The sequence below is a fragment of the Acanthopagrus latus genome, chromosome 12 (genome assembly GCF_904848185.1).
Source record: "Acanthopagrus latus isolate v.2019 chromosome 12, fAcaLat1.1, whole genome shotgun sequence".
In the NCBI taxonomy this organism is placed as follows: domain Eukaryota; kingdom Metazoa; phylum Chordata; class Actinopteri; order Spariformes; family Sparidae; genus Acanthopagrus; species Acanthopagrus latus.
The window spans coordinates 17,805-78,752 of NC_051050.1; the positions used below are offsets into that span (position 1 = coordinate 17,805).

General features: G+C 42.8%; 2 protein-coding genes and 1 long non-coding RNA gene across 18 annotated transcripts; all 3 read left to right on the forward strand.

The window, feature by feature from the left end:
* The first annotated feature begins 24,948 nt into the window (after positions 1 to 24,948).
* Positions 24,949 to 26,960, forward strand: LOC119030195. Its single transcript, XR_005078200.1, has 3 exons — positions 24,949 to 26,153; positions 26,293 to 26,445; positions 26,533 to 26,960. It is a non-coding gene; the product is annotated as an uncharacterized LOC119030195 (long non-coding RNA).
* A 3,998-nt stretch (positions 26,961 to 30,958) lies between these two features.
* LOC119030382 lies at positions 30,959 to 39,052 on the forward strand. Of its 10 annotated transcripts, none has more exons than XR_005078249.1 (8): positions 30,962 to 31,526; positions 34,197 to 34,403; positions 34,959 to 35,214; positions 36,198 to 36,267; positions 36,618 to 36,638; positions 38,021 to 38,198; positions 38,441 to 38,604; positions 38,741 to 39,052. XR_005078249.1 is itself a non-coding variant. In XM_037117911.1 (5 exons), the coding sequence occupies exons 1-4, from the start codon at positions 35,996 to 35,998 to the stop codon at positions 38,580 to 38,582; spliced, it is 438 nt and encodes a 145-aa protein (XP_036973806.1). In that variant the 5' UTR covers positions 35,221 to 35,995; the 3' UTR covers positions 38,583 to 38,604; positions 38,741 to 39,052. The 10 variants fall into 10 exon arrangements, 2 of the variants coding, with proteins under 2 accessions (XP_036973805.1, XP_036973806.1); XR_005078248.1 differs by lacking the exon at positions 36,618 to 36,638 and having other exon boundaries at positions 30,963 to 31,334; positions 31,449 to 31,526; XR_005078247.1 differs by lacking the exon at positions 36,618 to 36,638 and having other exon boundaries at positions 30,964 to 31,526.
* Positions 39,053 to 42,368: 3,316 nt separating this feature from the next.
* LOC119029974 lies at positions 42,369 to 59,320 on the forward strand. 7 transcript variants are annotated; one of them, XM_037117253.1, is made up of 8 exons: positions 42,789 to 42,936; positions 46,809 to 46,853; positions 46,955 to 47,003; positions 49,497 to 49,617; positions 49,985 to 51,061; positions 56,946 to 57,101; positions 57,383 to 57,475; positions 58,770 to 59,320. In XM_037117253.1, exons 5-8 carry the CDS (start codon positions 50,465 to 50,467, stop codon positions 59,040 to 59,042), a joined length of 1,119 nt encoding a protein of 372 aa, XP_036973148.1. In that variant the 5' UTR covers positions 42,789 to 42,936; positions 46,809 to 46,853; positions 46,955 to 47,003; positions 49,497 to 49,617; positions 49,985 to 50,464; the 3' UTR covers positions 59,043 to 59,320. The 7 variants fall into 7 exon arrangements, 4 of the variants coding, with proteins under 4 accessions (XP_036973148.1, XP_036973147.1, XP_036973149.1 ...); XR_005078143.1 differs by having other exon boundaries at positions 42,369 to 42,936; positions 46,955 to 49,617; XR_005078145.1 differs by having other exon boundaries at positions 42,370 to 42,936; positions 46,955 to 49,648.
* Positions 59,321 to 60,948: the final 1,628 nt, after the last annotated feature.

A 60,948-nucleotide genomic window follows, 5' to 3' on the forward strand; every position in this document is an offset into this window, starting at 1 on the left:
CTAGTATATGCCCAGCCCTGTTCCTGAGCCCTGACCTTAACCACTTCCTTCCCTGTGCCTAACCCTACTCTATGACCATTTCACCTGCATCAGCCCCCCAAGCAGGGATAGGAATTGTAGAGTATTGTCCACAATTGAATTGTCTAAATTGTCAATTTTCACTGCTGACGCCCCCTTGTGGCCACAGCGTGACACTGGTTCTGACTGTGAGTGTGGGTATAGATGTACTGATATATGGCAGCTCTTTTAGGGCGTCTTTTATTTTGACAGTTTACTTTTCACAGATGGCGCCCTCCTGTGGCCACAGCCTGACACCAGTTCTTCCTGTGAGTGTAGGTATAACTGTAGGCATATATGGCAGCTCTTTTAGGGCTTCCTTTGTTTTGACAGTTTACTTTTCACAGATGGCGCCCTCTTGTGGCCACAGCCTGGCGTTGAGGGCATGATCCTCTGTGTGTTTTGCCCCAGCATACTACTGGGCTGTCCAGCCACCTCCCTCACGGTGCAATGGACCATAAAAAGATTAAGAAGTAGTTTTTTGGTATTTGACAAAGACACACCATAACAGAGTTAGTTTACATAGAATTTTTATATATACCAGTGTAATTACTGTTAGAAAAGAGCATTTTTACCCACATTCACAGTCAGGGGGCGTGTTTACCCATAAGGCTTTGCACTGCCTCATTCAGACTAGTGGAGCAGGCTTATCCCCCTCCTCCTCTCTCTCTCCCCTTCCCCCTCCTTTTCTTGTTGTTTACCCAGAGTGCCTTTCACCCCTTCACACACAGGGGGAGTGGCTGTCACTTGCACAGCGCTGCACCCTAAGGGAAAAGCGTAGCAGCTTCAGTGACTTGGCCAGCTTTGGCCATTGCAAAACAAAAAAGCAAATTCAGATGAAGGACTTTACCCTGCAGAGGATTTCTTTCTTCATTTCTTCAATTGGCCTGCTGTTGGATATGGACTTTTTATACCTTTTTACATTTTCAATTTTTATTTTTTTTCCTTTTTCCACTCTTTGTTGTTGTGCGGTGTATGGAACACATTGAGTTGGCTTTTTTCTTGGCCCTGAGTCCATTGGGGATCAAGGAGGCAGAGCGAGTCTCTGCTGGCCTTGGTCCTCCGGACCTCTGTGGTGGCCGGGAGGGCTCTGCTCTGGCGGGCTTTCTCCTGGACATTGCAGGGGTGGACTTTGGGGCTGGGATGGAGCTGGCTCTCTGGTCCTGCCTGCTCAGCAGCATCTGTGTTGTGTGCTTTTTAAGGGGATGCTACAGGACATTCTGGGTGAGTAACAATGAAGCTTGGCTGGTTGCATTTGGGAGCCCCCCCAAATTAAGGCTTTAGTTTATTGTAACTGTCTCAAAATAGGCGCTCAACATTATTTTTTAGAATCTATTTCTCTAAAAACACAAGCCTTTAAAATACAAGTGGCCAGTGTAGAGCAGCATAGGAGGGACACACACCAAAGACCGTACATCTTTGGCTGGACCTTCCTTGGGGGAGAGTGTCTTGTGGTAACGGGTCGAAACACTCGATGATCCTAAGGCACACAACTGAGGATGTGTCCCAGTGAGCACAGACTTGGCAGGTCATCACTCGAAATTCCCTCATGGTTTTTCGCATCTGGGGCATCGCGGGACGACATACTGGCCCACGTTCCCTTAAATTCAGACAGCAGGTGGACATGTCTGTCATGGTGTCGGGGGAGCACTCCTGCTCCCTTCGGTTGTCATCGGGCTCTTCCTTGCACCCCACCACATTCCCTCCTGGGGCTCTGCACGCCGGACGCATGCTGCTGCACCTTCTGGTGTGGCCGTGTGCTCCCCCGGTGTCTTTGCCGACGGGGGGGATTCAGGTTTAACAGGGGGGCCTGGTCGGCTGGTGGCAGCTTGTTGCGGATGACTTGCCGTGATCTCCTGCGCTGTTCAGAGGACTCCACTTGTGCCTTACAGGCTCCTCCCACTGTAGCTTTCGCTCTCCACTGGTGCGGACCACATGGGGAGGGAGGATGTAGTGACAGGGGAGACTTCCACTGCAGCAGTCAGTCTCCACTGGTGCGGACCACATGGAGAGGACTGCTGTTATGATTCAGACGATGACATCTCTGCCACTGTCTCCACTCACTTAGCAAGCTACAACGTTTAATTAGGCAAAACTCTCAAAGATATACTAATATATTTCCTGTGAGCACTGACTTTGCACATCATCAATCGAAATTCCTACCAGGTTTTTCGCCCTTGGGGCATCGCGGGACGACATGTTGACCCACGTTCCCTTAAATTCAGACAACAGGTGGATGCGTCTGTCGTGATGTCTGGGGGCTCTTCCTGTTCCCTTCAGGGGGACGGGCGGTGGTCATCGGCGTCGTGGGGATGCTTCCACTTGTGCCGCATACTGTCATGATGATTCCTCAAGCACTGTTTCTGCTCACTTTGCAATCAGTAATATCTAATGACTTTTCTTTTGCAGACTGCAACTGTCCCTAATGCTGTCTTCCCCTTTGACCTTCCTGTGATTTCTTTCTGTGTTTTGCCGGTCTGCTTGGTTGTTCATATGGCCACACCAGTCGGTTATCCTAACCTCAACCTCTCCCCCCTTCACGTCTAATCCTAACCCCTCCTTCTTTTCTTTCTCTGACCTGACGCTGGACACGCCCTAGTCAGCATTTTTTGTAGATATTTCAGGCAGTATTTATTGAGCCATTACACACTCTACTGTGGTGTGGATTTGTCCTGCCATTAGGCATAGCTGGTTCGCTAAAGGCGTTCCCCCTCTCAACCAACTCTTCCTCTTCCTCCACCTGTTCTTCTCTCCTCTATCACCGGTCATGCTAGCAAGTGGGAGGTGAGATGGGGACTAACTTGCGGCGGCCCGTGCATTCCTCTGTCTCTCTACCCCAAACTATGTTGTCGTTGGTCAACATAGGGAGAGACTCTGAGTACTTCACCACTATACCTAACCCTAACCCCTAACCCTTCTAACCCCAACCATTTGATTTTATAACATCTAACCCCAACCAAAAAAGCCTAACCCTAAACAATTTGACCCTAACTTACATAAACCCTACTCAATTTCAGAAATACAGAATGACTTATGGAAACATAATTGATGCATTCTGAATTAATCTCAATTAAGGACAACTAATTCTTTATCAATAACACATAGGAATAAATAGGAATACAAAAATGGGTCCTAATCATATCTCTATAGATTATATCATTTCATACATGAGGATTAAAATAAATAAATAAATAACTAATGGCTTAGAAAAACATTATTATCAATTCATATATAATCATGATTTATATACATTCTTAACTATTTTCAATTTATTATAACTAATCTTTTATCAATTACATAACATCATAAATAGCAATACATTAAAAATACCAAATGGCTTATCATCATATTTCTATCATTTATGTCATTTCATAAATAAGGATAAAAACAAATAATATATGACTTATAAAAACACTACTATCAATTTATATATAATTATGATTCATTTACTTTATAATTCATTTCATTTCAAACACTAAAAATACAGGTCTTACCTCATGGGCCTTCAGGGAAGACGTACGGACAGGGCGGGGCCTCTCTTGGGCAGACAGGGGGAGAGTCTATAAATTCGGAGTCACACCTCTTCTCCTCACTCTGTCACCAACTCTCCTAGAGGGAACATTGTTTGCCAGCCTGAGAGGACAGTTTTTTTCTTTTTCAGTGTGCCTTTAGCCTGAAGAAGATCCATAAAGGATCGAAACGTCGCGCATAAGGCACACCTAAGTTTATATTATATTTAAGTTACAAGCATATTTCACATTAAAAACAATTTCTTTCTTTCTACTTGTTTTCTTTTTTCTGGTTTTTTGGTTTCCTTTTAATTCATTTCCTTTTAATTCATAACTTACTTAATAAATATATAAATAAACTAATAAATACATACATAAATTCATCCATAACTAAATAAATAAATTGTGTTACAAAAACAATTAAAAACAAATTCCGTCATGCCTGTCCAGCAGGATGACGGTTGGACTGTGGTAGGTTACGGAGGCAGGCGTGGACGCCTCCGTGACACTACGTTTCAAGCACCACGCACCTTCAACAGAGGAAATGACTCCCGGGAGCGCTGGGGGGGAGGCTTTGGTAGGAAGGGGAGTGCACCACCTGTCTTCCGTAGATACGGAGGACAGGGCAAATCTTTGTTTCCTAACCCTAACCCTAACCCTAACCCTAACCCACCCACACACATGGATACGCTCCCTCTTTATCCCCCATGTCTCCTCATGCACGCCCAAAAGGATCTCGCCTCTCCCCATCTGCAGCACCTTCTGCACTTAATCGCCCCCTCACATGGTTACCACAGTGACAAGTCAACAGAAGCTCCCTCTATCAGCCCGTGAGGCTTCCCAGGCAAGTCCACTGATATGGGAGGAGCACTCGACTTGTTTCTCTCCTATCATGTATTACCTGCAGCCCAGATCAGCACAAAGGTGCTCCCCCCGCTGCCTATTTGCCCTTGTAAAGCACAAACATGATGCCTATGGCCTCGCCCACCAACGCCCCTTTCTGGACTTGCCCTTTCTCCTCAGGTGCCTCCTCACAGGATGCCATACACCTGGAAACACTCCCTCTTCATCTTCGCGCCTGCGTATGTGCCAAAATGGATCCTCACTCCCTGTACTCCTCACACCTGGATGCACTCCCTCTTCATCTTCGCGCCTGCGTAAATGCCCAAAAGGATATCGTCTCCCTATAATGGCCAACTCTTCTCATGTGCCTCCTGCACGGCGGGACCCTAACCCACACACATCTGGCTGCACTCCCTCTTCATCCCCCGGCGTCTCCTCATGCAAGCCCAAATGGAGCCTCACTCCCTGTACTCCTCACACCTGGATGCACTCCCTCTTCATCTGAGCGCCTGCGTGCATGCCAAAAAGGATCTCAACTCCCTATACTTGTCAACTGTTCTCATGTCTGTCCTGACAGGAACCCACCCACACACATGGATGCGCTCCCTCTTCGTCACCTACGTCAACACGTACACGTCCAAAAGGATCTCCTCTCTCCTCTCTCCTATCTGCAGCGCCCCACTGCAGCCACCGTGCGTTCCACATACTTGCCCCCTAACATGACTTACTGGAAGGACAAGTCAACAGCTGCTCCCCGTTTCAGAACCTGAGGCTTAATGAAGAAGCCCACTGATATCGGCGGAGTGCTAGGCTTGTTACACTCGGTCATGCATCAGCTGCAATCCATGTCACCATGATGCTGCTCCCCCTGCAGCCTATCACCCCTTGGAAGACACTACTTAATTGCCAGCGGTACAAGCCAAATAACCGCCCCTTGCTCACTGACTTCTGTGCTCTCATCATGTGCCTGGCAGGGGCCGTGAAATCCCCATACTAACCCTCTCTGCCCCCAGAGCTCCTATTCAGTTTTCTTTCCTCTATATATTTTTTTTCTCTGCAATGCCTAATCCCAACCCTAATCCCTAAACCCAACCCTTATGCCTAAACCCAACCACTTTACTTTTCTGACATTTTCGTTTCTAGTATATGTCCAGCCCTGTTCCTGAACCCTGACCTCAACCCCTTCCCTCCCTGTGCCTAACCCTAGTCTATGGCCATTTAACCTGCATCAGCCCCCAAGCAGGGATAGGAATTATAGAGTATTGTCCACAATTGAATTGTCAAAATTTTCAATTTTCACTGCTGGCGCCCCCTTGTGGCCACAGCCTGACACCAGTTCTTCCTGTGAGTGTAGGTATAACTGTAGGCATATATGGCAGCTCTTTTAGGGCTTCCTTTGTTTTGACAGTTTTCTTTTCACAGCTGGCGCCCTCCTGTGGCCACAGCCTGACACCAGTTCTTCCTGTGAGTGTAGGTATAACTGTAGGCATATATGGCAGCTCTTTTAGGGCTTCCTTTGTTTTGACAGCTTACTTTTCACAGATGGCGCCCTCTTGTGGCCACAGCCTAGCATTGAGAGCATGACCCTCTGTGTGTTTTGCCCCAGCATACTACTGGGCTGTCCAGCCACCTCCCTCACGGTGCAATGGACCATAAAAAGATTAACGAGTAGTTTTTTGGTATTTGACAAAGACACACCATAACAGAGTTAGTTTACATAGACTTTTGATATATACCAGTATAATTACTGTTAGAAAAGAGCATTTTTTCCCAAATTCACAGTCAGGGGGCGTGTTTACCCATAAGGCTTTGCACCGCCTCACTCAGACCAGTGGAGCAGACTTATCCCCCTCCTCTCTCTCCCCTTCCCCCTCCTTTTCTTGTTGTTTACCCAGAGTGCCTTTCACCCCTTCACACACAGGGGGAGTGTCTGTCACTTGCAAAGTGCTGCACCCTAAGGGAGAAGCGTTGCAGCTTCAGTGACTTGGCCAGCTTTGGCCATTGCAAATCAAAAAAGCAAATTCAGATGAAGGACTTTACCCTGCAGAGGATTTCTTTCTTCATTTCTTCAATTGGCCTGCTGTTGGATTTGGACTTTTTATACCTTTTGACATTTTCAATTTTTATTTTTTTTCCTTTTTCCACTCTTTGTTGTTGTGCGGTGTATGGAACACATTGAGTTGGCTTTTTTTTCTTGGCCCTGGGTCCATTGGGGATCAAGGAGGCAGAGCGAGTCTCTGCTGGCCTTGGTCTTCCGGACCTCTGTGGTGGCCGGGAGGGCTCTGCTATGGCGGGGTTTCTCCTGGACATTGCAGGGGTGGACTTTGGGGCTGGGATGGAGCTGGCTCTCTGGTCCTGCCTGCTTAGCAACAGCTGTGTTGTGTGCTTGTTAAGGGGATGCTACAGGACATTCTGGGTGAGTAACAATGAAGCTAGGCTGGTTGCATTTGGGAGCCCCCCCAAATTAAGGCTTTAGTTTATCTTAACTGTCTCAAAATAGGCGCTGAACATGATTTTTAAGAATGTATTTCTCTAAAAACACAAGCCTTTAAAATACAAGTGGCCAGTGTAGAGCAGCATAGGAGGGACACACACCAAAGACCGTACATCTTTGGCTGGACCTTCCTTGGGGGAGAGTGTCTTGTGGTAACGGGTCGAAACACTCGATGATCCTAAGGCACACAACTGAGGATGTGTCCCAGTGAGCACAGACTTGGCAGGTCATCACTCGAAATTCCCTCATGGTTTTTCGCATCTGGGGCATCGCGGGACGACATACTGGCCCACGTTCCCTTAAATTCAGACAGCAGGTGGAGAGGTCTGTCATGGTGTCGGGGGAGCACTCCTGCTCCCTTCGGTTGTCATCGGGCTCTTCCTTGCACCCCACCACATTCCCTCCTGGGGCTCTGCACGCCGGACGCATGCTGCTGCACCTTCTGGTGTGGCCGTGTGCTCCCCCGGTGTCTTTGCCGACGGGGGGGATTCAGGTTTAACAGGGGGGCCTGGTCGGCTGGTGGCAGCTTGTTGCGGATGACTTGCAGTGATCTCCTGCGCTGTTCAGAGGACTCCACTTGTGCCTTACAGGCTCCTCCCACTGTAGCTTTCGCTCTCCACTGGTGCGGACCACATGGGGAGGGGGGATGTAGTGACAGGGGAGACTTCCACTGCAGCAGTCAGTCTCCACTGGTGCGGACCACATGGAGAGGACTGCTGTTATGATTCAGACGATGACATCTCTGCCACTGTCTCCACTCACTTAGCAAGCTACAACGTTTAATTAGGCAAACCTCTCAAAGATATACTAATATATTTCCTGTGAGCACTGACTTTGCACATCATCCATCGAAATTCCTACCAGGTTTTTCGCCCTTGGGGCATCGCGGGACGACATGTTGACCCACGTTCCCTTAAATTCAGACAACGGGTGGATGCGTCTGTCGTGATGTCTGGGGGCTCTTCCTGTTCCCTTCAGGGGGACGGGCGGTGGTCATCGGCGTCGTGGGGATGCTTCCACTTGTGCCGCATACTGTCATGATGATTCCTCACGCACTGTTTCTGCTCACTTTGCAATCAATAATATCTAATGACTTTTCTTTTGCAGACTGCACCTGTCCCTAATGCTGTCTTCCCCTTTGACCTTCCTGTGATTTCTTTCTGTGTTTTGCCGGTCTGCTTGGTTGTTCATATGGCCACACCAGTCGGTTATCCTAACCTCAACCTCTCCCCCCTTCACGTCTAATCCTAACCCCTCCTTCTTTTCTTTCTCTGACCTGACGCTGGACACGCCCTAGTCAGCATTTTTTGTAGATATTTCAGGCAGTATTTATTGAGCCATTACACACTCTACTGTGGTGTGGATTTGTCCTGCCATTAGGCATAGCTGGTTCGCTAAAGGCGTTCCCCCTCTCAACCAACTCTTCCTCTTCCTCCACCTGTTCTTCTCTCCTCTATCACCGGTCATGCTAGCAAGTGGGAGGTGAGATGGGGACTAACTTGCGGCGGCCCGTGCATTCCTCTGTCTCTCTACCCCAAACTATGTTGTCGTTGGTCAACATAGGGAGAGACTCTGAGTACTTCACCACTATACCTAACCCTAACCCCTAACCCTAACCCATAATTTCGCTTTTCACGGCTGGCGACCCCTTGTGGCCGCAGCATGACACTGGTTCTGACTGTGAGTGTAGGTATAGAGGTAAGGATATATGGCAGCTCTTTTACAGGCCTGCCTTTGTTTTGACAGTTTACTTTTCACAGATGGCGCCCTCTTGTGGCAACAGCTTGTCATTAGGAGCATGATCCTCTGTGTGTTTTTGCCCCAGCATACTACTGGGCTGTCCAGCCACCTCCCTCACGGTGCAATGGACCATAAAAGGAGAACAAGTACTTTTTTGGTATTTGACAAAGACACACCATAACAGAGTTAGTTTACATAGCATTTTTATATATACCAGTATAATTACTGTCACAAAAGAGCATTTTTTTCCACATTCACAGTCAGGGGGCGTGTTTACCCATAAGGCTTTGCACCGCCTCACTCAGACCAGTGGAGCAGGCTTATCCCCCTTCTCTCTCTCTCTCCCCTTCCCCCTCCCTTTCTTGTTGTTTACCCAGAGTGCCTTTCACCCCTTCCCACACAGGGGGAGTGGCTGTCACTGGCAGAGTGCTGCACCCTAAGGGAAGAGCATAGCAGCTTCAGTGACTTGGCCAGCTTTGGCCATTGCAAAACAAAAAAGCAAATTCAGATGAAGGACTTTACCCTGCAGAGGATTTATTTCTTCATTGGACTGCTGTTGGATTTAGACTTTCATACCTTTTTACATTTTCACATTTTATTTTCCTTTTTCCACTCTTTGTCGTTGTGCGGTGTATGGAAACCATTGAGTTGTATTCTGCCCCTGCTCGTGTGTGTTGATGTGAGGCTACAAGCTCGGCAGATAGCTAACAGGTTCCCAAGAAAAGTCGGATGCCGGAATTATCTTCAGACCTTTTACTTAAGATGCACTGTAAAACTGCAACCAAACATACAAAATATGCCTTAGTTACATTCGTTTCTCAAGGATATTTGCATGAGATAACACACTGAAAGTAGTAGAAAATAAAGTGTTAGCTTAATGCTAACGTCTATGGGAAATCCCATTACAGAGCTAACGGTTAGCAATTCCACAGCTAACTAAAGATATGAAACGTAATTTCGGTTTTTAACTATGGTTTTCGTCATAGATATTCTCATTTTATATTTATACAGCAGCTGAACAGAAATTTACTTACAGGCAAATGTCTTCTTGGCCATAAACATTGAAAAGGAAAAAACCTTACTGCTTTGCTTTCTCATACAAAATGAACTGCCTACGGCAAACCCAACGGTACAAAATTAAGCGCTACTATGACACATTTTGGCCACTAGAGGTCTCCCTTACCCCATATTAACAACAAACATCACACTCCCCGCCTGTTATAATGTTTTATAACACTATTCCCCTTTTACAAGTAAAATAACCTCTGAGACAGGTCTAGAATAAACCTTCTGGGTACCCTGCCTGACCACTTTAATGTCCACTTTGCGAACTTTAGAGTCTTCGCTGGGAATGGCATTGACCACCACTCCAACAGGCCACTCGTTCCTCTTGACTTGTGCATCTTTAAGGAGCACAACATCTCCTTCGGACAGGTTCGGCTTGTCCACGTGCCACTTTTGCCTTGGTTGAAGTGACGTCAGGTATTCTTGACGCCAGCGTTTCCAGAATGCATCGGCCAGAGCCTGGACCTGCTTCCACTGCTTGCTGTAGAGGTCTTTGAGGTCGTGCTCTCCTGGAGGTGGTGACACTGGGCTGATCTTCTGTGTTAGGAGCATAGCAGGTGTCAGAACAGTGGGCATGTCTGGATCAGAAGAGACAGGAACTAGAGGTCTGGCGTTCATGATGGCCATAACTTCGGACATGAGCGTAACCAGAACCTCATGAGTCAGGTGGAGTGTTTTTGTCTTGAGCAGCAGAGCATCCAATATTCTGCGGGCGACACCTATCATCCGCTCCCACACTCCTCCCATGTGTGAGGAGTGGGGAGGGTTGAATGTCCATGTGCTGCCTTGATCTTGAAGATAAGTTCTCAGTTCGGGGTCGTCAGAGTTTATCTTGAGCTCCTTGCATGCACCGACAAAGTTTGTTCCCCGGTCAGAACGGAAGAAGTGAACTGGGCCACGGACAGCTGTGAATCTTCTTAATGCGTTTACAAAGCTTGAGGATGACATAGATTCCAGCACTTCAATGTGCACGGCTCTTGAGACTAAGCAGGTGAACAGAACTGCCCAGCGTTTATTCTCTGCAATGCCACCTCGAGTTCGCCTGGCGCTGATGGTCCATGGGCCAAACACGTCAACTCCTACATTTGTGAACGGAGGACCTGGGTTGAGTCGTTCAGCAGGTAAGTTTGACATTTTTTGTTCTTCCATTTTTCCTCTTAGCTTATTGCAAATCACACATTTGTGTATGATGTTTGACACCAGCCTTTTGCCTCCAATCAGCCACAGACCAGCGGAACGGACGGCACCTTCTGTCAGATGCCTTCCCTGGTGTGCGACCTGTTCATGGTGATGCCTCACCAATAAGGTAGCCACGTGGTGCTTCTTGGGGACAATGATCGGGTGTTTCTCTTCCCAGGGTATGTCAGCCAAAGGGATGCGCCCTCCAACTCTCAGCAGGCCATCCGCATCCACGATAGGATTCAGCTTTCTCAAAGGACTGGCTTTGGGGATGACATCACCTCTGGAAAGACATTTAATCTCTTCTGCAAATGCATCATGTTGAGCATTTCTTAGTATGACTAGTTTTGCTTGTGTCTGTGCATCTGTCTCGCTGTTCGGACTTTTCATGCAGGACCTCACCTTGAGAATGAGCTTGGCAATAGCCCTGCTGAGTGTCCTCCAGCTGGAGAAGCGTTCCAGTCGGTGAGACCCCAACTCACTTTCAGAGGCATTGGTGGTGAAAGCTGTAACCTGCTGTGGGCGTATATCTACGTCTGCATCCGGGTGTATAAGCTCAAACGTCTCTGGCTGTGAGGAGGTGTCTCGCGACAAGAAAGATGGGCCTGTGAGCCAGTTGGTGTCTTTTAACACAGCTGCTGGCACCGAGCGGGTCCCATGATCTGCCGGATTATGTTCTGTGCTGACAAAGTGCCACTGTTCAGGGCTCGTAGACTTCCTGATGCGAGCAACTCTGTTGGCTACATATACATAAAATCTTCTGCTTGTGTTATGAATGTAGCCCAGAACAATTCGGCTGTCTGTATAGAATGTGATCTTGTGAACATCTATGTCCAATTCGTCAGTGATCAAGTCTGCCATTTCAGTGGCCAAGACGGCGGCACAAAGTTCCAGTCGTGGAATTGTGTGTGGAGGATGTGGGGCTAACTTTGACTTGCCCATGACAAAGCCAATGTGACTGTTTCCCTCCATGTCTGTTACTTTGAGGTAGGCCACTGCTGATATGGCCATAGTGGATGCGTCAGAGAAGACGCAGAGCTCTCTGTGTCTTGCGAAGCGTAGTGAGACGGCTACATAGGGTCTGTCTATCTGAAGCTGCTCAAGCTCACAGAGCGAGTCAGTCCACAGTCTCCACTGTTCTTCCTTTGGCGCTGGTAGAGGATCGTCCCATTCAGCTTGTTCAGTGGACAGCTCTCTGACCAAGGCCTTCCCCTGGATGGTTACAGGTGACACGTATCCCAGAGGATCATAAAGGCCATTGACAGTAGACAAGATTCCTCTTCTAGTGAATGGCTTCTGGTCTCTGGATACGCGGAAGGTGAAAGTGTCAGACTGTAGGTTCCAGGTAAGTCCTAGACTACGCTGTAGTGGCAAGGGGTCTACAGTAAGTTCCAAGTTCACTAGATTTTTGGCCCTCTCTTCAGGGGGAAAGGCGTCCATCACAGCACGGCTGTTGGATGCTATTTTGTGCAGCTTAATGCTTGACTCTGCTAACATTTCCTTTGTTCTCTGCAGGACAGAGATGGCTTCGTCTTCAGTGGGAAAAGAGGAAAGCCCATCGTCGACATAGAAATTTCTCATGACGAACTGTTTCGTTTCAGCACCGTGTTCTTTCTCACCTTGCATGGCTGCTTTTCTCAGGCCATAGATGGCTACCGCAGGGGAGGGAGAGTTCCCAAAGACATGCACTTTCATGCGGTACTCAGTGATCTGCTTGTTTGGGTCGTTATCCTCAAACCACAAGAATCTCAGAAAATCGCGATGTTCTTCCTGGACGACGAAGCAGTAAAACATCTGCTGAATATCCGCTGTCACAGCTATGGGCTCTCTGCGGAAGCGCATCAGGACTCCGAGTAAAGTATTGTTCATGTCAGGCCCTCGCAGAAGTACGTCATTAAGAGAAATGCCTTCGTGCTTGGCGCTAGAGTCGAACACCACACGGATCTGGTCTCTTTTCTGTGGGTGATAGACACCGAAGATCGGTAAGTACCAGCGTTCTTGTTGTGGTGTCAACGCAGGAGCAGGCTCTGCTTGATCTGCATCAAACATCGCTTGCATGAATTTGAAGAAGTGTTCCTTCATGCCTTGTTTCTTTTCCAGCATGCGGCGCAGGGATGTGAGACGGTTGATGGCGTGTTGCATATTGTTGGGCAGACGCGGCCTGTTTGGCCTGAAAGGCAGAGGTGCTACCCAGCAGTTTGCTTCATCCATGTAAACCTCTCTGTCCATAAGATCAAGGAATAGTTCATCTTCAATAGACATGCCAAGCTTGTTATCATGCTGTGTTCTCTGAAACACATTTCTGCTTAAGCTCTCCACCTCGTCACTGTGACTGAATGCAGAGACACTTGGGAAGCTGTGGGGAGGCTCACGGCTGTCAATCTTCTCTTTCACCACTAGGCTGCTGGTGCATGGGCTGAGGATGGAGTGACGCCCACTTGCCAGCACACTGGTTCTAAAGACGCTGACACTGTTTGGCCTGTGAGCTCTTCCCAGGCACACATCTCCGATGATCACCCATCCAAGATCGAGCCGCTGGGCAAACGGTGCGCTTTGAGGGCCATTACACTGTTCTCGTACCTTGTGCACCTGAATCAAGTCTCGTCCGAGGAGGAGCAGGGTAGACGCATCTGGGTCTACAGCTGGGATTTTCTCCACCAGGTGCTGAAGGTGAGGATGATGTCTGGCTACCTCTGGCGATGGTATTTCGGACCTGTCGTCTGGCAGCATGTCGCATTCGATCAAGGTAGGCAGGGGAATTTGTGTGTTGCCATCTAGCGATTCCACAATGAAGTTGCTGGCGCGTCGCCCTGCAGTCTCGAACACCCCTGAGCATGTTTTTAGAGTGTACGTTGATCCTTCTCCAGTAATGCCGAAGTGCTCAAAGAACTCTGTTCTGCCCAGTGACTTGTTGCTTTGCTCATCGAGAACTGCATATGTCTTCATAGCTCTGTCTCTTTGTCCTGCAGGATACACAAGCACAAGACAGATTTTGGAGCATGACTTTGAAGCGTGAACACTGCCACAGACCTTTGTGCATTTGGGATTCACTGATGGGGTAGCCTCAGCTTCCTGTCGCTGCTCCCCGCCATGGTCTGTGCTAGCCTGCTGGACATCAACTTTCCATGGGGCAGGCCCCGGATGCAGCGCTGAGAGATGTTTGTCGCTGTTGCACTCTTTGCACTGTACAGGCTTGTCACAGTCTCTAGCAACGTGGGTAGATGACGCACAACACTTGAAACAGATGCGTTTTTCCTTTAGATATGCTTTTCTTTCATCCAGTGTTTTGTTTCTAAAGCCGCGGCACTTTCTCAGTGGATGAGGCTTGTTATGAAGAGGGCACTGCCTGTCAGGATTATCATCAGGTTGGGTTGCTGTGGTACCGCCACTGTCGTTGCTCTCCGCTGAGACTTCAGTTTTTCTCACAGCGACTGATGTTCTCACCTGGTTGCTGGCTATGCCACTCTTTTCTGTCTTGGCTCCACACCATGATCCTGTTATGCTGGTGAAGCTGGGGTCATTGCGTGTCTTTGCTTCTTCACAGATGAAGTTCACGAAGACTGAGAACGGTGGATATGGCACTCTGTGTTGTTCTTTGAAATGTGATCCAACAGTAATCCACTTCTCTTGTAGGTTGTGCGGTAGTTTCTGGACTATGGGGCTGACACCCCGGGAGGTGTTGAGATACGAGAGACCAGGTAAGTAACCATCTGTCTTGGCTGCTTCAAGCTCCATGAGAATGTCTCCAAGTTCTCTCAGCTTGTGGTTGTCCTTGACAGAGATTTTGGGGAAATCTTCAACTTTTTTAAGAAGAGCGTTCTCGATCACCTCCGGAGAGCCATAAACATCCTCCAGTCTCTGCCACAACATCCTGAGGCCTGAAGGTGGATTGTGAATGTGTACAGCTCGGATTCTTTTAGCTTGCTCAGACGACGATGGCCCAAGCCACTTGCACAGTAGATCAAGTTCCTCTCTGGCAGAGAGCTTTAAGTCATCAGTTGAACTGAGAAAAGATGCCTTCCAGGCCCAATAGTTCTCTGGTCTGTCATCAAACTTCAGCAGGCCTGAACTCACCAACTCGCGTCGCATCAGATACTTCCCTAAGTCAGCCGAAGCCACTGCACTGGATGGGCTAGTGTTGTACATAGGGAGTGAATGCGTTTGGTATGGCTGGTGAGGCTTGTATTCATTGCTGGAATAGCCCATGTTATGAGGAAGTTCCCTGTAGCTGCATGGCGTCTTCCGCGCAGTGCTAGTTTGCTGTTGTGAAGCCCAGGTAGCTTGTCTTTGGGACGAGTGATGTGGGGCCAATTCAATAAACTCATGTTCACTGATTTCACTTGATGGTATATCACCTTGATTCCTACAGCTCTGAACACCGTTGTCCATGGTTGGCTGGCGCACTGGTGAATGTGAGGTCATAGGTGGCTTTGCATCAGGAGGTGAGGCTGTGAGTGAGTTTACTGTGCCGGCTGTTACACTCTGAAGGGACAGGTGACCTGGCTGTTGAATAGGCATTTGCACTGTTGCATTTTCACTACGTAGTTCAATAGGGTTCTGAGGTAACATTATGTGTTTTCTTTGCTGAGGTGGGCTCGCCTGTTCATATTCATTAGCAGCAGCCTCTAGTATTTCAGCCTCTGCTTGTGCGGCTGCAGCCGCCTTTTCTACTCTCAGTTCATGTAAGTTAGCTTGTATTATCGCTTGCTGCTTTAACATCTCTGCCTCTTGTCTAGCAAACGCCAGCTCAGCGCGCGTGGCTTCAGCTTTAGCCCGTGCTTTCAAGGCGAGAGAACTAGCTACTGACAGTCTGCTGGATCGTGAGCAACTTGATACTTGCGAACGTGTTTCCAGTTCATCCAAATCCACTTCTTCGTTATTCTGCGTCATGGTTATTCGGTTTATTTTCTTCTACTCACAGGTTGGAGGATCGCTGGCCGTTGGAAGAGTTGCCTTTTTACTATTCTGCCCCTGCTCGTGTGTGTTGATGTGAGGCTACAAGCTCGGCAGATAGCTAACAGGTTCCCAAGAAAAGTCGGATGCCGGAATTATCTTCAGACCTTTTACTTAAGATGCACTGTAAAACTGCAACCAAACATACAAAATATGCCTTAGTTACATTCGTTTCTCAAGGATATTTGCATGAGATAACACACTGAAAGTAGTAGAAAATAAAGTGTTAGCTTAATGCTAACGTCTATGGGAAATCCCATTACAGAGCTAACGGTTAGCAATTCCACAGCTAACTAAAGATATGAAACGTAATTTCGGTTTTTAACTATGGTTTTCGTCATAGATATTCTCATTTTATATTTATACAGCAGCTGAACAGAAATTTACTTACAGGCAAATGTCTTCTTGGCCATAAACATTGAAAAGGAAAAAACCTTACTGCTTTGCTTTCTCATACAAAATGAACTGCCTACGGCAAACCCAACGGTACAAAATTAAGCGCTACTATGACACATTTTGGCCACTAGAGGTCTCCCTTACCCCATATTAACAACAAACATCACAAGTTGGCTTTTTCCTTGGCCCTGAGTCCATTGGGGATCAAGGAGGCAGAGCTAGTCTCTGCTGACTTTGGTCTTCCGGTCCTCTGTGGTAGCCGGGAGAGCTCTGCTCTGGCGGGGTTTCTCCAGGACATTGCTGGGGTGGACTTTGGGGCTGGGATGGAGCTGGCTCTCTGGTCCTGCCTGCTTAGCAACAGCTGTGTTGTGTGATTTTTAAGGGGATGCTACGGGACATTCTGGGCGAGTAACAATGAAACTTGGCTGGTTGCATTTGGGAGCCCCCCCAAATTAAGGCTTTAGGGTTTATCTTACCTGTCCTGGTTGTTTTTTGGCTTTCTATCTTTGCCTGGCTCTCCCCTCTCATGCTCTCTCTCCCTTTCTGTCCATCAGATTTGAGATTTTGGCTTTTGTATTTTGGCTTGAGATACAAGTTTGAGATACAGATTTGAGATACAGGATACAGGCTTGACACGGAAAGGCTTGACATTGAAAGGCTTGACACCGAAAGGCTTGACATTGAAAGGCTTGACATTGAAAGGCTTGACACTGAAAGGCTTGACATTTTGACTTGACACTTTTTGGACAAGTTTTACGAGCACATTGTCAGAGCAGGTTACCGCCACCTTATTGACCTGATTTGATTTGAACTACAACATTGATCAGCTTTTGACAAGCATTAACCGGCATTTGGTTTGAAGTGCTTACAGTAATTCTAATTAATTAATTGATTTGAACATTGATAAATTGTCAGAAGATTTTGGAAAACAATATACATAAACATTTGGAGTGATAATCCATATTTATACTAGAAAATTTAAAACAAAGTGAGGTGTTTTTTCATTTTTCAAAGGTTGGTGTTTACTGAACAACTGGGAATAAGTGTAAAGGTAAAACCATATCGTACAGTGTATTTGTTGTCTCTGACTCGCATCTAATTTTACCTCATCTTTAGTTCTGGTCATATATGAATCAGTAAGTGTTTTGTTGTTGTTTAAAGCTATATACTCTAATAAAGAAGCCATCAGTTTGAAGAAGCTGTGATTGATTCTGAAATTTAAAAATAAAGCTGAATACATTTAATTTGTTAAGAAATAAGGTTTGGATTGCTGTCACTGAAAGGTATAGTACTGAAAGCATACAGTTTGGCTGTTGTCAGTTGAATACCACATTTGAGCATTATTACATTTCTCTTGATAGTGCTTTAAGGCTTTGAATAAACAGTAAAACAAATAAAATAAACTTGAATTGAAGACACTTTTAGGCCATTTTCACAGGCTAATAAAGGGTTTTCCGAAATTGTTTTGAATCTACAACAATGCCTAGGAAAAGTAAGAAGTCCCAAGCTGCATGCATGCGTTGGCAGAGATCAGGTGAGATGCGTTGTGCTACAGCAAGTGAACAGGAAGAAGGTGTTGGTCCCCAGATCAGTGGAGAGGTCATGACGTCTGCAGCATCCCATGTTCCAAGTGCCAACCAGGGAGATCATAATGATGCACTGAGCTCACCACACATTTCTTATGCTGACATTGTAAAGATGACACTTCACAGTAATGATCCAGGTGTAACAGCTACTTCCAATGCTAACCAGGTAATCCATTCAGGTGATGTGCCTTTGCCAGAGGTATGTTATGATGACATGGTAAGAACAACACTGCAAGGTAATGAACTGAGTTTGGCAGCTACTTCCAATGGTAACCAGGTAAACCATTCAGGTGATGTGCCTTTGCCGCAGGTCTCTTATGCCAACATGGTAAAGAGGGGATGTCACAGTCATGATCACAGTGAAAAAGTTGGCTCCTATACTGTAAGCTATTCAGGTGATGTGCACCAGATCCCAGAATCTGACATTGTAGAGGCAGAGCTCAGTGTAGCAGGTCCATCCAATGCAGACTATGTGAACCTCACAGAACAGCCGTCTGAAAAACATGTCTGTGCATCACGCAGCCAGGCCTCCCTCAAGTATGGCAAATTCAGGAACCAGCAGTGTACATGTAACTCTTTGACCTTTCTTGCATTTCTCTATGAGAATGAAAACATCACCAGAGCAGACCTTGACCTTGTTTTGGATAAAGGTAACATGTTGTATAAAGAAGCCAGGAAAAGGTTCCCTGTTCACAGCCATTTGACCACTGATGAGCTACCTGATAAAGTTTGTACACACAGGCACAGACTTCATGTAGACATGAAAATACTTTCCAAATATGGGACGTTTGGCGAACCTTTACCCGGAGGCGTAGATGACTTTCTGGACTTAGAGGCAGGACTGAGCTGTTTGTTAACAGAGGTCCAATATGCACTGCTGATGATGAGGTCGTTGGGTATTGCAGTATTCAGAACCAACTCAGGCAGATATGGTTTCTTTGATCCACACTCCAGAAGAGCTAAAGGTTTGCCTGTGTCCCTGGGTTCGGTCATGGCTGGTACAGCTGTCATGCTGACATTCACACATCTCAGTGACATGATTGACAGGCTCATGAAGCAACACAAGATGATGGACACACATTCCTCCTCTACATATGAGTTGAAGCCTGTGGAGTTTTACAGTGTGGACACAACAAACCAGACATGCAGTGTCCACCCACAACTCAGACTGCTGCTCTATCAACTGCTGTGCTGGAAGATGCTCTTCAGAAGGAGTCAAGCCTGAGTGCTCCCAGGTTAACCACTTTCGTTACTGATGTCTGCAATAACACTGTTCATGAAGCATGCACTGACATGGAGACTGAACCAGAGCCATTGAGCCAATTCACTTTGAATTCTGACACATCACATGATGCTCCTCAAAATGAATCAAACTCTCCTGTGCCAGTAATTGATACAGTGGTGAATGATAGTGCCTTACGTGACATCTCGAAAATTAGCAAGAAGAAAATATAAGAGGAGACTTTTGGCCTCTGGAAAGGTATCTCAAAGAAAGGAGAATCAAAAGATGAAAGAAAAGGAAAAGTATGCTTCTGACAAAACTTTCAGAGCAAAGACAAAATCTTCTGCAAACCAGCAAAATTCTGATGAAGAACGCAGACAAAGAAAACAAGCAAGTTTCAGAAACTCTTATCGAAAGAAATCTGAATTACGCCAAAAGAAGAGAAATAAGATAACAACTGCATATAGAGAAGATCCTACATTCAGTCAGAAACTAAGAGACTACGTAACTTTCAAGTACAGGCAAAATTCTGATTTCAGAGAGAAACAAAGATGCAACATGAGGAATCTGTACAGGCACAATTCTGATTTCAGAGAAAAACAAAGATGTAACAAGAGGTACCAGTACAGGCACAATTCTGATTTCAGACAAAACCAAAGACAACTAATGAGACAACGAATGTGTGAGAGGCATGAAAAAAATCTTGCATTTAGGAGTATGCATAAGATGAGATGTGAGATGAAGCTAACAAGGAAATACAGACAAATACATAGACAAGCACGTGAGACTGACAGAAAGGCTGAAAATCCCTTGATCAATGAGGCCATATCTGTTTTCAGATCACAAATAAAGGCTGGTCCCACTTTTTGTTGCACAGTGTGTCATAAGGCTTCATTTCCAAACCAAATTCAACACTGCACAAGGTCAAATTACGTGAAAAATCTAGATGTGGTTGAAGCATGCCTGACTGGAAAGTATGTTCATATTTGTGATGATAACTGCAGAAATGAACAGTGCAAAGTGCCTGATGAGAGAAAGACAGAGTGGATTTGTCACACCTGCCATAGTCATCTTAAAAAAGGAGCCATGCCTAGCCTTGCTGTAGCTAACAACTTGGAGCTTACTAACATTCCACCTGAACTGTGTGATCTCAACATATTGGAAAGACATCTAATCGCCAAGTGCATAACATTTGCAAAAATTATTCCTCTTCCTAAAGGACGACAGCAGTGTATTCGAGGGAATGTTGTCTGTGTTCCATCTCAGATTGAGGAAACTGTTAACTCTCTGCCAAGACTGAGAAGTGAGTCTCAGGTCCTGAGAGTTAAACTGAAGAGGCGGTTGTGTTACAGAGGTCATCAGCTGTTCCAGACTGTTACCTGGTCTAAACTGGTTCAAGCACTGAATAAACTCAAACACATTCACCCAGAGTATAAGGACATTACTATCAGAGATGAGGCTGAGCTGTGTGACCCAACACTTCCTGATGAGGATGATGATGATGATTGTGATGAGGTTAATGTGACCATGGAGGATGTTGATTATGATGAAGATGATTTAATGGAAATTGCCATGTGTGAGGCAGAAAATGGTCCTGAAAATGAAGTGGATGGCAATGAAAAGATAATTTGTGATGACAGCCAACCAAAGGAGCAGAATGATGATCCAATACAAGAAGGTGACATTCCAAATGGTGGTCTTGCTCTAGAGTCATGCCTTCAGCCACGCGATGTTTCAGAGGACATATTGTGTTTTAGTGAAGGAATCTACTCTGTTGCTCCTGCAGAAGGAAATAGTCCCGTCCGCTTTTTCAAAACTCCTAAACTTGAGGCCATGGCTTTCCCTGTTCAGTTCCCCACTGGTCAAAATACACTGGATGAACAGAGACTAATCAAACTAACACCTAGTGGTTATTTCAAAACCAGGCTTCTAGGTGTTGATGATCGCTTTGCCAGAGACACAAACACATTTGTTCTTTGCACAATTCGTGAGTGAAATACACTTGGCCATATCCAGCATGACAATTCAACTACGTAAAGGAAAACCTTTCACCAGAGATGGACGCAAAATAACATCAGGAATGTTGCAAGACAAACGAGAGGTTGAACGACTGGTGAGAAATAAAGATGCAGTCAGATTCATGCAGCCACTCAGAGGGACACCTACCTATTGGGAGAAAACTACGAGAGATCTGTTTGCCATGATAAGACAGCTCGGAAGTCCTACTTTCTTTTGTGCGTTTTCTGCAGCAGAAATGTGTTGGCCTGAGGTGATTGAAGCAATAAAATGTCAGCAGGGTGAGGAAGTTGATTTTGATGAACTCGACTGGTCCACAAAGTGTGACATATTGAGAAGCAATCCTGTGACTACAATGCGCATGTTTGATAAGCGTGTTGAGGCCTTATACAGAGATTTGATCTTGTCGCCTGCACAACCTCTTGGCAAAGTTGTTGATTACTTTTACCGTGTTGAGTTTCAGCACAGAGGAAGCCCACACATACATTGCCTGCTATGGGTAGAAGGAGCTCCTATTTTTGAGGAGGACGATGATCGAACTATCTGTGACTTTGTGAACAAATATATCAGTGCACAGCTACCTGACCCAGTTACACAACCTGACCTGTACCAGAAAGTCACAGAAGTGCAGATGCACAGCAAAAATCACACACGGACATGTTTCAGAAGTGCTAGCTCTGGATGTTGTTTTGGTTTTCCCCAACCACCTTCCAGAAGGACAATGATAACAAGACCTGGAGATAAAGATGATCCAGAAAAACTGGCAGAAGCAAAACAAAAGCTCACACCACTGAACCTGCTGCTGAATGAACCTGAAACTGCCTCTTTGAGTTTAGACCAGCTCCTAGCTCGATGTGATTTAACACTTAACGAGTATGAGAAATGTCTGCACATGATGAAACAATCAAATGCTGTGATACTGAGGCGTGACCCAAAAGACTGCTGGGTAAATCCATATAACGCAACTCTACTTTCTGCCTGGGATGCAAATATTGATGTTCAGTTCATACTGAATTATTACAGCTTGATAAACTACATCTGCACATATATTTGCAAAAGTGAAAACTCTGTCAGTGAGTATCTTAAAACGCTTATTGAAAACTCCAATCGAGAAAATGTCAGTGAGTGTGATGAAATGAGGGAAATCATGCAGGCCTATTCCAAAAAGAGAGAGGTCAGTGCCCAGGAGTGTGTCACTCGTGCGTATGGTATCAAAATGAAAAAGTGTTCACGTGGTGTCGTATTCATACCGACAGATGACAACCCAGTGAAAATGAGTCGCCCCATGTCAGACCTGGAAAACACAACATCAGAAAGTGTACATGTGTGGATGACATCTTTGACAGACAAGTACAAAGCCAGGCCTGAAACACCTGAGTTTGAGGAGATGTGTATGGCAGACTTTGCCTCAACTTGTAGATCTGTGTATGGCCAACAGACCAAAGGTAAAAAGGTTTTTCCTCTGCTGAATGACATGGGATATGTTCAAAGGAGAGAAACTGATAAGCCTGCTGTCATCAGATTTCACCGCACATCACAGGAAAAACATCCTGAGCAGTTTTATGGCACATTACTGAAACTGTACGTTCCTTACCGGTCAGACGATGAGCTGAAACCTCCATTTTTACGCACATATGAGTCATTCTATGAAAGAGGCTCTGTACAACTACCAGGTGCTAACCGTCCAGAGTCTGTGAAACGCATTGTGAAGCGAAACAGAGAAAAATATGAAAAAAAAACAGTGAAGAAATTGAGAGTGCAATTGAGGAGTTTGAACAGAACAGAGGTGTGATTGATGAATGGTGTAATCTGGCACCTGAATCTGAAGTAGTGAGGTTGGAGTGTATTGAAGAACTGGAAGCAAGAGCGCCAGATCATGAAAATGTACAGGAAGATGTCCCAGACTATGCAAAGCAGGCTAATGCTGCAACAGAAGCCAGAGCCTGAACCATAAACAGACATGTGTGTTCCATGCAGTCAGAGACTGGTGCATAAAGCGTGTTTGTGGCCTCCATCCTGAGCAATTCTTCTTTTACATAAACGGTGGTGCTGGAACAGGAAAGTCACATCTCATAAAATGCATCTACTCAGAAGCATCTAAGATACTGTGCAAACTGCCGAGACGTGCTGAGGAGGCTGACATATCAAACCCCACTGTCCTGTTGACTGCTTTCACTGGAACCGCAGCCTTTAATATATCAGGTTCAACACTGCACTCTCTGCTCAAGCTGCCCAGAAGCCTAAAACCTCCATTTCAAGGACTTGGTAATAAACTGGATGAGGTCAGATCAGATCTGTTAAATGCTGAAATCATCGTCATTGATGAAGTGTCCATGGTGTCAAAGCCACTTTTTGCATATGTTGATGCCAGATTGAAACAGATTAAAGGCAGTCAAAAACCATTTGGAGGGATGTCAGTTATTGCTGTTGGAGACTTCTATCAGCTACCACCAGTGAGACACAGTAAACCTCTCTGCGTCCAAGAGCCTTTACAAATAGACCTGTGGAGACATTTTAAGATGGTCACACTGACTGAGATCATGCGGCAGAAAGATGATGTGGTCTTTGCAGAGATGTTGAACAGGATCTGTGTGAAAGACAAGTCAGATGAGTTGTCAGAAGCAGACAGAGCTATGTTGTCACAAACCGTAACTGAACCAGAACTTTGTCCAAAGGATGTCCTGCACATTTTTGCAACAAACAAACAAGTCAATTCACACAACTCTGCAACATTAGCTCTGCTCCATTCAGATATCACTACCATTGATGCAGATGACTATAAAAAGGACCCACAGAGTGGCAGAATGGCACGACAAGCTGAACCATTAAAAGGAGGCAAAAACGATTTACCAGACTCACTTACTGTTGCTGAAGGTGCTCATGTCATGCTCACCAGAAACATTGATGTCTCTCAGGGATTAGTGAATGGATCCTTTTGCACGTTAGAAAGGATAATTACCTCTGAACAAAGTGGTTTTGCACATGTCACTATGCTTGGGCTCAAGATGGATGATGAAACAGCCGGAAGGAGTTACCCCAATAGAGCACCTGGAGGACCTGATAATCTTGTGTACATTGACAGAGCGGAGGAGGATATGAAACAGAAAGGAGTGGTATGCAGACAGTTTCCCATTAAACTTGCCTTTGCTTGCACAATACATAAGGTTGAAGGTATGACAAAGACATCAGCTGTAATCTCACTGAAACATATATTTGAACCTGGCATGGCTTACGTAGCTATCAGTAGAGTGACCTCTCTCAGTGGACTGTACATGCTGGATATAAATGAGACCAAAATCTATGCCAATCAGGAAGTCACTGCAGCCTTAGACACCATGACACATGTCAACTTGGACAACATGATGCCTCTTCTACATTTCAGACAAACTTTGAGCAGACATGACACTCTGACCATTGTTCACCACAACACAGAAGGACTGCCATCACATGTGAATGACATCAAGAGCCATCATGAACTGTGTCTTGCAGATGTTCTGTGTCTCACTGAAACTCACCTACAACGCTCCTTTGTTGCAGAAAGCCTCCATTTAGAGGACTACAATATGTTCAAGCGCAACAGACACATGTCGTACACAAACCTCCCACAAATGGCAAACAGAGGTGGTGGCGGAGTTGCTGTTTATGTGAAAAACAACTTTCAGGGTAGGGTTAGGGTTAGCGTGAAAACCAGTATCTACACAATGTGACTGATCTTGAGTTTGCGGCTCTGAAGGTTGAAGCCCCTGTGAGTGCACTGATTGCAGCTGTAAGCCTTTTGGATTCACTGGAGATAATGGATTGCCACCCCATCATTGTCTGTGGTGATTTCAATGAGAATCTCTTATGCAACGGAAGTATGCCAATACTGCAACTGTTTCGGTCGAGGGGATATGCCCAACTGATCACTGCTGCAACCACTGAGAAGAACACATTGCTGGACCTCATTTTCATCTCTCAACCACAGCACTGTCTCACTTCAGGTGTCATGAAAACATACTACAGTTATCACAATCCTGTGTACTGTGTAATCTGCTGCAGCAGTTCATAAAGAAATCTGGTGAGTCTTAACAACATTAAAAAAAATACTAAGAATTTGTGACTAAACTAATGCTTTTTGTTGCAGGAATGAAGGAAATTGTTTAATACCATTATGTGTGGAAAGGAATAATATGTTGGGGTTTTTTTGCAGTCACATGTCACAAAACACACACATCTTAAAGTGACAATGGTAAAATCTAAAAGTTGAGTTGGGGTATCCTCTTTGCAGCCTGGCTTCACAACCTTGCTGGCTGCCTCAGTCTCTCTAAGACTGTGTGGGAGGGAGGGTGGACCAAGAGGATACACTGCTCAACAATTGATATGAATGTTGTAATGTGTCTAAGAGAAATTGACTTGCAAGGACATATGTTGCTGAGAGTATTATGAACAGCAAATCTCCAATCTGTTTCAAAATTAAATCCTTGGTTAGAAAAAGAACTAATAAAGAATAACACACGGCAGCATAGCAGGTAAAGGTCATGGGAATAGCAGGTAAGGGCCATCAGAAATAATCAAAAAGGCTTAATTGGTAATTGATAACGATGATGTAATGGACCATATTCGCAGCACATTTTGGCCTGTACATTTGTCAGGGTGGGTCTGGGTCAGGGTTGACAAATGTACAGGCCAAAACTATTTCAGCAGCTGTATACAGCTGCCAACATTTACTGTAGCAAAAATACATCAGAAAGAATGTGTTTCCAATGTAACACACACTTTCTGATGTACTACCATCTACCAGTTGAAACCCCACATTCCCACCAAATTTCCCACTACACTCTCTAGCAGTGTGGGTGGCGTTCCCAGATATTCTAAATTATGCAAGTTTACTGTCCCCCGGATGGGAGACACAGTGCTCCTCTGTGAGAACACCAGTCCACCTTGGTCCTATATTCTTCAATACTGTGAGGATCAACTCATGACCATCAACAACATGGTGCCACAGACGAGGCAGCTGCACCGACTTAACCGTCAGTCGACAATGGAGCCATCACTGCTGGATCACAAAGACATGTGCTTCTCCTGTCAGTGCAAAGATTTCTCCTAAGCATAAGGTAGGCCATTAAGGGTTTATTTTTGAACAAACATTCTTGTATGTACTTTGATAATATTGTCCATGTATCTTCATTTTTTGTAGCTTTTGACTTTAAAGTTACAGTTGGGAGTGTATTTTGAATGAAGTTTTTTCTTCAGGTCTGCTTCCGTTGTGATCCAACCACTCCACAGCTGAGACCTCCAGGCTGTCCAGAGAGCTAAAAATGCATAAGACATTCAGCCCTTCAAAACTTCTCTGTGTAAGGTGTCTCTGGAGGAAAAGTGGATTTCTGCCCTGCAGCAGTGTTCAAGGTAGTTGATTACTTTGTATGATGCAACTTTTGTGTATGTTTTGTCTCATGGTTTTCAGATTATAAACTTTGTGTTGTCTTTTCTCAGGACGAGCTCCATTCCCCGGCCTCTTAACGCCTCTGTGTTGGTGACGCTGTCCTCACGCCAAACGTGATCATATAATTGGAAGTAGCAGTTCTTCCAGCCATTGAACATGTCAAAGGTTGTGAACTCACACCCATTTACATCTTCACACTGACAGTGTGCTCTGTTGACAGCTGTGGTTTGTGGCAACAGTGAACAGACTGAACAAACAGCATCATGACAGAATCACTACTGAAGATTACACTACTGACCCATGGACCAAATGAACTAAATCTGAAGTATAGGACACCAGTTTAGTGTGTTTTGTTAATAATATTTATCTTATATGATTCATTGAATGTTTGTTTTTTTTACTTTGAATTTCATGACAACATGTTATTTTTTTTTATTTTTAACTTCATCCTTCCCTTTCCATCTTTACCTGTTGGCTATTCAACGGATGACACAGATAAATGGGAAAATCATATCCATTACATCAGGTGTAACTTGCATCTAAACTATTTATTTTATCTTATTATTATTTTTTTGTTTGTTTTCAAATAGTAATCATTAGTGTGGTGTTTCAGCTGGTAGGTATACTAAAGATTTTTCACCATTGTATACTTAGCTAATATAAACCCTTCTGAAAAGCAGTTATGGATAAGCCCAGTCCTGAGACTGTGCACTTAAAGCTGAGGGTGTGGTCTTGAGAACGTGCCAGACACATGGCTTGTCATTGTCTAATGATTTAATTGGGAAACAAACCTGGAGACCTGAAGTCACAAAAGTGACGTCAACTCCATGTTTTTCTGAGAAATCTGTAAAAAGTAAAGCTTGACTGGAGCTTGAAGCCATAAACTAAAGGGGCTGATTAGCCTAAGTCTAACTATGATGTGAAAAGCCTTTTATGGTAGAGTTGAACAATGTTTGAAATCAGTGATATTACAGTATCATCAGGCATGTAAAATGGTGTCATTGCGCAATCCTGTTGCTCAGTATGTACCCATTACTCCCTTTTCCCTCTAAAAAGAAAGCAAAAGGCAAACAAACAAAGAAAGAAAAGAACTCCAAAACAAGAGGTTGAGTGAGTAGTTACCGAAGAATGCATCGTGCCTGCACATGCCTGGTTCTACTGTGATAATATATACTTTGTTCAGCCTTAGAAAATATTTTGAAACCAATAACTGTTTGCCACTATGGATTCTGATTTAGAAAATGACTGCTTTCATGGAATTTGTATACGTTCTTTTATATTCTTCTTTTATTTGTGTCTTCGTAATTTGTTTTACTGCACTGTAAGAAATGGCTGTGAAATATGCAGTTATCTACTGTATTAAAGACAGTAACATTACTGTAAATAATTTCTACTGTAGAATATTGTAAATCTTACAGTAAATCCTTTTCTACATGTCAAAATCACAGTAGTCCAAGTATTACAGTAGAAACCACAGTGGATGAAGTGTTACTGTAAAATAAATCACAGTAGTCAGTATAGTACTGTAAATAGTAAAGTAAACTATTGTATTTTTCTTTTTCGTGTGTGTGTGTGTGTAATATACATAATATATTACACACACAATATAATATAAAAAAGTATCTCACAACAAAAACAATGATTCTCAGAATTTTGACTTTTGATGCAATATTTTTTTTTTAACTTTTTATTGGAATTTTGACCTTTCACATCATATTTATAACTTCTTATTTTGTAATTATGACTTTTAACTCATAACAACTCACCATGATTTTTATTTTGATCATGTTTTATCATTCTTTTTTCTTTCACTGATGGAAATGGGCCTTCTAGACAACAGCTAATTAACATGCACACTCGCCACCAATAGGAGGGGTGTGAATTGAAATCCCAATGCGCAATGCGACATCGAAATGACGTCTATTTAACGTAATTTTAAAATATAAAATAAATTCTATGGTTGATCATTACAATGAGAGGCAACAATGACTAGGTGGGTCCATGAGAGGATTCGAACTCGCGGTGGTGGTACTAGGGGCGGCGGCGCTAACCACTACCCCACCAAACACCTTAGCATGGCGCCAAAGTCAGCTGGTTATTTGGAAAATCGCATGAGAATACGTTGTTTCCAACGTAGGAAGTGCTGTGAATAGCCGCCGTGTGGATTTTACTGTCACAGTTTTGATGCTCTTTTTTCTGTTTTTTGGCAAACCAGTTAGCTGAAGGAAACAGCGCTCTGTGTCAAATCTAATGCATTACTACGTAAGTGTAACTCCTCCGGTATGCTATAATCGCCAGCGCTCCCGTCGGTCTTAACCCCTTCACACCCACCTTTGTTGGTAATTTTCACCTATTTAGCATACCCAAATGGAAAAGCTTATAACACAACAACTACAAGTCCCAGATGGATACTTCACTTGAAAGCTGAGAACCTCTAGTTTCTGAAAATGTGCTTACCTAGCATGTACCATACACACAACCTAAATGACATCAGTTCAAACATGGCTCTGAAACATTTTTTTTTCCTCGAAAAAAATAGGTCATTTTTGAATAACAATAACTTGGATGTGCTTTAGGTAAGGCATATGGCAATATACCACATACCTTCTACATCTTGTCAACTACACCTGGATGAAATTTTAGACTTCTAGGCCTAACCTTATGGGAGTTATGGAGTTTTTAGTTTGTGGTGTCACTGGCGTCCACAAACCTCTCCAAAATGTCTCCAAATGGCCAAATTGTGCCAAATGCTTTTACTCACTTCTGTGACACTGGGAACATTACTGAAGCATTTTGGTGACTATAAAGCCTTCCTCCATGATTCAAAACATAATTTTTTCACACATTCATTTGATGGGTGGTCGGAGGGGTTTCCACACACTTCTAGGTGGCCATACTGAGATATTGTCATGCGACAAGACACTACAGAATAGTAACCATAATACAAAAATGACATACTGAAGTGAATTTCAAACAAGGATTTTATTATCTTTCAATATACTAATACTGTATGTACGCAGCGGGGGAGGTAGCACTGGTGGATGCAGATGAGGATCGTTGGCACTTCTGATGACCGCCTTCAGCAGGAGAGGGGGTTGGGCGTCTGACTGCCTCACTTTCAGGATCCCAATCCACGTCACTTTCTTCAGACTGTGACCTACAAAACACAATGTAATGCACAAATGTTACCAAATATAATGAAAAAATATATAAATGCAATTCAATAGGGTGCTATTTACGTAGGAAACAAATAAAAACAGATATGATATTACATGTTACACAAAAACATCAGGAAAATAACCGTACATAAACAGAATAGTCGAATTGGGGGAATATTCCCAGTGTCTGGTCAGTCAAAAAGATCTAGTTCAATTAGCTTACAAGCTTGATAAAAAAAAAAAATTAAAAATCTAAATAAAAGGGAATTAGAGGCTCAAAGAGAATTACATAATAGAACAGAATTACAAGGATGACATAGCTTCGGTTGAGTAGTTGAGGCTAGCTAGGCTAATTAGCCCCTGGGGCCCTAACCATTTAGCGTCATTTATGAAATGCTAATGTATACTGTACTGTTCACTGTAAGCATAAGAACCCCTTCCCACTAACTTTAATTCAAATCTCACTCATGGCTAAATAAATAAATCAAACATCATCAAAGATAACGGTACTCACCGATCTAACATGTCGTCGAGGCCCTTAGCAAACATCTCCTCTCTCTCAGAGTCCTACTCACTGTCTACAGTTTCATCAGATGATGCCATGATCCATTCCAGGTCTTCTTCTCGGACATATTTAGTGTGTTTTGTGGATTTCGCCATTGTAAACTGTGAAAATTGCCGTCAAGAAAAATTTAAATGTCCGGTGCGAGTGCGTCTGCAGCGTAAAGTTAGCCCGCTAGCTGCCAGACGCAGCGATATTCCTCGGCTCGTACACAACGGACCTGGGCACGCCTACCATCATTGGAAAGGTAAAATAATTGGCTAGAAGCCTGAGTGATTGACATGTTGATAGCCAAAACGCTATGCCTGTACTAAGGCGGCAAAAAACAGTAAACAAAGCCGATTGGCCCTTTAAACAAGGAGCGCTCCATGTACTTCACGGGCTGTGCTGGGGTGAAAACTGAACAGAGAAAGATGGGGACACTTTTATTTTGTAGCCAGCAAAGTGATGAAAACAAGCATACCCAACAACACCATACAGGAACTAGAGAAAATAAAGATACGACCGGCGAAGTCTGGACTTTATTTGACAAACAAAGTTTGTAGACGGTAAACAAATGGACTTTACAGGACGATATTCACAAGCTGGAATACTTTTATGAGAAACCATTTTGATGCTTTTGATCAGTGGATTCTTACGGACAACTGGAATATAAATAATTGAGGATCGGACACATATTACGGCTTTATGGCCGCGTCAAAGGTAGGGAGTCGCCGTGTGTTTCTTGTATCTCACGTTTACCATGCTGTTGAATATCAATGATTTATGGTTTAGTGCTCATGATTTCTGCAAAATCAACTGGATGAATGAATTGCTGAGATTCTACCCTTTCTAACGACGTATAGTATGTCCGTAATGATGAAAGTTGAAGCGAGATACGTCACTGCGCAGTGTAGAAAATAGTCGCTTATCTGAAATCGCCCGCCGGCGGGCGGGTGGGTGCATATAATGAGTCAGAATCACGTGACTGTAAACGACCTATGAGGATCAAGACAGTTCAACGGTCGTGCTTATGCCAATGGGCCAGTTACGTCATCGCAAATACGGAAAATCGGCGCGAACACGGAACTTGGCACTTTGGGGAAAAAAAGGAAAAGTCTGCTGTCCATCCTCAGCAACACTCAGATTTTCGGTAAGTGGCACAAGTTGCTCAGCTATCTGACACAAACTTGAGTTATTTTTGCGTTTATGTACTTTTGCGTCGTGTGTGTTGATTTTTTTCACTTTTCGTTTCATCGCCGTCGAGGATTTCGGCGGATTTTGATGACAACGACAGAGGACGAGGGAGGACTTCGCCACAGCACACTGTGCCGCCGTTTTACAGGTATCAGGCAAGTAACCTGTTAGCCTACCACCCAAAATGAAGTATGTATGCAAGCACTGTAATTTCGCCACAGCTTCGATTCCTACATTCATACGCCATTTGAGTATTCACAGAAATCAAGCTAATTTTAGATTTCCATGTGGGGTAGCAGAATGCTTTGCCACTTTTGTAACACGTGGCGCCGTTCAAAGCCACATGTACCGCTTTCACAAGAGAACAGCTAAACCAGGACTTGAAAGGGAAATTGCTGGAGTTGATTTGGCTTGCACTGTTGAAGGTTGTTGCTTTGTGTCAGCAAATTTTTCAACTTTATGTGAACATCTTAATTGGCATATTAAAGATGGCAAAAAAGTGTCATGTCCCTATACTAACTGTTCAAAGTATTTTCATGTCCGTTCATCCTTTGCTTCACACTTGAACCGGAAGCACAAAAATGTCTTTAGTTCTTCATGTAAGAGCCAAACTTCTACCAGTGATACTATCACAAGTGCCTGCATGAATACGTCATCGGACTGTGAACTAGGTCACACTTTTGAGACAATCCTTGATGATGATAACACAAATGATGAAGTGAACATAGATGATTTTATGAACAATCTGGCCATGTTTTATCTCCGACTGCAAGCTGAAATGCTGTTACCAGCCAGTACAATTCAGATGTTAATTGAGGAGATACAAGAGGTGCACAACACTGGTGTGGCTCATCTTATGTCGAGGATGCATAAAGAGTTAACAAAGCTGAATGTGCCTGAAAGTGACATTAAGAGGCTTCTTGATGATCTCTCAAAAGATAACCTTCTGAAAATGTACAACGAAGGAGTGTTTCGAACTGACCAAACCCGTAAAACCTTCTTTAAGAGCAGATTTAACTATGTTGAGCCAGCTAAGACTTACTTGGGCATTAATGCTAAAGGCAAAGAGGGGTTTTATCAGTATGTGCCCATCAAGGATACACTCAAATCACAGCAGTATGCCCAAGCTAAAGCTGACACAGAAAAAACTCCTGATGTTCTGGAAGACGTGGGAGATGGTAGGAACATGAAAGAGAATATACTTTTACAAGATTCACCATCTTCATTGTCTCTTATCTTGTATCAGGATTCATTTGAAGTTGTTAACCCACTGGGCTCAGGCAGAAAAAAACACAAAATATTGGCTATGTACATGACACTTGGGGAGATTGCACCACACAACAGGTCTTCCATTGATCCAATGCAACTTGTTATGTTGTGCAGAGAGGAGGATTTCCAATTTTTTGGACAAGAAAAAGTGTTCTCCACTTTAGTTAGTGACTTAAAACAAATGGAGGAAAATGGAATTGAATATGGTGATGGGGAGAAGGTAAAAGGCACTGTGATTGCCATTACTGGAGATAATCTGGGGTCACACTGTATTGGTGGATTTACTGAAAACTTTAGTAAAAGCAGACATTTTTGCCAGTACTGTGTCATAGACAGAGAATCTTTTCAAACAGATCCCACCAAATCTGGTCCTAAAAGAACTATAGAGAGTTACAAAAACAGTGTAGCACGGGTAGCCTCAAAGCAGGAAATGAGCAGTGGAATAAAGTTTGACTCGATTTTCAATCAGTTGAAATATTATCATGTTTGCCAGCCAGGACTCCCACCATGTCTGGGTCATGATCTGTTTGAAGGGATTGTGTCAGTTGATCTTGCAATATACATTAAACACTTAGTGACAGTGGGCAAACACTTCACTTATGGTCAACTGAATCGGACTATTTCACAGTTCACATACCTAGGCAGTGATGCAAATAACAAGCCATGTGAGGTCAAAACTGATGGTGAAAAGCTGGGAGGGCATGCTGCTCAAAACTGGTGCCTCTTACGTCTCCTCCCTATTCTGGTTGGAGACAGAATAAAAAATCCACTTGATGACGATGTGTGGCAGTTGTGTTTAAAGCTCAGAGAAATTGTGGATTTGATATGTGCGCCAAAGATCCATACCAACCAAGTTGCATATCTGAAGATTCTTATTGAGGAATACATCCAGCTAAGAGCAGCCACATTCCCAGAAAAGACACTAAAAGCCAAGCACCACTATCTTATCCACTACCCAGAACTCATTCTTCGGTTTGGTCCCCTCATTAGGTTGTGGACATTGCGCTTCGAAAGCAAGCACTCATATTTTAAGCAATGTGCAAGGAAACTGCATAACTTTAAGAACCTTTGCAGTACCTTAGCAGAAAGACACCAGTTGCTACAAGCATATTTACATGCTGGTAGCTTATTTCCACCAACTCTGCAAATGGGCCAACCAAGTAAATTTGATGACCAACTGTACCAGACTGGCATTCAGAGAGCTGTCAGTCTTAAGGGTCTCCACCCAGAACACACTATTGAAACACCCTCTGTCACTTTGAAAGGCACTCTGTACAAAAGAGGCATGACTGTCGTAGTGGACCAAAATGACACAGCCTATCTATTTGGGAAAATACTGTTAATACTGATAAACGAGTCAAATGTGCATTATGTTGTCCAGCATTATGAGTCTGTGCCTGTTGTGGACCTTGGAGTGTATTGCTTACAAAGCAACTCAGAAGCACAGTATCAGTGTTTGACTGTAGAGAAGCTTGCAGATTATTACCCTCTTTCTGTATATAATAGGTTTGGTCTTAATCTCGTTGCTCTGCATCATTCTGTGTTTCAGAAGAACAAATAATGGACTCCATTAAGAGGGCAATACAGACCGCGCTACCACAGCTAGATGAAGCAAAACTTGAAACTTTGGTCAATGAGTTGGTGACCAAAGTAGGTGTTGAAGGTCCAGAGGATCTGCAGTTCATTCAAGAAGATGACCTCAAACATCTGCTCACACCCATTCAGTGCAGAAAGATTCTTCATTCCTTGAAAGCAGGTGAGGTTACAGTTGCTTTAACACATTAGTTGAGCTGCAACAATTAAATCAATAACTAAATTAATCAGCAATCATTCAATCATTCGTTTTGTAAAGAAAAACAAGTCCAAATTCTCTGATTTTTATTAGATTCAAGATTCAAGATATTCAAGATTAACTTTATTGTCTAACAGAGTGAGAAATTCTTTTGGGCCAAACTCCCATGCTGCAGCCACAGACATAAAAAACACCTCATACAATGCGTTACTTTACACCGAATGGTGCCAGAGCGCAACCACATGGTGCCAGACGAGAGGTCTTTCATTGCAGATTTATGACTTCATAATGTCAGAGCATATTAAACTGTTTTCCTGCAGTTTTGTTTGTTTTTTGCTCATTAATTCGTGACTTAAATGTCACAGAATGCAAGTGTTTTGCAGAAAATGATTGACAGATTAATCAATAATCAAAATAAGTACTTGCAGTCCTATATCTTAATGAGATTATATGAATATTTTGTGGTATCAAAGTGGTCCCAACCTTTTGTGTGCTTTTACTTATATGTGTGTAATGCAGGTCCTGTTGATACCCAGCCGAGCTCTTCATTGCCTGAGCCACTGCCAGTTGCCTCTTCCAGCACATGCCCCATATCACCCATCAGTCCCAATTCTGCATGGGTGGACAATTTTGAGGTGCCATGGAACAAAATGAGGCCAAGTCTTAGAAGAGCAGTTGATGCTGGTGAGAAGCCAGCTCCGGAGGACCGCCGACACCGCCCCCAAAAGTGTATTGCAGGCTGGCGAGCTTCCAATGGCATCTTGTCCTTGGTCAGGTAAATGCAGGTTTGCGTCTGGCAATCCTGTCTTCCTAGGAGTTTGTAGTTTGTTTGTAAATAGTTTTGACACAATGGGTTTAAGGCCGGGTGTATTGTTTAAGGGCACCTTTATGTTATTGGTGATAGAGCACTTTTTCATTGATAGACCTCACCTCACATTATAACCCACACGGTGCAATTTTCCATTTTAAATATATACACTTCTGTTGAATTCCTGTATTCAACATAACACTTTGCCTCAATGAAATTATGGTAATTAATGTATATAACTTAACTTAACTAGTTTTTTTGTATAGCGCCCTTCTCAGCACTAGTGCACAGAGCGCTTTACAGGATATATTAGTAAAAAGTAAAGTCAAGAGAAAATAACAATCAAAGCAAAATTAAAGTAAATGTATATAACAGTTAGGAACTGCATAAAAAAAAAAAAAGAGTAGTGCTGCACCTAAAGAAATGGAGAAGAATGTGTTAATTAGTCAGGAGAAAAAACAAGGTTAATTAAACGGGGACCACCGCACCTAATAGAATGGGAAAGAACAAGTTAGGAGTCAAGTAACATATCGGTCTAGAGCACAAAAGCTTTCCTGAACAGGTGAGTCTTAAGCTGTCTCCTGAAGCTCTCAACAGACGAGGCCTCTCTCATGTCCTGAGGGAGAGAGTTCCACAGACGGGGAGCCACAACCTCAAATGCCCGCCCACCCTTAGTGCTTAACCGCACTGGCGGTACTGCCAGGAGCCCCTGGTCAGAGGATCTAAGGGAGCAGCTGGGGATGTAGTCATGGAGGAGGTCCCGAATGTAGCTGGGTGCCAGTCCGTTGAGGGCCTTGTAGGTGATCAATAAAAAAATATATGTACCACATAAAGGCATTTTGGTGGATTTTTTCATCTACCAGTCCACTTGGCTGGTGAGTCAAAAAGCTAATTTGGAACCCTGCGTCTAGTTCATTTAAAGTAATTCTTATCTTCACTGGCATTCATAGGTGACTACCACTCCTGCAGACGCAGAGGCCCACCTGTCTCTCCCCATAACACCGAGGATCATCATGCTTGGTAAGTTTCATATTCAGTGTTAACAAATCCTTTGAATATAGAGGGCACAAGCAAAGAAAGTTTAGGCTGGAAATACTCGTGAATGCAGTTCGTGTTGAGTCATTGATTGCCTCTGCACAGGTCAGAATTTCTAGCTTGTAATGCAAGGACAGCACAGTCACTTTAAAAACTGAACGCATGCACATAATTAACACACAGTGAAAATAAAAAGTTAAAAAAATAAAGGTAAATGGAGTACAAAAACTCTGGCTTATGCATTTTACTGTGAGGCTAAATTCAGATGCTCATGTGTAAATAGTTTTCTAGTAAACAACACAAAGAAACTTTTCATCAACCCAAATCAATTTCAGGTTAAAAAGACAACGTCTGCGGTAAGACCCACACCCACTTTTTTGTTTTGTTTTTGGAATTTCGCTTTGGGGATGAATAACGTTCTGTCTGTCTGTCTGTCTGTCTGTCTGTCTGTCTTCTTGCCTGACTACTTACCTACTTCTGGGTTAAGCCCCATTCCAAGTACTGATATAGAAAATTTAGTTGATTGAACAGTAGGGCTGAACGATTTTCAGAAAAAATTGAATTGCGATTTTTCTGGCAGATATTGCGATTTCGATATTTCTTACACAATTTTTTTTCCAAATCAAGTTTCAGTGCAAAACATTTGCACTGAAAAAATAAATAAATAAATAAATAAATAAAAATGTAAGATGAAAACAAAACTCACATTGATGGCAAATGCAGACCTACTTTATTTACAGCAAACAGTAAACGTTTCCCATCTTCAACATAAAATAATAGGTAATCAATGGCTCAAAATATTCCACTTCTGTAAAAAAATATAGTGTTATAAGTCTTGTTGTTTGTTTAGCGGCCCAGGCTTTTGTTTTGTGCACACGTCGTGCAAACTGGCTTGGTGAACTCTCAAGTGCCGGTACATATTTGTTGTATTTCCAGTAGAGGCGGCCACTCACGCCTGCTTCACACAGGACACGCCGCACGCGGAAGCGCCGCGCACTGAGTTTGAGATCGGCGCCCGTGTTAACCTATGTGACGGTTCACACAGAACGCGCGGAGGACCGGCAGCCGTGCCAGAACGCGAGCCGTGCCGCACGATGGCCGCTCCGGTTCCCGATGAGCGCGGAGGCAGAGCGGCAGAGATTCAGTAATGTTACCATGTTAAAAGCGTTTGTGGCTCCGTCGAAGCCATTTCCAAACACTGGCAGGCAGAAGTGGAGTCACGTGACTACGCGCAGTGTGCGCTTCTGATTGGTGATTGGAGCCCATGTGACCTGCCCACCCGCGGCAAGTTGCTTCTGTTTGGTGATTCGAGGATATGTAACTTGTCCCGGCGCACTTCTGATTGGTCAGTTTAGCAGCAATTTCAGGAATACGGCATGTAAAAGGAGCGCTGCAGAAAACCGAGGCTTTTGATGATCCCAAAATCGTTGTGTCTGAGATCGCGATTTTCGATCTAAAACGATAGATCGTTCAGCCCTATTGAACAGATAATGCTGTATTTGCTCATCCCTAGTAGCCACCTCTGCTGTCGTTATTGCTAGTTTAGATTGCTTGCTATGCATGTCACTTTTTATCTTTCTCCAACCCAGTTACTGTATCGGCTCCATTTATCCGTTTTACGCGCTGCTTGGAAGATTTGTGTGCTCCCTCTGTTTTTACTGTCATTCATGGGGAGCTAATCATTTCTAGAATGTATTGCTATGATGTATAATTTTTGTAATGTCTGACTCTTCCTAAGGAGAGACAATCCTGAGTGCCCAAAAATGGATGCTGTCAATTGAGGGGAGGGTTGTAATCCCAACTGCTGCTCACCTCACTGACTTTACCACTGCCTTGGCTGCTCTCTTCGCCTGCTACTATGTCTTCAACCTCGAGTATCAGGTGGAAGCCAACACCACATTGGAGTTTGTTCAGAGGTATTATTATCTTGAATAGATGATTGTAAAGATTGAAACGTAAAAGCAAATTTGAAAAGCTGCTCAAAATCACGTTCCTTCTTGAAAATGTTATTGATCTTGAGTATGTAAATAGTGTAGGTTGAAGCCTCCTTAAAACTTGAACGCAGAACTTGAACGCAGGGCTTGTGTGATTTGCTAACCAGTTACTCGTTAACATGTACATATTGTCATACCCCTTACTCCTACACTCATTTTCATAGGTTTTTAGTCAGAATTAATCCGGACTCCACGAAATGCACAGCCAAGGAGCAAATAAGCCGGAGGACTGGGAGAGTGGTGAAGCGGAAGAATGCATATATGAACCCCAATGTAATCTCCTTCATCAGGGAGTTCAGAGTTTGATTGGCTTACTGACTAGATGCAGGTGAGGTTCTGATATTTAGCCTTTTTTTAAACACAACACCAACATCTTAGACCCTCATCACATATGTGAGGAATTACATTAATAAAAGTTATTGTAATGAATATATTTGTTAATGTGTATTCTTCTTTAATTTCAGGGCTTCAACTGGGAGCCTTGAGGCCTTGGACCATTTGTGGCTGGTAGGGGAATGAGAGGTCTTCCCTTCTTTGTTCTTTCCCCACCATGTTTTTGTATTTTCTATTTGAAATGTTGTATTTTACTAATTTTATAGTGCCCTGTTGTATTGTTCATGCAAATATTCACTATTTTAGATTATATTACCCTTGTGTTTTAAAAAAATATATATAATTGTGAAGCAAGTTGTTTCATTTGCCATACAGCACTTATCAGTGTCACAGTTCTATTCCTTTTCACCAAATGTTAAATAAATAATGGTGTTAACAATTTCCTTGTTTTCTGCAATTAATTGAATTGTTTTAGAAAATGGATGATCCTATTAATGATGGCTAATATTCAATCAGTGATACAGTATTTAAATTGTACAATGAGAAACTGAATTTTCAGTGATTAAATGTTACCTACTGTTAATGGTACTCTATTGCCTTAAACATTACCATTAAAAAAAAAAGAAAATAGCAGTGCCTAACTGTTTTTATTTATACGGTAAATAAACCAGCACTGTAAATGCAATTAAAATCACAATATTAAATTGATATTTATTCTATAGTTAAAGGACAAATACTGTATAAAATAACTGAATTCACAGTATTTCACTGATATTTATTCTACAGTTAAACAAACAATACTGAAAAAAAAAACTGAATTCACAGTATTTCATTGATATTTATTCTACAGTTAAACAAACAATACTGTAAAAAAAACTGAATTCACAGTATTTCATTGATATTTATTCTACAGTTAAACAAACAATACTGTAAAAAAAAAAACTGAATTCACAGTATTTCATTGGTTTTGACTTTACAGTATATCCATCAGTACTGTGAATGGAAGTACTGTACCTCTACTGTAAAAAATATTTACAGTAACTTTCTGGCTAATTGTTGCCAGTAAGTTACTGTAAATTTGAAGGGAAATTTCTTACAGTGTACTTATCATAAGGACGATCAAGACTGTGGATTCAAAGGGCTTAGGCATACGACATGAAGACGAAATACTTTGGCACGGAGACAGGGGAAGACAAAGACTTTATACACATGAGGGAGGGGAGCACAGGTGGAAACAATCAGGAATCAGGGATGACGTCAGACCAGGGACACAAGAGGAAGGGCAAGGGACCTGAAACGAGAGGAGAATTAATTTCAAAATAAAACAGGAAGTTCACAAGACAGACCCCAAGACAAGACAACCTCACCGCGCTGTGACAGTCACAGTGGATTTTGGTTTTGCCTAGATTCACTTTCATGTATTTTCTATTCACTTATAAATTGTTCATTGGTTAGAGTTTGACAAAAAACAAAATTTAAAAATATATTCAATTCATTTAAATAATCAACCAATCCCACAAATTATAGAAAATGCCCTACAATACATTAAGGCCCAAATTCATTAGCTGGGCTTTGTCTCAAGACATATTTCTATTCTTATTTTTATTTCTTTTTTGTTGTTATTTTTTTTTTTTTGCACTTTTTGTGGACCTTTACAAAATCACTCTTAGTACATGAATTTGACAGTGGTATTCATACCATATTGCCATAAGGTCCTTTAAGGTTCATTCTGCTTGATCAAAGTGCCCCCATGGTGTGGGATCTTAACTTAATGTTCAGTTCCATTAAATTCTTTTCAGGTCACTTGAGTTATGTTCATATCATTTAACGTCATCAAGTTGAGGTTAATCTGAAGCATACATTTTTTAATCCTATTCGGGCAATAAAATATGCACTGGCAAACTTTTCAATCACGTTTTCACAATGTATTATAATATATAAATTAGTTTCAATAACTGAACAACTATCCACTTTTAATGTATGATTTATTATCAAATTATATGTGTAGTAATTATTGTGCAATAAAGTTGTAATAGAGTAGAATTGAATAGAATTAATTTATTAATACCAGACTGGGAAATTATTTTGTCACAGCAGCTGTGTTAATGCTGTCATGAATAGATTTGAATTTTTTTTGTAAATGTTTTTGAAATATGTTTTGATTTCTATTTGTGTATCTCATTAGGCTTGTTTGTATATTATACTGTGGATTCTTCTACTGCTTTATTACTGCTGATACTTCACTTAAATCTTGAAATGCTGTAATCACTGTGTGAATTACAAACTGACACAAAAATCCCTTATCATGGTAAAATAATAATTTCATTAAAGACTATTAAAATGTATTTGTAATTAAGTCTCTTGTCTGCTCATGTTTTAGTAGAATATTGAGATAAATACTTTGGTCCACAATGTTTTCCACAACTAAAACTGTTACCTCTGCTACTGCTGCTGCTAGTACTTTTCTGCCCTTTCAGCTTTTGTCTGGTATAATTTTGAGCAATGGCGCGAAGGAGCGCATACCCACGTAAGCGGGGAGTGGAAATTCTCGCCGCTCAGCTCAGCTCTCTCAACTCTCGCACATGCTCTAGCCGGCAGTGACAGACCGGTAGTCTGGAATCTGGGCGGATGACAGAGCACGCGTGGACACTTCGAGTAAGTCGACCAGAGAGAGTTCGACATGATTGTCAGAGCCATACAGCTTTAAGTTCAGGTCTGGGATGTGCCGTGATCGTTACTATAGATGTCTAGTGACTTGCACTACGTAGATCTATCATCTCACAACCACGCAATATATTTTCAACTACCATCAGTCTCTGCCGGTATATTGACATTACTCACCTCTCCTTGAAACCCGCTCCTCGTTTATCACAGTCCATGCGTGAAGAAACAGGAACAGCCAGGAAGTCATTCCCGGCAAACATCCTTTCGCTCACGGTGCAAACATTTTCATCATCTTTGTTAACTTGACACAGTTTAACCACAGAATAAAAAATGTGAATTCACCCACAACCATCTCTTACATCGTCTTATTCACAAACACTTCATAAACCGTAATTACAAAAACAACAACACAATACCCAAGGGTCTTTGCGCCGCAGTCCACAGGGGGCGTTACAATATTTTAAAAGAAAGCTTGATGGCTTAGGTCTCACATTAACGTCGTCTGAGTCTACTGGCATCTTGATGAGGGAATCACCTTCATCTGGAGCGTGACGTCACTCCCGGAGTCGGGGGATTCCCTAGCAATTAAAGCTGAACTGGGGACGCGCGCCGGGTGAGCTCCAGAGACTCAAGAAATCTTTTGTTCCCCTTTCCCCAAAGTTTGACTTTTTGTTAATAGTTTGTTTGACTTTTTGTGAAATGAAAGAACCACCTATGATTTTCCATGCACTTTACATTGCCTACTTGCAAACTTCTGGAAAACATGCAGATGATATGCCTACTATTGGGCCTAGTAATATAACTATAATAAAGCATAATTCATATCAAAGGTCTGCCAATTCCCATTTATAGCAATAGCCTAGTAATGATGATAGGCCTACTGACAATAATAATAATAATAATAATAATAATAATAATAATAATAATAATAATAATAGCAACAATAATTCATGTTACCTCATATAATTATATAGCAATAGCCTAGTAATGATAATAGGTCTACTACTACTAATAATAATAAGAATAATAAGAATAATAAGAGTAATAAGAATAATGCCTGCAAGGGGGGGGCAACGACAATGAACCAGCTTTGGGGGGGCTGGCACTGGCATGGCAAAGACAAATGGCAGGATCGCTACATAGTGCACTGTGTACAGACTAATACCAATGACTTCATAAAAACCTAGAACTGGTTGAATGCATTTACTAACACAATGATATATAACAACATATATAAAACATTATATGATCAAAATGCATAAATTCATGAACAAAACCCTCCAACAACATTTACAAATGCATTACAACCTCTCTGAACATATCGCCGAGGTTTTGTCTCCCCCCGTCCTTATAATAAATTTGTTAAAACAATTGAATACACTCAAAAAACTGATTCAAGCCCTTCTTTGATGTAACACATTTAATTGTTGTTTGATTTATTAAAATCCATCTATTAAAAAACTTAAACATCTACATTTAATTGAGATAACAAAATAATTTCACCTTGACATTCACTAACTCAAAACAGCCCATTGCGCATGTGCGAGGCAACAAGCTCCAACCGTCTCTTTCTCCCGGTCTTCTTCTCGGAGTCGAACATTTTCCGTTGACACTGCTGCGAGATATAGCTGTTTTCCACTATTCCACTGGTTTCCACTCAATGGTGAGTACCGTATTTTTTATTCTATTCGTATTTTATTTATTTTAAAAAATCAGAGACCAAGAACAGACATTTCATCTTGAGGTCTGAGCAACTCTTCCAACCCCGGTACCCATGAATTGGTATCGGTACTCAACGGTACCACTTTTTGATACTTTTGTGTGTATTTATGTGGTTATAAATGTTAATTTGTTTAATACTAAAATCTCAAAATGTTGCTGGCTGCAGACGACGTGTCGCTAACGGCTAAGGGCTGCAGACGTGCTAACGGCTAACGGTGGCTCCTGCAGGAGTCTCTCTGTAGCTCTGAGGCTGTTTAACCAGGTGCTTCCTCAGATTAGACGTATTCCTGCTGCTGGCCTTGCACTTCGTGTCACAGATATTACAGCGAGCGTAATCTGCATCACATTTAGAAAAGTGGAGCTAGACTCTCGAGCGCTTTCTTAGGGAGCCCCGGACATGACATGGTCAAAAAAAAAAATTAATTGTGGCCACAATATAGCTAAAACGTGCGCACGAAATACTAATTCGTGGCCACAAAATACTAAATTGTGGCCACAAAATACTAATTTGTGGCCACGAAATAAGTATAACATGCGCACGAAATACTAATTAATAATATTAATATAATTCCTGGACAGCTGGGTACACAAATCGAGCGCACCCTCTGTAGAAACCGCGATCATCTGCGTGATTTACCCGCCCGCCGGCGGGCGATTTCAGATAACTGACTGTTTTCTACACTGCGCAGTGACGTAACTCGCTTCAACTTTCATCATTACGGACATACTATACATCGTTGGAAAGGGTAGAATCATGAGCACTAAACCATAAATAATTGATATTTACCAGCATGGTAAACGTGAGATACAAGAAACGCACGGCGACTCCCTACCTTTGACGCGGCCATAAAGCTGTAATATGTGTCCGATCCTCAATTATTTATATTCCAGTTGTCTGTAAGAATCCACTGATCAAAAGCATCACAATGGTTTTTCATAAAATTATTCCAGCTTGTGAATATCGTCCTGTAAAGTCCATTTGTTTACCGTCTACCAACTTTGTTTGTCAAATAAAATCCAGACTTCGCCGGCCGTATCTTTATTTTCTCTAGTTCCTGTATTGTGTTGTTGGGTGTGCTTGTTTTCATCACTTTGCTGGCTACAAAATAAAAGTGTCCCCATCTTTCTCTGTTCAGTTTTCACCCCAGCACAGCCCGTGAAGTACATGGAGCGCTCCTTGTTTAAAGGGCCAATCGGCATTGTCTACTGTTTTTTGCCGCCTTAGTACAGGGATAGCGTTTTGGCTATCAACATGTCAATCACTCAGACTTCTAGCCAATTATTTTACCTTTCCAACGATGGTAGGCGTGCCCAGGTCCGTTTTGTACAAGCTGAGGAATATCGCTGCGTCTGGCAGCTAGCGGGCTAACTTTACGCAGCAGATGCACTCGCACCGGACATTTAAATTTTTTTGACGGCAGTTTTCACAGTTTACAATGGCGAAATCCACAAAAAACACTAAATATGAAGAAGACCTGGAATGGATCATGGCATCATCTGATGAAACTGAAGACAGTGAGTAGGACTCTGAGAGAGAGGAGATGTTTGCTAAGGGCCTCGACGACATCTTAGATCGGTGAGTACCGTTATCATTGATGATGTTTGATTGATTTATTTAGCCATGAGTGAGATTTGAATGAAAGTTAGTGGGAAGGGGTTCTTATGCTTACAGTGAACAGTGCAGTATACATTAGCATGTCATAAATGACGCTAAATGGTTAGGGTCCCAGGGGCTAATTAGCCTAGCTAGCCTCAACTACTCAACCAAAGCTATGTAATCCTTGTAATTCTGTTCTATGATGTAATTCTCTTTGAGCCTCTGATTCCTTTTTATTTAGATTTTTTTTATCAAGCTTGTAAACAAATAGAACTAGATCTTTTTCACTGACCAGACACTGGGAATATTCCCCCAATTCAGTTATTCTGTTTATGTACGGTTACTTTTCCTGATGTTTTTGTGTAATATGTAATATCATATATCTGTGTTTATTTATTTCCTATGTAAATAGCACCCTATTGAATTGCATTTATATATTTTTTCATTATATTTGGTAACATTTGTGCATTGCATTGTGTTTTGTAGGTCACAGTCTGAAGACAGTGACGTGGATTGGGAGCCTGAAAGTGAGACAGTCAGACGCCCAACCCCCTCTCCTGCTGAAGGCGGTCATCAGAAGTGCCAACGATCCTCCTCTGCATCCACCAGTGCTACCTCCCCCGCTGCGCACATACAGTATTAGTATATTGAAAGATAATAAAATCCTTGTTTGAAATTCACTTCAGTATGTCATTTTTGTATAACGCTTATTATTCTGTAGTGTCTTGTCGCATGACAATATGTCAATATAGCCACCTAGAAGTGTGTGGAAACCCCTCTGACCACCCATCAAATGAATGTGTGAAAAAATTATGTTTTGAATCATGGAGGAAGGCTTTATAGTCACCAAAATGTTTCAGTAATGTTTCCAGTGTCACAGAAGTGAGAAAAAGCATTTGGCACAATTTGGCCATTTGGAGACGTTTTGGAGAGGTTTGTGGACGCCAGTGACACCACAAACTAAAAACTCCATAACTCCCATAAGGTTAGGCCTAGAAGTCTGAAATTTCATCCAGGTGTAGTTGACAAGATGTAGAAGGTATGTGGTATATTGCCATATGCCTTACCTAAAGCACATCTGAGTTATTGTTATTCAAAAATGACCTATTTTTTTCGAAGAAAAAAAATGTTTTAGAGCCATGTTTGAACTGATGTCATTTAGGTTGTGTGTATGGTACATGCTAGGTAAGCACATTTTCAGAAACTAGAGGTTCTCAGCTTTCAGTGTCAAGTATCATACATCCATCTGGGACTTGTAGTTGTTGTGTTATAAGCTTTTCCATTTCGGTATGCTAATTAGGCAAAAATTACCAACAAAGGTGGGTGCGAAGGGGTTTTAAGGTGAACGTTTCCAAACGTTTTACCCTCATCCTGTTACTACACGTTGTTTTGTTGTACTAATACGCAGCCGTAAACTCATTTGTGTCTGTAGGAGCTGCAGCCCCGCACACACATCAGGACACGTTTCACGTAGAGTTGAGGGGTGTAGGCCTTTTAACAATGTCCTTATAGCTCATTCCCAGCCTAAAATAAAATTCGATCGCACTGTCCCTGTTCATCATACAGCTTTAGCCCCTCTACTGTCTCTACGTCAGACCTTAGATAAGGTGCGATCGATTTGCTTACCAAGCTGTCCAGGAATTATATTAATATTATTAATTAGTATTTCGTGCTCACATTACACCTACTTCGTGGCCACAAATTCATATTTCGTTCGCACGTTATAGCTACATTGAGGCCACAATTTAGTTTTTTTTTTGATCATGTCATGTCCGGGGCTCCGTACTTTCTGTCACCCGTGCTTGTTTTTGTTACCGGGGACCCGCGGCTACTGATGTCATCACGCTCTTGTTTGTGCGATGCTGCGTTCATTCGAATTCGGTCGGCACCTATAAATGTACCGAATTCGGTACCCATTCCTAAGGCTGTCTGTGGTTAGGCGGGCCCTACTCTGACTACTACTCATAGGCTGTATATAAAAGAGGTTATAACCACACATCTTTTCTGGAAAAAAATGTATGTTACATGAACATGACCTCTCGAAATGGACCTATTTTGGCAGAGCTCCTCTCCCCTTGATATTTTATTAAATTCAAATTATTTGAATTATTATTATATTCAAATATATTTGGTGTACTTTCATGACATGATGTATATGATATGTGAGAAAATTAAATTTTGAGTATCACTTAATATTTTTGTCTTATCTTTTGCAGTTTCATTAATGGTACCATGCTACTGGGGGCAACCTCTTGATGATTGTAAGTAATAGACAGCCTATTTAATGCTGGCAAGGGTTGATCTATACAATTTTCACATGTTAAATTTGAATTGTACTTATTGACTTTTCTCTCCCTTTCAGCATAATGAATGTGGAAGTGCAAAGAATGCAGTGTAGAACTACCTAGCAGGTATTTGTTGCTGAAGCATTTCAGGCAGACACATGGGCATTTTAGGGGTAGTTATTACTTTCCATGTCCATACACAGATTGCCCTTGTACATTTAATACATGGACTAAGCTATTAAATCACACATATAAAAGTCATGCTAAACAACCAACTCCAAAGCCATTAGAAGTATCTACATTCCAGTGTCATGTGTGTTCTTGCAGAGAACTAGCTACAGAAAGAGATTTTTTTCAACACCTAAATGGTCATCTCAGGCAGAATGAGACAGTTCCATGTGTGTTTTTAGGCTGTACATTTAAAACCAACATTTACAGTACATTTAACACACACAAAAACAGGAAACACAACCAATATTCATTAAAAGACTTTCAAGCAAATCTCATCAGTACAAGTACTAATTTGAATCAGTCAGATAATTCTGCAGATGGGCTAACAGAATCCATAGACACAGATCATGAATATGAAACACTAAATTGTGATAATTCTGCAGAGTTACACCCAACTAATTTTATTGAGGAGAAAATTGCATGCATTTTGTTCAAGTTGGAAAATATTGTTCATATTCCGAAAGCTGTAATTGATGAGGTCCTCTCAGAACTTCACTATGTATTAAGTACAGAATCTTTGCCTTTCACAAAAGCTACAGTTTCAGCTGTATTTCAGAGCCATTATCTAGAAGTTGAAGATTCAGTCGTTGATGAGATTTCCACTGTTATATGTAAATCTAACCCATTAGGCATAGCTATTGCAAAGGATGGCCCTCTTGCTACTGCTTATATACGTGCACAATATTATACTTCTCATTTTAGGGTAGTCGAGCCAGTTGAGTACATACTAGATGCCCAAAAGAAAAGGACATTTCAGTACATACCTCTATTGCAATCTTTGCAGCAGTTGCTCTCTCATAAAGGTGTCCTTGATCATCTCGAAACTCCAAGAATACAAAGCCAGCTATTGTCTTCCTTACAAGAGTACCGAACCATAAGAGACGGTCAGTACTTTAAACAAAATCCTTTCCTGTCTGAAGGTGAAGGTTTTAGAATAGCAGTTCATCTTTATGTTGATGATTTCGAGATATGTAACCCTCTCGGGACGTCTCGAAAAAAACACAAACTCTGTGGTGTCTACTGGGTTTTGGGTAATTTGCCACCAGGTTCCCATTCAAAACCAACCTCAATCTATTTAGCTATTCTTTGCAAATCTGATGACGTCAAATCCTATGGCTTTAAAAAAGTGTTAGAGCCACTTTTGCAAGACCTGAATATACTAGAACAGCACGGAGTCTTTGTTTCGCAGGTTGGTCAGTTCGTTAAAGGTTCTGTGCAGTGTGTAATTGCTGACAATCTTGGTGCCCATGCGATAGGTGGTTTTGTTGAGAGTTTTTCTAGCGGGTCAGTGTGCAGATATTGTACAGGAGATAAGTCAGAATTTCAGACCAAGGATGTGAAGTCTGGTGCTTTTCAACTTAGAACCAGAGATATACACGACGTTCATGCTCTGTCTGCTCAAGAAAGTGCAACTATCTGCTGTGGTGTCAAAAAGCAGTGTGTTTTAACAGAGCACCTTTCTCATTTTCATGTCAGCACTGGCTATCCTCCAGACATTGTGCACGACCTCTTTGAGGGTGTTGTTCCAGTCGAACTCGCACGCTGCATCAGTTTATTGATCTCCAAAAAATACTTTACTCTTGATTTCCTTAACACATTGATTCAAACATTTCCATACAAATGGGGAGACAAAACCAATCGCCCACATGCCATACCACGCTCTTTCACATCTAGAAACAGTGTTGGCGGTAATGCACACGAAAATTGGGCATTGTTAAGATTTCTCCCCTTTCTGATTGGGCATATTGTACCAGAAGATGAACCAGCATGGCTGGTCATTTTGGATCTTAAGGATATTGTTGAGTTGGTTGTGGCCCCTGTACACACAGATGAGACCATCGCATATCTTGAGGCCAAGATCTATGATCACAGACAGCGCTATCTTGAACTCTTTCCACATGCTAAGCTCCTACCTAAACATCACTTTGTAGAGCATTATCCGGAAATGATCCGTTGCTTTGGACCTCTGGTTGCATTGTGGACAATGAGGTTTGAGTCAAAGCATAGCTTTTTCAAGCAGGTTGCTCGGCACACAAACTGCTTTAAAAATATACCTCGCTCACTCGCTATTAAACATCAGTTTATGCTTGCCTATCACACACATGCCTCCACCCTCAAGAAGTCATCCTTGGAGGTCACAGATGTCTCCGTCATGCCTGTCGATGTCCTTAGTGAGGAAATAAGGTCTAACCTGCATCAGAGATATCCAGAGGTGACTGAGGTCCATATGGCAAAACATTTGTCTCACAGTGGTGTATGTTACCGCAAAGGGATGCTCATTGTACATGGATCTTTAGATGGACTTCCAAAATTTAATGAGATAATTCAGCTGTGCATTGTAAAGGAGAAGCTGTGTTTTCTAGTGAGAGATGTCTGTGCTTGGTATAGGGAGCATTATGGTGGCTTTGAACTGTCTGCCTCACCTACTACAGAGGTTGCCCTTATTGAGCATGGTGACTTGGAGGACCCATATCCCCTTGTGGAATACAGCGTTGGGGGTCTGCGCATGGTAATGTTGAAAAGATTTGTCATCGTTAAAGGTTGATGATATCATTGAATATAAATAGTGGAGCTCAGCTGATGTATCAATTTTCTGATATTAGCCTGATTGAAGACATATTGTCTGCGTTGTTCCATGTGCTGATTTTTTTTTAAAGAGCAAAATGCAGAAAAAAGATAAATTCAAATTCAGAAGTTTATTTATAGGTTTTAAAATATAATAATCACGTGTCAAGTGTTTGATATTATATATGGTATTTGAGGGATCATTGCAAAAACTGTGTGTGTGGCTTAATCTAGTACTATTTTTATTTTCATTTAACGCAGTATATGGTGCTTATGTATTAATTTCTTGTGCAACTTGTCTGTTGTTTCAGATCAGGAGTAAAGGTGTACCACAATGGCAGATCCAGTTGTTCTGCGGATCATCTTTGGTGATGGAACTGACTCAAGAAAATTGCACCTGGTTTCTGGAATTCCAGAAACAGTGGCTGAACTTCATCATCTTGTAAAGACATGCTTTCAATTGCATGAGGACTTCCGTATGCAGTACATGGATTCTGATTTTAAGGAGTTCATGAATCTAACTTCAACATCTGAAATCCAAAATAAGAGCACAGTCAAAGTAATATACATGTCTCTCACACCACCTGAGGATTCCTACATCACATTGCACCCAGTGGAACCATCTGATGAGACTACTACTAGCTCAAATGCTCAAACATTTTGTTCTTCATCAGTAGCCTCATCAAGCAGCGCTGATACGCTCTACACATCGACTCCACATTCATCCCCAGAAATTCAGCTTGGGGGGTTGTCCTCCTGGCCCAAAGTCTTTGTGGTCCCTAAATTCACCTATGAGGCTGAATTTGAGCTACAGCAAAAGAACAATGAGTTTGAAACAAATGGAACACACTTCAACCCTGGCTGAAAAGCTAAAAGGTATCATCCTTGATGGTCTAGCTCAGGAAATGATTAAATACACCAAATACCCAAAAGACTACCAGTGTGAAGAGGTAGCAGCAGCTTTGACAAGGACCCATCCTTGTTTGGGGCAGCTAGGATCCAAGACGGGATTTTGGGGATGGAAACAGTCTCTAAAATATAAAATGCAAAATTATCGAACAAAGCTTGGGAGACTCGGTCATCCTGAAATCCGTGTGAACTCCTTGAAACATAAGCGAGAAGGCCAAGGCAAAGCTGCAGCTAATATCAAGAAGCCTAGAAAGGCTGAAGTTAACTACATTCCTCTACACCCAAAAGGTGAAACTGCAGAGAGCTTGGAGAATGAGAGAATTGCTTTATTGTCAGAACTGAAAAAGCGTGACAATGAAGTAGTGATAAAAGCAAAAATGGAGAAAACCTTCTCCCACAGACGCCTCGAAGTTGTGGAGCAGAGGCCTATGATAGGAGACTTCAAAAACAGATGGCCTGCTCTGTTTGAGCCAAATGAAGTAAATAAATGTTTGTGTGTGACAGACTTGGACAGAAAATAGGACTCAGTTGCAGATTGGGCGAAAGTACAATCAAATTTTATTAATCTGATTTTGTTATTCTCCAGGATGAATGAAAACAAAATGACTATGAAAATCTTCATCAGACAAACAAGACAAACAACAAGGAACATGAAATAACAAAAGGCGCTCCCGAAGGAGGAATCTACTCTATTCTAGAATTTCTAAGAAATTAACGATTACAAAATAAAACTCTCCGAAGAGGAAAAGACAGGCTATGAAATGCACTGCTCTAAGTTATCAAAATTAATCAACAAAAAATCACTCACAAGGAGGACAAACAAAAGGCTATGAAAATTCAAACTTCAAACTCAAAACATCTAACCAGAAAATTTACAAAGAAAAATCACTCTCCTAGAGAGGCAAAATACAGATGAATAAAACAAGATAATACTTAACACGACGAGGTTCAAGGCTGTGGTTCAAGGCTTTAGTATGCGACATGGAAGACGAAATACTTAGGCAACGAAGACAGGGGAAGACAGAGACTATATACACATGAGGGAGGGGAACACAGGTGGAAACAATCAGGAATCAGGGATGACGTCAGACCAGGGACACAGAAGGAAGGGCAAGTGACCTGAAACGAAAGGAGAGTTAATTTCAAAATAAAACAGGAAGTTCACAAGACAGATCCCAAGACAAGACAACCTCACCGCGATGTGACAGTACCCCCCCCTCTAGGGCCGACTCCTGACGGCCCAGGCTGATCGAGATTGTCCTTATGGAAGTCCGTTATCAACTGTGGGTCTACGATATGTCGAGATGGCACCCATTGCCGTTCCTCCGGACCATATCCTTCCCAGTCCACCAGGTACTGTCTGCCTCGGCCCCGGTTCCGGACTGCTAGTAGACGCTTGACCTTATAAACTGGACCTCCTTCGATGACCTCGGGTGGTGGTGGGGGCGTGGTGGTAGGCACCAACCTACTTTCCTTTACCGGCTTGACCTGGCTGACGTGGAATGTGGGATGTACACGCAGGGACCGAGGCAAACGTAGACGAACTGCTGCAGGTCCAACCTTCCTGGTGACTGGGAATGGCCCTACGAAACGAGGTGCCAGTTTCTTAGAAGGCACATTGAGGTTGAGGTCCTTGGCCGATAACCAAACCCTTTGCCCGGGCTGGTATTCAGGAGCTGGGCGTCTTCTCCGATCTGCATACTTCTTTACACGATCTCCCTGCCGAATGAGAACCTGTCTGGCAGCTGCCCAGATGCGGCGACATCGTTGGATCATGGCATATGCTGAGGGAACCGAGACTTCCTTTTCATTGTCTGGAAAGAGAGGTGGTGCATAACCGAAAGCACAATGAAATGGAGAGAGACCAGTAGCAGAAGTTGGTAGTGAATTATGGGCATACTCAACCCAGACCAGGTGTTTGCTCCATGTCGAGGGGTTCTGGTGGACCACGCATCGGAGGCCGGTTTCCAACTGTTGATTCAGTCGTTCGGTCTGGCCGTTAGCCTCTGGATGGTAACCTGATGTCAGGCTTGCTGTGGCCCCAATCAGCTTGCAGAACTCCTTCCAGAATTTGGATATGAATTGGGGCCCCCGGTCTGATACAATGTCCTTAGGGAATCCGTGGACTCGAAAAACTTGCGTCATCATGAGTTCTGCTGTTTCTTTGGCTGATGGTAGTTTCGGGAGTGCAATGAAACGTACCATCTTAGAGAATCGATCCACCACTGTGAGAACAGTGGTGTTTCCTTGAGAGACCGGGAGCCCAGTGACGAAGTCCAGGGAGATATCCGACCAGGGTCTGGATGGGATGGGTAGAGGCTGTAAGAGTCCTGGTCGGGCCTTGGACGACGATTTGTTGCGAGCACAGACCGAACACGCCTCTATGTACTCCCGGACCTCCGACTCCATTGCTGGCCACCAGAATCTCCGGGAGATGACGTACATGGTTCGTTTAACCCCCGGATGGCATGAAAGCAGCGAGGTGTGAGCCCAATGAATCACCTGTGACCGTAGCTCTGCGGGAACAAATAGGCGATTGTCTGGACAGCCACGAGGCGATGGGGCTCCACCATTAGCCTGCTTTACCTCGTTTTCTATAGGCCAGCTCACCGCTCCTACCACACATTTCAGTGGCAGGATAGGTTCGGTCTGCTTGGCCCTTGGCTCGGGATCAAAGAGTCTGGAAAGCACATCGGGTTTCACGTTTTTGGATCCCGGCCTGTAAGACAAAGTAAAAGAGAAGCGGTTAAAGAACAGCGCCCACCTGGCCTGGCGAGAATTCAATCTTTTGGCCTTCTTAATAAATTCCAGATTTTTATGATCAGTCCAGACAATGAAAGGTATCTCAGCCCCCTCTAGCCAATGTCGCCATTCCTCCAACGCTAGTTTCACAGCCAGCAATTCCCGATTACCCACGTCGTAGTTCCGCTCTGCTGCAGATAGTCGTCGGGACAGGAACGCGCAGGGGTGCATCTTACCGTCCCTCTCAGATCTTTGGGACAGGACTGCTCCAACTCCGTCGTTAGAGGCGTCCACCTCCACCACGAATTGTCTCTGGGGGTCCGGCAGGGTGAGGATAGGGGCTGTGGTGAAGCGATGTTTTAGCTCCTGGAATGCCTTTTCAGCCGCCGAATTCCAAGCAAATGGGACCTGGGTGGAGGTAAGAGCATGGAGAGGAGCAGCTGTTGCGCTAAAACCTCTGACAAACCGCCTGTAAAAGTTAGCAAAACCAAGGAATTGCTGCACCTTTTTGCGGCTGTCTGGGGTAGGCCATTCGGCTACAGCGCTAACTTTAGCCGGATCCATCTGAACTCTTCCAGGAGCTACAATGAAGCCCAGGAACGAGACAGTCTCGGCATGAAAAACACTCTTTTCTGCTTTAACGTACAAATCGTGTTGAAGCAATCTTTCGAGGACTTGTGTTACATGGATCTGATGGGAAGCAAGATCGGGTGAGTATATCAGAATGTCATCCAGATAGACATAGACAAACTGGTCAAGAAAGTCTCTGAGTACGTCATTTATCATGGCTTGAAAAACAGCGGGTGCATTAGTCAGCCCGAAAGGCATAACACAATATTCGTAATGTCCACTCGGTGTGTTGAAACCTGTCTTCCACTCGTCTCCCTCCCGGATTCTGATCAGGTGATAGGCGTTACGAAGATCTAATTTGGTGAATATTTTGGCTTGTTGCAACTGGTCGAAGACAGAAGTCATCAGAGGGAGCGGGTATCGATTCTTGACAGTGATATCGTTCAGAGAACTATAGTCAATACAGGGGCGGAGCGAGCCATCCTTCTTTCCCACGAAAAAGAAGCCGGCTCCTGCTGGTGAAGATGAGGGGCGAATGAGTCCGGCTTTCAGAGATGCGGTGATGTATTCGTTCATTGCCTTCCTCTCGGGTCCGGATATGGAGTAAAGTCGCCCCTTCGGTATGGTGGATCCTGGAATCAGTTCGATGGTGCAGTCATATGGGCGATGAGGAGGCAGAGACAACGCTTTAGCTTTGTTAAAAACTTCTTTTAGATGGTGATAACAGCTTGGAACGGCGGTCAGGTCCGGATATTCTGCTTCTGGAACGGGATTGGTGGAGAATAAATTAATTTCTGCAACTGGGTCTGAAGTGCAGTGTTCGGTGCAATCCTCCCCCCACCCTCTGATCTGGCCACTCTTCCAGTCTATGTGAGGATTATGAAGGAAAAGCCAAGGCTGCCCCAGAATTAGAGAGTGAGAGGTGGAAGTGAATAAATGGAATTGGATATTCTCATGATGATGACCTATGGACAATTTAACCGGATTGCTTATGTGCGTGATGACAAAAATATCAGTTCCGTTCAGGGATCGTGCACGAATAGGCCTGGCTAGAGGCTGGTAGTCAATGTTTAGCTTCTTGGCAAGGTTATAGTCCATTAAACTTTCATCCGCTCCTGAGTCAATCATAACATTCATGTCTATGTACGAATTAATGGTAGCTGGAGTGAGAACACGAACAGCAGACTTAGCAACTTGATTGGAACTCACCCCCTGGATCCTTTTGACTGGACAAGAGTTGACGAGGTGACCCATTTCTCCGCAATAAAAGCATCTACCCTCTTGTCTTCTTCTCTGCCTTTCCTCCGAGGATATGCGAGCTCTTCCCAATTGCATGGGTTCCTCTTCGGTGTGGGGAGAAGACTTCTCTGGAGACGCGCGGTGCGGCGTCGGCCATTTTGAATCCATAGACGCCGTTCGGGGTTCCCTGTTGCCTCGTCTACCTTCACGGTGCCTTCTTAGTTGAGTGCGTCGGTTGTCCGTGCGAATGGCGAGAGCGATGAGTCCGTCCAGATCGGTGGGTAAATCCAAGGGAACAAGCAGATCTTGAATTTCCATCGATAACCCTTTTAGAAAGGTATCATACAGAGCAGCATCGTTCCACCCACTTTCCGCAGCCAAAGTGCGAAAATGAATGGCGTAATCACAAGCCGAGTCTTTACCTTGCTTCAGGGTACTTAATTCTTGCGCCTTCTCTCTGCTAGAACTCACGGGGTCAAAAGTCTTTTTCAGCGCCGTCTGGAAGCTCTCAATGGTCTCGCATACAGTTGAATTTCGACTCCATTCGGCCGAAGCCCAAGCTTTAGCTCTCCCGTCAAGATGTGACATCATGAACGCCACCTTAGCTCGGTCGGTCAAAAAGGCTTGTGGCGTAAATTCATAATGTATTGAGCAGTCTATTAGAAATGATTGACAACGTCCAGGCTCACCGGCGTACTTAGTGGGAGCAGCTAGTTTGCATGGAGCTCCTCCAGTTGCCGCTTGTACTTCCGGGATGGCTGGAGGAGGCGGAGTCGGAGTGACGGGGCTTTGGCGAGAGAGCTGTCCCAGCATTTCCTGGATCTGAGACGAGAGTTGCCCCATGTTAACAGCCATGGCGGTCTGGAACTCTTCCTGGCGAGTTAGACGAGCTTCCTGGATCCGCAACAGTTCTGAGAGTCGCCCCGCTTCTGCTGAGTCCATAGCTGGCCTAAGTATACTGACAGACTTGGACAGAAAATAGGACTCAGTTGCAGATTGGGCGAAAGTACAATCAAATTTTATTAATCTGATTTTGTTATTCTCCAGGATGAATGAAAACAAAATGACTATGAAAATCTTCATCAGACAAACAAGACAAACAACAAGGAACATGAAATAACAAAAGGCGCTCCCGAAGGAGGAATCTACTCTATTCTAGAATTTCTAAGAAATTAACGATTACAAAATAAAACTCTCCGAAGAGGAAAAGACAGGCTATGAAATGCACTGCTCTAAGTTATCAAAATTAATCAACAAAAAATCACTCACAAGGAGGACAAACAAAAGGCTATGAAAATTCAAACTTCAAACTCAAAACATCTAACCAGAAAATTTACAAAGAAAAATCACTCTCCTAGAGAGGCAAAATACAGATGAATAAAACAAGATAATACTTAACACGACGAGGTTCAAGGCTGTGGTTCAAGGCTTTAGTATGCGACATGGAAGACGAAATACTTAGGCAACGAAGACAGGGGAAGACAGAGACTATATACACATGAGGGAGGGGAACACAGGTGGAAACAATCAGGAATCAGGGATGACGTCAGACCAGGGACACAGAAGGAAGGGCAAGTGACCTGAAACGAAAGGAGAGTTAATTTCAAAATAAAACAGGAAGTTCACAAGACAGATCCCAAGACAAGACAACCTCACCGCGATGTGACAGTGTGCTGTCAATTTCTATAATTGTTCATGGTGATTAATGGCTGCAGTTTGTATTTTGCAATAATCCTGCATCCTTTAAGGCAGTATTTATAAAAAACGAAATAAAAAAAGTAAAATGTATGTACATCGTTGAAAATTTTTCAGGTGAATGCAGAGTTCTTACGCATCACCACCAAGCCACTGCAATCAAAGTTCCTGTCACAGTTTGACCACTTTTCGGACAAGCTAATGGAGATCTTCACATGCAAAGGAGGAGTTAAGGGGCAAAAGATCAAGCGCATCCTGGCAATTAAAGACTTGGTTAGTAAATACTTCAAATAAACTTTCACTGTCAGGTGGTAGTTTAGTTTTTTTCTGTAGCTGCTCAAGTACTTAACAACTGAAAATATGGTGTTTTGATAGCACTAGGAAATTGATGCTACATGATCAGAGAAAAGGGGCTGTGGCTTTTGCCCAAACAGAAACTGTAACTATAGGAATGCACAGCAGTGCATCATGTACAAAAAACACCTCTTGCAAGTTGAGTGGTCAAATTCCTGCACCACAATCACAACCAGATGTCTTTGTCTCCCATGTTTTAGTGCGATGACATCAACATAAGGAGGGAGTGCATCCTAAAAAGCCTTGTGGTCTACGTCAATGAAGACCCGGATGTGTTCTTTAAAGAGTATTTGGTAAGCTAATAAATTTCTTTTTCATGTAGTATAATTGTTACCCATACCTATCACTATTGCAATCATGCAACATAAAGAATATTGTAATGCACCTTTTTTCTACATTTCTTGCATTTATTTCACTGTATAGACTGTTAATTATACATAGATACACATGACACACGCAGACACACCCACCTTTATAAGTAGGGATGGATTTGGGTTCTCAGTGAGTTTTGCTAAATATTTTCCATGTTAGATTCAAAGGGGATCACTGCAATTGCATAGCTTTACAACTGAAGAATGTTAGCCATAAAGCTGTTACTAACATACTACTAAGCTCTCTTGCACTGCTACAGCCTTGGCTTTCACAGCTGCAGCATTTTTCAAAAATATCCAGCAGGTGAAGCTAGGTTCTGATTAGTTATAAGTACTATTAAGCCGCGTTTCCACTGCATGGTACCAGCTCGACTCGACTCTGCCTTTTTGCATTTCCATTACATAAAAGTACCTGGAATCTGGTACCCGGTACTATTTTTTTAGTACCTGCTCAAGTCAAGTCACAAGTCATGTAGTTAACTATCAAATTACTCCAGAGCTTTTTAATTAATGTAAAAATGTGGCACAACCACAGGGAAAATCCTGTTTATAGTTTCATTTCATTTTGTTAAGCGCAGCCGGCTACTCTAAAGGTGGTACTATCCTGTAATGGAAATGCTCTCTAGAATAGTACCTGGTACCAGAGCTGAGCCAAGTCGAGTCGAGCCGGTACCATGCAGTGGAAACGCGGCTTTAGAATAGTCTAAGTCAGAGCTTCATTTAAAATGAGAAATATTATGAAACACCATAAAGACTCGAGAGAGGTATTCCAGAAAGAAGGTTCAACAAACTCTGAGCCTAACTCTGAGTTGACTACTCTGTGAAGTGAAACTCTTTAGTTTTCAGTTCCAGAACAGCTGATCTGAGTTAGTTCAGGCGACTCTTCAGTTCTGAGTTGCGCTCGTGACGGAATGGAACGGAAAACCCAGAGTTTCCCTTATATCAGGCTTCACTTACTCTGAGTTGTCACAAAACCCGTTCTCTGGAATACCCCCCTGGAAACAACACTGATGTGTGCAACCGGCGATTCTATGAAATCTGACACACCACCATCACTACCAGTTGTCAGTTGTTGTAGGCTATAGCCGTCTTAGAATTGGCACCTGCTTTTTGATCAAGACAACTGATAAACTGTTGCATTTATATTTTGTATATGGTTTTCTGTTTGTTATTTAGCATTTTAATTAAATTTGTTTTCTGTGTTTGTGTTGTTCAGCCCACTGCTGTTGAGGATGCAGAGAGGGACATCACCACCACAGTCATGTGCATTTACACAATCCGAAGAGACGGACATGAGGAGCCTGAAGACGTGGGAGTCGTGATTGAGGGTATTAAAGTCCTCAACAACCTTGGAAGTGTCACTACAGGCTTCATCATGCTATTCGGGCTCATTTATGCCCTTGATCTGGCCTTTCCCGAAAATCTGAAGTACACCTTCGAGTTCTTCCAGAAAATCATTATGAACCTGGATGGACACAAGCTGAATTAAAAAATTCAGCAGCTGAAAATAAAGCTATTTTCGTAAGGGACTCAGACTTGTTGTGTGTTGTTGTGTTCCAAGTACAGGTTACTAGTTTTAAAGTCAGCAGTTTTCTAAAATGTTTTTCTGTGTATTGACACAAATCAGGATGTTGTTTGTGATATGATGTCATCAATCTGTTGATGAGTTTCATGTTTCATGAAGTTCAACATATATGTCTACGTATATGTGTATATTGTATATTGGATGTGTTTTTAGCAGTTTTAAATAAAAACACATCAACCAGATTTGGTGTTATGTGTGTCTGAAATGGGGGTCACATGAAAGAATGGAAGCATTTTGCCTTATTTTATTTTAGACTAATTATATTAATTTGAGTTGAAGAAATGTAAATCAGTTTAGGTCAACTAATGTAATTATTTTATTTTAGACTAATTATATTAATTTGAGTTGAAGAAATGTAAATCAGTTTAGGTCAACTAATGTAATTATTTTATTTCAGACTAATTATATGAATTTGAGTTGAAGAAATGTAAATCAGTTTAGGTCAACTAATGTAATTATTTTATTTTGACTGTATTTAATAAAATTGAGTTTGACCAACTCAATTTTATCATGTTACATGGAGACACTTAAATTGAGTTGGGGCTACATTAATTTAATGGGTGGAAAACCTGCCCAAAATTTATTTGTGTTCATCCAATGAGTCATTTTTTTGAGTGTAATAGGAATATATTACTAATGAAAACACATAAAATCAAGAACTAAAAAACCCAGAACATTTACAAAGTTATTAAAACAATGTCACGGCAAATCCGCATACTTTCAGAAACGATGACGCCATCGCCACACCCCTCGACCTCTAACCTCTGACCTCTGAACCCTGCGGCGTCTCATAATAACAACAATGGCGGCCTACATGCCCGCGTTCGTGCCGCAGAAGATATTGAGATACTTTCTTGCAACTTACATGCCTCGTAGTTGAGTGTGAGTCGCAGCAAGATTTCGACCTCATTACCGCTCGATACAAAAGATTGTGGTTTCCTTGCACTAGCCATTTTCATCTTCTTCTTGTTGTGTTCCGCAAGCTTAATGCGCATGCTCCGTGTCTTCTTCTCCGTTTTTGGTGAATTTCAAGCGCTACCTATAGGTCTATAAATTTGCATGATCGCTACGCACTGCACTGTATACAGAGTAATACCAATGACTTCATAAAAACTAGAATTGGTCGAATACATTTATTAACAAAATTGAAGAATAACAATATATATAAAACATTATATAATTAAAACACGTAAATTCATTAACAGAACCCCGCAAGAACATTTACTGGTTTTTATCTGGTTTTGTTCTCCCTCTCTCTCCTAAAATGTATTAAACCTCCTAAATTTATTAAAATAATTGAACAATATGAATATATTAACAAGTGACAACACATAAATCAAGAACTGAAAAAACAGAGCATTTACAAAGTTATTAAAACAATGTCAACCCCCTTCCTCCCCCATCATCATCATCAATAGACCCCCCTCCTCCTCCTCCCCATCATCATCATCAGCATCATCATCAGTAGAACCCCCTTCTCCTCCCTCCCACCTCCACCCCTTTACTCTTCCTTTGTCATAACATGAATAATAGTTGTTCCTTCGGTTGTCAGTTGCACTTTAATTGGCCCTTCGGACAGCTGCTCATCAAGTGGAGACCATAGCTCCTTGGCGATATCAAATATCGAGCCATCATCAAGACGGCGACCTGGAGGAAACCTTCATCCAGGTGGTCACCCATCACCCCAAGGATTGCAGCCTCTTTCTTTTCAGCCTCTGGTTTCTGTTGAGAGATTAAATAAAATGTTGCATGAGATCAGAATGATCATTTTCCTAACAGAATAACCAATTAAATAGTTTTTTCTGGAAAT

Bases quoted from the DNA above. Each gene is read 5' to 3' on its own strand.
- LOC119030382 (XM_037117910.1), top strand. From the start codon at position 31,391: ATGTACTTTTGCGTCGTGTGTGTTGATTTTTTTCACTTTTCGTTTCAT. The intron at 31,527-34,196 runs GTATCAGGCAAG...TCTGTGTTTCAG, and splicing joins ACTGTGCCGCCGTTTTACAG to AAGAACAAATAATGGACTCC. The intron at 34,404-34,958 runs GTGAGGTTACAG...TGTGTAATGCAG, and splicing joins TCTTCATTCCTTGAAAGCAG to GTCCTGTTGATACCCAGCCG.
- LOC119029974 (XM_037117251.1), top strand. From the start codon at position 50,465: ATGAGGCTGAATTTGAGCTACAGCAAAAGAACAATGAGTTTGAAACAA. The intron at 51,062-56,945 runs GTAAATAAATGT...AAAATTTTTCAG, and splicing joins CTCTGTTTGAGCCAAATGAA to GTGAATGCAGAGTTCTTACG. The intron at 57,102-57,382 runs GTTAGTAAATAC...CCCATGTTTTAG, and splicing joins TCCTGGCAATTAAAGACTTG to TGCGATGACATCAACATAAG.